Source organism: Perca fluviatilis, chromosome 12 (genome assembly GCF_010015445.1).
Source record: "Perca fluviatilis chromosome 12, GENO_Pfluv_1.0, whole genome shotgun sequence".
NCBI lineage: Eukaryota > Metazoa > Chordata > Actinopteri > Perciformes > Percidae > Perca > Perca fluviatilis.
Window position 1 is genome coordinate 18,856,277 of NC_053123.1, and position 60,891 is coordinate 18,917,167.

Below are 60,891 nucleotides of genomic sequence, written 5' to 3' on the forward strand. Positions count from 1 at the left end.
TACATGCATCCAGCGGAATTTCCTGCAGCACCGGAGCAATCCCGGAAGTGGAACGTCAAGGATGTAGACTACACCCTGAGCCACCAGAGGGGGGATAGTCTCTCTTCGGATAAGTGGTCCTGTGGTCTGTTATATTATTTTTCCCAATGTCCCAGATTTCTTTGTTAGGGTGTTTCCTTGTCCTCTCAGAGAGCTGAGTCAGAAAGTGTTGCTGTTGTGAGCCTATAAAGCCCATTGAGATATTGATGTAGTATTAGCAGATACAAATAAACTTTATGACAATGTACAAGTGCAACTTAGATCAATTTCTTGTTCACCTTAATATTACAGCACAGTTGTGTTATAGTTCTAATTGATATACCACATTGTTATTGTATATTATTTTAAGTATATATTCTTTTTATGAACTATAATATTTCTCAGTTTTTTTTACTAGACTGCCCTGCTGCTGTGACACTTTAATATCCCCTTGTGGCATCTATAAAGTTGTTCTAATTTCATAGTAGCCATAATTTCTCTGACTGAAGATCATAACATTTTTATATCAAGGGCCCATGAATAGATACTCATCTAATTGCAGATGCCCGTTTACGTCTTAGAAAATGTTTTGTGTTATACTACCTGTTTATGGTGTGAGTGGAAGTGCTGTTTTTGGAGCCTTTCATCCTTTAGCTCTCTCAATAAGGGCTCTTTGTTTTTATGCTTGTTGCTATGGCACCACCTGTTGGTCAAATTTAAGAAATACAAAGGAAAAGGGGAGATAAAAGACAAAGTGAGGATTGTACCTGGTGGACAACAGCATTCAGATGTATCCTTAAAAAAACAGTTAGACACAGTTCTCCTCATTACGCCCTCTGATTAGAAAACATCATGACATCATACTCATACATTTCTGAGAAATAACAAAATTCAAATGACTGAGTTGTCTATATTGATCCATACAGGAATCAAAAACATGGTACTTTGAAACACTTGCATTGAAATTATTTTTTTTCATTACAGGTCAGGTCAAATGAAATTGCACTTGCGAGATTAGAAAAACTGGCTTACTTTTATTTGAGGAGTGTAATAAAAAAAATAACTGCCTGTTAAAGAGGTGAGTTAGTGGGGTCAAGAAAAACTAGAAAACAAGTATTACCAGCAGTCATGTTCAAAATGGAAAAGCTATTTGGTATTCTTGAGTATGACTGTTTAATTCCTATAATATTCAAGAAGTAAGTGGAGTAAAATTGCTTGCAGTTACTTCCATTTGCCTCAGTGTGATCTCTGGCATGAAAACAAGAAAAGAGTGCTTCACTCTAACAGCTGCAGGTTTATAATGACTCAGAAGAACGTTAAGCACAGAATGTATTTTAACAGAAATCACATCTCTCAAATGACTGACTATTGTTGTTGTTTCTTTTTCACTTGTTCTTCATTTTCTTATTTTTGTATTTTGTACACTTTTACCTTATCTTACTCTCACTCTTATGCTTGTTGTTAGAATTATATGATTGGGCGATTGCCATGGGCGGTTTGAGACCCTTTTTAGGGGGGCTCAAGTCATTACAGGTTCAAAGGGCTTAAAACAGGTTTAATATCCTGTGTTGCTGTCGCCGATGCTATGCACCTGGAACCCAGTCAAGGAAAGGGTTAACAGAAATGTAGTTTTAGCCAATCGGAGGTGGTTGTGCCAGATTCCCGCCTTTGGCTGAGTATCTGATCTTTCAGAGGGAGAACAGGAGTATGGTTGTAAAGTTTAATGTTGGTAGTCCCCAGAGAAGTTGGTAATTTCAGTGGCGCAGATTAGAACCCAAATTGAAATGTAAGCAACTAAAATTGCTGAATGTTAGAACACTGTGTCAAATTGGTGGTTATTACTTTGACTTGAAAGTGTCAGGTTTAGTTCCATCATAGTGTTAATCGTGTCATAAAGCATTAGCTGACGTCGTTGATCAGTAGCTAACTCAGAGATTATTGACAAACAAAATTACTGATTTAGCCTATATCCGTGTCACATTCTCATCAGGGGCTGAGCCCCCCTAAAGGTTGGATCGTAGAATCACCCCTGGCGATTACCTTTTAACCTGAACCAAACCAAGCAATCTAAAACAATACATGTAATTTTACCTCAAACCTCAAGGTGTCACTGCTGACTTAGGTTAGGATTTTCTGTAGTTTATCTCCTTCCTTTGTTATTCCTTTCTATCACTAGGATTTGGGGACATTTAATGATTCAGAGCTACAATAAATATAAAACTAATTTGTACTGAATATGTCAAACAAAAACTAACAAATTCACTAATTCAGCATGGATGGACCAACTCCAAAAGCTGTCATGTGATTAAATGCTTAATGCAAATATTTGATGCACTGATTTGCATCTCATGGTGACAGTTTTTGTTTGAAGTCAATGGGCTGCTCGGGGGAAATATACTCTCTTAATTTGATAATAAATGATGTGCATTTCATTGCATTCTGTCACACATATTTTGAAGTAGAACAGCAAAAAGTTAACTTGGTTGGGCAGAAAAAAACGTGACACACATTAATTAGAGTTTAAGTATTTTAAAAAACACTGACAGGAAACATAATGTCGCATCACTTAGCTGAAAAATAATATCCAAACTTGACAATGCTTCATGTTTTGGTTGTGGAAATCAGAAGGGTTGTCTGAAAGCAAAGCTATTTACTGTCTTCACAGCTCCTGCTTAGGGCTGATTGGAGCAAGATAAAGTCTTGACATGTTCACTAAGGTCAATTGTTGTGTGGTGTCTGTATGTACCCTGATACCAGGAAGGCTTCCTACCCTCTTAATTAAATACTACATCCACCTTATCTCAGTTCCTCAAGCTGACAAGACTCTCCTGCAAACTAAAGACATCTTTTCTTTGGCTGACAGATCAAATGCTAATGAATAAACAAACAAGCAGAAATCACCATGCAAGTCTAGAATCAACAACTGTGCCGAAACTCTCTGAGGATTGCAAAAACCACACTGCTAATCTGATGCATAAAGGTCTCTGCTGGCTTTATCTTTTGACTCCGATAAATCAAGAGCCGAGGTAATTACCTTGGTCAGAGAGGTCGTTGTGGAACTTAATGGAAAAGTAACTGTGTGGGGAGTTGAACTTAGTTACATTTAACCGAGTCGCAGCAAGGCCACTGAATGAAATTGCTGGACTAGAAAAGAAAGAATACGTCAGTTGTGTGAGAGAGACACAGCTGTGTTGTGTTGTTGTTCAAACACTGTGACATACATATGTGACAATCAAAATTGGACAGTTTTGTCTTTGGTGTAATTGTTTTAAAATTGAATTCTGGCTAACACGGAGCTACTTTCCCCAAAACAGAAACAGGTTGTTACAGAATTCCCTACAGAGAAGAGACAAACAGTGGATTGTAAAAGTGTGGCAGCAGGGTACTTGAGCTTTATTTAGCTATGTGCCTTTAATTCACAGGGGGATTGGGTGCAACGTTGATTGTTCACAACCACAGAAAATGGAGGCCTCTATGATGTTGCCACGGTAACACACATTGTGCCTTTGACAGCCTCTGCTCACATCTTTTGGGGTGAACATTTGCAGCCATGATAGTATCCAACTCATACTGAACTGATTCTCTGTACTGAATAAATTATGGGGTTGCATATGTTTACTCATTTAGTATGCATTTCATAATGACAAACATATTGTGTCATTCACTTGTTTACACATGCTAATTAGCTCACAGTGTGCACTTCTGCATGCATGTTGTGTCATGTTGTCTGACAGTGTGTTGCTGTATGTTTAAGAGGTAGTGCGTGTTTGCATGCATGTATCAACATGTTGCTTGGTGCTTGGCGCTGTGTCCCTGTTCCGCACCAATGATGATAATTCTGCTGACCATCACCTCTCTCCATGCTCATGTGGATTTAGTTATAAAGCAGGGAAGAGTGCCGGCTGAGACGACATAAACAGCATGAGTATTTCTATCACGTTTATCAGACCATCCACCATCCAAACAGTTATGGAGTTGCTTTCATTTTCAGCTCATTTTCTTTGTATAGCCTTAGGCAGTAACCCAGAGTAATACCTAGTGGCAGGCAGGACTTGGATAGTTGTATATCACTGACACATTTATGTCTTCACTCAATTAAGGTGAGAGTGCATGTTTGTGAAATGTTATTCCACCTAATAGCCCAGGTTTCTTGATGCCATTCATAATCAATATTTTGTCTGGATGTGCATAGAAATAAGAGCATACGCCGGTATATTCATTTAGCCTGAATTCTCTGTAAGATGACAGTCTGTATTGCATACTTAATTGCAAGGATGAGGGGATAATTACTTGTGTGTGCTTGCACATGTGTGAATGTCTGAGAATCTGCAGCAGGCAATACATCTCAAGGTCTTCCTAAAATAGAGACAAATTTTCATTTTAACACATTATCACCCCATTAAGTCATTTGGAAATTGGTACCGAGCAGTCTCTTGAAAGCTCAGTCTGTTCCTCTCAGTTCTGAGCTCTATGGACTTTATTTATGCTTACCTTGAGGCATCTGTGTGTTTGTGCAGTCTCTTTAAAACCTCCTTCAGTAAGCAATGGTGGTGATATGAGGATTCAAGAGGCATACATCGCTAAGAGTTCAGAGATAATCTTTGGAAGTAGAATTTTGGCCTCAGTATACCTTTGCTCAAAGAAAATATTTGTGTTTTGTTTAAGCTCCTGTAAATGACAAGCTCCTAGCTTTTTCTTCCTTAAAACAATGTTCTTTTGGGGTTTGTTTTGACCTGTTGGAATTTCAAAGAGAGAATATTCCAGCTGTGGGCTACCTCTAGGACCTCAAATACTTAAAAGGGCCATGTATTTGCATGTTTGGGGATTGTTTTGGGGCCTTGGAAGACTTCAAAGAATAATGGGATAATTATTGCACTTAACACCAGAGGGGAGAGAGAAAGGGAGAGATGGAGACACACTGAGACAGACAGAGAGAGAGAAGGAGGGAGGGTGAAAGGGAGTAATGAGTGTTCAAAATGGACAATAAATCTAATAGCGTGCAAATTGAATGGAAATATGCTTTCACAGGAACATCAAATCTGTGATTAAAATGATCAACTTTGATGTGATGTGATCTTGTCTTTTTTTTGGAGTTCATTTAATGAGAATTTCATATTGTTAGATTTTGAAATTGCTCTTAGACATTTTTTATTTTTTTTCCAGCATGGAGTGCTCAGCCCAGGTAACACAAAAACAGCTGGTGCAAGCGTGGCTGATAGCAGCATGCTCACACTGATTAAATTGCAATCGATTTCTGCAAAATGTCAGGAAACGCCAGGGTCTTGTGCCATTTAATGTGCGTCAGATGAGGGCTGAAGGTAAGGGTCCGTGTTATCACTCATATGTCACAGAATGTGGAGAATGACAGGGTGGTGCCAGGGGTTTAATTGGCGTTAACACTTGTGGTGTAGAGCGCTGGCTGAGTCTCCAGGGCAATGCCCAGTCAATGTGAGTCAAGAGAAGCAATCAACAGGCATTGAAGGGAAGCAGTTATATTTACTTACTGAGAAGGGGGATTTTGGGGGATTTTTTTATAAAGCTTTACAACCGTCTGGAGAGTGACGGGATGCATGAAGTTCAAAAGAAATAAAAACAGAAAACAGTAACTTGAGTACACAGACAGGATCAGTCCACACTGGGGCTCTCTTGTGCAAAAGAAATCCTTAGCTGATAAAAAAAACAACTTTAATGACTAATAAAACAGAGCCCAGAACTAGAACTGTATAATACAATATAATATATATAATACAATCCTGCAAAGTAGCCTTTCTAGATCTATTGGTTATTTGTACCTATTCATACATGTGGCTATTATTGCAGCAGCAGAGACAGACTAAAGCTAATACCTTATGTACCAAAACAAATGAAGACCAAAATGACAGAGCAATTGACTTAAAACATCTTGGCTGACAAATGCCATAAATACTAATTAGCCGAGTAATTGACCAGGAGGGGGCGGCCAGCCCTGGTCAACCTGCTCAGTTAAAGGTATCAAAGACATGAGAATATTGTTCTTTTGGATCACCTAAATGGCTTTGCAGGGAAAAATCCATTAATCAAAGGCACCCTCTGGTCAGGAAATAGCTCCATAGAAAATATCTACAACCTTCTTATATCAGCACAGAGATTTCTGGCAAAGCTATAAAGCACAGAGTCATGAATGACTGGCCCCACTCCAAACACATTAATGATGAGATGATTGAACTCTCATTCACAGAATAACCCGAGCCACTCAAAATGTCATATCAGGTTTGTCAGCAAAGGTTGTTCTGACAGGCCAAGGTCACATACTGGAGATGTCGATGTCTTGATGTTGCTTGTTAACTTTTTGAGAAACAATAGGGCTGTAATCATAATTTTGGCAAATGATAGACAGCAGTTGCACACACACCTCACAGACCTGGACCTTTAATCATTTCGACCATACATAATAATTTCCAGAGCACATCAAGTTGCCCAGAAAACAAAACCTGACTCATACTGTATGTGGGTCTATTAACTGCTGTCAAACTGAATAAATGTGACATATATAAAAGCTGCACTGAGACACTCAATTCAAAACATTACACACCTCCTCCAGAGATTCAGCATGGAGACAATGAATCTATTTGCCTTGAGAATTTGTTGTCATGAATTTCATGGTTATATGAATTTCCTGATGATAAGTTACTTTCTGCCTTTGCCAGTAATGCTGTGTTTCATTCATGTAAAACACTTTCTTCTGGATGTTGTCCTCCTTTGAATCGCTTTGGGGATCTTCAAAATCTTGCTGCAAGAGTAATGAGTGAGGTGGAGTGGGGTGGATGAGAGGGTGAATTGCATTATGGAGGAAGGTGTTTTGTTTAGCATTTATACCTGTCACTTGTGTTTGGAGCATTCTGTGAGAATGGAATGAAAAGCTAACACAATGCTGGTCACGAAAAAAAGACATTATCAATATCCCATGAGTTAATTTGAAGCTATATGCTATAATGTTTTATCAAGTTCCAGTTTTGATGACAGTTTCTGAGCTGCAAATTCTCTATAATTCGGCACTACTAAGTTTGTCAGAAGATACAATGTTATTATATTACTTTTCTTCCACTGAAATGGCCAATTACCCTCTGCACTGTGATTCTACTTCTATCAGTCTTTGGCCTGTGGGGGATGAGGACAACTACAAGTTTCAGGAATCAGTTATATCAAAGCCACATGGGAGTAGTAGTTGTTGAAGGCTGAGAAAATGATTGCAGTTTTATTTTAGCGCTGGAAATATGACGTGATCAAGTCTTGGTAGCAAGACTAAATTCAGCTTAGCATATTGGGCAGAAAACCACCAGTTATATTACACAGAAAGGCTAAAAAAGAAACTCTACGTGAGAAAATGTATGATGGAGCTGAGGCCAGTAGAACAAAGGCTAGCTTGGAAAAGAGTTGTGACTTCTGCGCTCCATGCAAAACTGCCTAAAGATAAAGTTATTTAAGTGGCTGTCAGATTCTGCACTGAAGTCAATAGTAAAACTGCCATATACGGCTCTTCAGTGCCTTCTTTTATTTCCTTTACCCTGAGAAAAGCAGCACTGTCCTGAAAGGAAGGAAATATTGCAGTCCCCACATGTCCTTTCTCCAACAATATTTTAAAGATGACACTCAATCTCAATTCAGGTGTCAGTTCCAACCATTGTCACTTCATTATATGCCAAGTTTTCTTTTAGCTGGATTATTTCAGCACTGTGGTTATCTCAACTCTTCCCAACTTTGATTTTCCTGCCACACTTGACATGTTTCCATCAAGGTCAGAGAGAAGTGGTTGTGAAAAAAATACACAACATTGAATTCAGATCCAGCTCTAATCTTCTTTCTTAAGATGACAGAGGAAAAGGATCACATATGACGGAAAAGTCTTTATAATGGATTCAGAAAAAAAGATGACGAGAGCCCACGCAATCACTCCACCCTCTGGTGCAAGAACTAAATCCCCAAAGGAAACTCCTCATAAACATTCAATTTGTCCGAGGCTGCTCAAAATGTGTTCAGTTTCTCATTTATTGTACCTGTACCTTTGGTGCATATCCAGGGTGGTGCTGTGGTAGCATGTCGACCAATCAAATAACCTGGAAACAGGTTTCCTTCTTGCTTCTGCATGACCGCCATAATTTCCAAACCGTCTGACAGGCCTTCCAATTTAATTCAATTTAATTTAGCAAAATTATACATTGAATTGATTGTATATTCATTTAATTTGATTTTGGTTTAATCAGTGACACGATTTGTTTGTTTCAATGAGCAGGAAGGTTCATAGGGAGGCTGGATGGATTGTAGGATTTAAACGTCATGCTGGATGGTTAAGTTTTATATCCCTCACTAAAGTGAGAAAAAATAAGGGATCAAGGGAATGTAAATGCTCCCTCACCTCATCTAAGCCAGAATGAAACTCCACTTTGGCTGCCATTTTCATCCACACGTGGAGTTTTCAGGGAAGGGAATAGTGAAAAGAACACATTTGCCTTCACAAATTGCATGAAATCCTACCCAGGATTTAGTGATAACGGCTTGAAGAGACAGACACATTCTTTCAGTGAAGCTTTTAGTAGATGCCAGCACTTTTTTATCAGCAGGAAAATAATGACCTTGATTGGGTAGTGGTCTAATTACCAAGGTTATAATTTTCAGAACAATTAGAGTTAGAGGGGGTTATTTTTTGGTAGTTGTTTTTGTTCTGGGTTAGATGCTGCGTCCTTGCTGCAGACAGGCTGTAATGAGGATTTAAATGAGAGTGAACTGGACAGGAGGTATTGCATCACTGTCTGATGCAGGGTCCTCAGTCGGTGCCAGTTAAAGCATGCAGGTTTGAAATAGGGATGCAGCTCGTTTTAGTTGAGCCGCCTCTGCTGCTTTGTTCGGGCTTTATGTAAACAGTAAACAGCCCTCACATGATCTGACTTTAGATGTTTGACAGCATCGTTATTTCACAAAAGGACTATTTGTTAAACTTAACTGGAGAATGTTACATTTTACTGTGACCAATTCTGCAAAGGGAGCAGCCAGATGGACATGAAGCAGAACTGTGGATCTCAATGTAGCCGTGGCTCCGGGGTCAATATTGCAAACAGTGTTTCGGCTCCAACACAAACAATTTTGATCCTAGTGCTCCCACTGATCCAAACATTTACTTATCCAAATTTACTCCAAGTTATTGCCTGAAAAGACAAAACAGGCCTTTGCCCAGCAGAGTGCAGATGCTGTTGAAAGATGTGATATGTGATTGATGACTTAGCATTTTACATGGTTGTCTGTCAACTAGTTCTTTGATCGTGTCTTATGCTTTCATGCAGTGCGCCTACTGACACAAGTTTAAGATTCAGGTCAACGTTGAGACCTTTTTAACCTCTAATCAGCATAGATGTAGCACCGCGCAAGCACTGAGGTTTCTGACTTTAATTATGGACTATTATTATCATTGTGGGATGAACACAGAGGTCACTGAATCTGTGCAAATTGACCCTTACAATTCTGTTTTTGTCCCTGGCTTAGATATTCTTTGTGAGGTTTCAGTGGTATAAAGGACGGAAGAGAAGCATAAAGAGCAATGCATCTTTCACTTTTACATCTTACAATTATCTGCATAAAAATGAGCAGAAACCCTTGTTGAAAGGGCACTTATTGTCAAATTATAGATATGTCCAAGTGCATGCAGGCTGTTGCAGGAAAAGTCATATGTCTTCATAATTTTTGTGTTGGTTTTCAGATGATGGAGTGTCGATGAACAGGATTGAAAACACAGATATAACACCATTGCATGCAATTAGATTCAGACCCATGCAAGAGCTGAAAATGGATGATTTCCCAGAGGGTTGCACTAATCCACTCAAGTGCCATGGCACCTTGTCATGCACTTCTTTAAACAAATCATATTTTTATCTTAGCATAAGGTCACACTGTTTACATGCATTTCTGCAGCTGGCAAAATTATTAGTTGGCATTACTGTCGGCTACTCTGGGTAGCAATTTAACTTAACTGGGCATTCATAATAAATCCATAACATATCTATAAATGCACTGTGCTTGGAACAACAGCACCACAGGACATCCATGTCAAGTCTGTTGGTCTCAAAATTGCATTGTAGATGAATGATGATGAATGCATTTAGCGAGACTCCATCATCAAGCAGCTGCTGGTGAAAATGAAAAGACTGCCAACATTCATCCACACTGGCAAATAAATGTTAGTGTGTATAGTGTGTTCCATGACTAGCTTACACATAATCATGGACACTGCAATAATAATGTGGTCCACTATAATAACACTGATGCTTACAATGTGTCAACCTCTGCTGATAAACCAATGTATTGAGATGTGTCTACATGTACAAAAGTGATATGATTCTCATATCACTTTTGGGCGATGTATGGAGCTGCTATAACTTGCCATTAATAGTTCATATAGACAAATTCTCTCATTGTAAGGTTAAGAGGCTTGGCTTACTGTGATATTTACCCGACTTGCACAGCGTTATAGTTAACCTACTTTTGCTCATTCAAAGAGGGAGCGGGTAGCTGGCAGCTGCTTTTCATACTTTTATGCCAACCGACTGATCTATCTGTGGGTGAAACACCATGATAGGTGGATAAGTATATTGTCTTAAAAAATGTTTTTATGATGACTGTGCTCTCTTTTGAGGGGTGTGTCAAAGTTGCATGAAAACAGCTTAACCTATGTGCCCTAACCAGAGTATGGCCATTAGCAAGTTTATCTGTGGACAAAACGCTGCTAGGCTACACAATTTCCCAGTCTACCAGTTGCTGCAACCAGTGAACCTTAAACTACTATTGCTGTTAGATTACATTGCTGATTTGTAACCTACAGATGACCCAGAAGACTTCATTTCAGTCACAGTTTGACATGTTTATTGTTTTATTGACTGAGCTGTGTAGTGCAATGATAAAACTGTGACTTACTCATCTCGGGCTACCAATACAAACATTCCTCCTCGAGCATTATAATGCACCAAAAACTGTAGCACATCAGTAGAATGGAAAAATCCATATCTAGCATGTTTAAACAGACAAACGATAAAGAAATCAAGATAGCCAATTACTGCAAACACTGTGCTACAGCAGAAAGCTGTTTGTTAGATGGGAAGAGTGTTAAGGGACTCAAGAATAATTTGAGTTCCGGTGCTAATTTAGTAGCTCAAAAACATAATGGAAAAATAATTATTAAATTCGATAAATTATTAGTGTTTGTTTATTTTCCCGTAAAAGCACTGATAATATGCCTTTATTTTCTATAACATATCAAACTTGTATGTGACAAGTTATCCATTCAAGTGAACTTTCAAAATTTGTTATATATATTTATATACAGTAAATCTACTGTATCCATTGCATTCAGTGATGCTGATCATCCCATACTTTAAGGCGTTGCACAGACATTTTCAGTTATGCTGGCAGATCAGACCTCTGGATGTGAGGTCCCAAAACTCTCATGTACTAATAATCATAAAGGTGTAAATCGACTGACCCTAACAGGTGCAATAAAACAGGAGAGTGAGGGAGTCAGTTGAGCGCTCGTCTGTTTACACCTACACAGTCCTCAGCTAAGGCGAGTTTTAATCGGCAAAACTGAGTGAAAACACCTGGGTGTAACATGGGGGTACAATAAGGGCTTTGATTTCAGTCTAACTGCTGCAAAACAGCAAACTTTTAAATGCAAGAACAAAAAACTACTTTACGTTATCATCTTCACAACATCCATCCAGCCTTATTTTTTGTCTTGTGGATTTGGTTGTCTGACAATATGTGTCACAAATGCAATCTTTTTTGAGAGCTGACTCTCAAATCAAGGATTTTAGAGTGTTTTTGAATGCACCAAGAGAGGTTTTGTAAATTCGCAACTACAGTACAACACAATGATGAATAAAAGTAAATAAATGTGCAGTGTGACACTGTAGATCACCTTTCAGCTCTCTGGAAGTTGATTTACATAATGAACTGAAATGGATGGAAACCAATGGCTGCCTGCTGGAAGTAGAAATCCAAATACTTATCTAGTTAATGTGCTAATGCACGCAAACTCAGGCAAACCATAAAACAGCCCAACTAACTCACATTGAAACTGCCTCCAACCAATTTAGCTGCATTATTGACTGCAGAGTTAACTCACAGTAAATGCTAATGAGATCTCTCCTGTTTAACAGGTATAGAAGCTATACAAAAAGCAAAGCTTAATATTTAATGAGCTCTATACAGAACTTTAAAAACATCCTTACCTTTAACATTACCTTCACAGAGTCCAACAGCTGAACAGTCTGGAGGCCTGCTGTCCCTGAAAACCCCAAGCATTGTGCACTTATGCCTGCATGACACTTAATCGGGGCACCCTATTCAACATCTACCATTTTCGTCAGACAACAACAGTTTCGCACTACACCAAACTCTGTATTGATTCAATAAACTGTCTATTGATTCTAAAAAGCTGGGCATGTTCTATACTCCTGCTCTCTCTGTCTAGTGGTCCCTTTCTCTCTTTCTCCGCCTCACCTTTAAATTTTCCATCTTATTTGTGATGGCAGACAAAGCACTTAAAGGGTGAAGCTTTTTAGACTCAGGACTTTTGAGTAGATGACAGAGCGCATCAGCTTTTCCACTTTATGCAGATATTGGCCCACTTTGCCACTAAAAAGGCGTGCAGAGGACTATTTTTGCCCAATTCAAAGTGAGGAAAATGTGTCATGACCCAGTAACACATAGTGAAACCTGTGTGAAGTCCTGCCGGATCGCTTCCCTTATGCTATATCCTTTCTTGGCGTTAAACATTAATCATGATTGACAGATTGGCTGGCATTTGAACTCCTCCCAGAGGACAATGCCATAAGTAACACCTTTTTTTAACAAGCTCTCCAAGCGAAATGGCTGTGCAGTCTGGAATTTTCTGTCAGACGGGGTCAATAAAAGGGGTGTTAATTCCTGTGGGTCTAAATGAAAGCTAAATGCAGTCAACAGTGTCACACTCCTCTAAAAACGGGAGCAGAACAATGTTTAATGGACAGTGTTTTGCAAAAGCCTCCCAGACAGCCCTGTCAAGTCTGTCTACAGTTACAAAGGGAAAATAAATTGTGAAAGTTCAGTTGCCTCAACACATGCATATCTTACAGTGCTTCTTTAAATCCAGATTAAGGAAATCATTACTGAATAGTGAAAGTTGTCATTTAGCTACATTTATTTCCATGTCACTGTGCTCCGTAGAAATTTAACAACACATTAATCAATTTGGTTAACCGTTTTTTTTCTCTGTGTGTTTTCAGGGGAGTGTCCCAATAATTTCCTTGAACAGTTTACTCTTAGGTTAGACATTTTAACAGCTCTATTTTCTCTCTGAAGAAAACCGGCACTTTTCTAAGCTTCCACCAATGCACAAGGATACAAAGTTACAACGAAGAAACTAGGTTGTATTTCAATATCACCAAGTAACATAAGACTCAATATTTCTCTGGAATTCTGATGGTATAACCATTGACTGTAAGTCTATGGGTATAACCTAAATACATTTGGGTGAGATCTTGCATGGTTAAAATGAGGATCATTTTCTATCATGAGCTTACAATTTGCTTTAGAAAATCTGCTGATAAACCAATGTTAGAGCTGTCAGTGGATAATTTCATCCCTATTCCAGTAACTCAAGTAACCTAAAAATATTCTGACTTTGTGCACTGTGGTATAAAACTGTGAAACAGCTTTCAAGGTTTTAAAAATAGTTCCCTTAAAGAGATTAGTTTGACATTTTGGGAAATATTTGCTTTCCTGTTGAGAGGTAGCTGAAAAGAATGATATCATGCTCTCATGTATGCTTAATATGAAGGCACTGTATAGCCAGAAGCCTTTTAGCTTAGCTTAGCAGAAAGACTGGAAACAGGGAAGACAGCTGGCTTCTGTCTACACAAAACCACATCATGTCCTTTTTACACTTTTCATAAACAAATGAGATATAATGTGTTAATAAGTGAGCTTTAGAGGCATTTGAAGACAGATTTTTGTTACCTTTGGACAGAGACAGGCAAGTTGTTTTCCCCTGTTTCCAGTCTTTTTGCTAGGCAAGATAAGTGATCACAGTGGCTACAGCGTCATATTTGCAATAAAAAAGCATATTTCCCAAAATGTAAAGCTATTATTTTAATCCAGATTTAAACTAATGAAGCAACCTGCTATTCATAAAACCTATTTGTGTCATGTTTTGTATCATATGAAGGCATTTTGTCACTTGGTGTGGCAATGTTAGTGAAAAAGGAATATGACAAATGTTCACACCAATGAGTATTTCTAGCACACTTTAAATTCAGTCATTAAAAATAAATGCATGCGTCAATGAATTACTCAATGAATTAACAGTGTGTATTATACAAAGTGATTCTCAAAGTAACCCCTCTTTAACATTCAATTCAGAGGCGTCACATTTACATTACCTAATTGGGTACAGTTTTTGCTATTTATGTGCAAGTTTGTTTTCTACGCTTAAAACAAACATGCAAATAAACCTAGAAGCAGCATTTTAACATTTTGCCCTGAAGGCATGCACGCTGTGCTCAATGACATCTCTCGGTTAAAATGAAAACTACACTCTCAATAATGCTTATGTGTTGTGTTTGCTGTTGTTTCCCCACCAACAGTTCTCAGCCAAGTGGAACCATCTCCCATAGCATTTGGTGGAGGTGGAAGACAAGCTCTTAATCGGCTGTGTTATTGAATTATTGAATTAAAAGCTTAAGTACTCAGGGTGAGCGTGTCAATTTTTCACAACTGAATGCTACACTGCTCATTTCATTTTCATCTGAATAGATCATTTGTGTATGTAAAATGTAGAAGAATGGAGGTATTACACAGATCTGTTTCATTGTCTGTAATTCCTTTTCACTGTGACTGTAATCATTCTGAGAGACAAGTCGTATTCATTCTACACCGCATGCTAGTCCTTAATCTGCATTCAGCTCCCCTTAACAACATACCACTTGTCAAGCATCTGTACTTGTAGCACAGTGTTAATTAACAAATGGGTTGGTTCAAAGCAAATTTTGAATAATTACGGCAGAAGTGGAAGTTTAACCTGTTTTACTTCCTTCTGATGTAAAACAGTGATATAGTGTTAAACAATTGGAGGAGTAAATGTTGCAGCAAATGGTTCAACCCTTTTACTTGACATTCTGCTCACCTGTCTTCATCCGCTGTGTTCTGATACCCTGGGACTGATACAGATAAAATGATGTGATGTTTCTGTCTGTATTTCAATGGGATATGTTGCTGTGACCCACGCAATCTCTTTCTCAAAGAGTATTTCAACTTATGCAGATGAGCTCATCAGAGCTGCCTGCTGAGATGAGACATCTAGGTCTGGAATTGTGTCAATACCAGCACCAAAACAAATGCAAATCAAAATCCAAATTAACGTGTTTTCCCTGAGGAGAAACTGAGTCGTACTTATAGTCAGCTCTCAGTAGATGACAGGATTCTGTTATCCAGAGCTCATGAAAAACAAGGCAATCTGAAAACCGCTCACTGAGCCGGGGTACAAAAGTCAGTGTCTCCAGATGGAGAAACTAAACTAAACTAAGTTAAAAAAAATAAATAAAAAGAAACAGGAGGCTTTGGTGTGATTGTTTTGCAGATGAAAAACAGAAAACATTTTTACATTTCCAGGATTCCTAAGTTTAGTGATTTATCTTGGTAAACATACATTTATGTTTATACTTAATTGTTGTACATAGACTATGTCCAGGAGATGTAGTGGATGGATAGCATTACTCTGGTCACAGCAACATTCATGTCCTTGTCCTCTGCATGAAAGAATAAAACTATGTTTGCAAAGAAATGTGGATGGATTGCAGCGGATCAGGCTGTTCTAATATGTCTGCTGACCGTGGCCTTCTGTCACTACACCCACCCTTTCTGCATTTTATTGAATACTAAATAGTGCACAATGCATATAGCATAAACTTTTGCACAAGCACCTTTGCAAATCTAATGTTTACTGTATGTGTATGTATGTATATTTGTGAGGCCCTGTACAGACTGTGAAAACCAGTGGACAATAAAGACTATCTATCTATTTGATAAAAAAAAGAGAGCAAATGATGGACCTCTGGATAATTCTCTTTTTCTTTATTTACTTGAGATAACCTTTAATGCACTATTTGTTCAAGCCTTTGCTGCTGCGATGACCCACTTTCCCCACAGTGATCATTAAAATTTCACTAAATTCATCAAAGAATACATTGCAAAAAGTTCTTCGCTGGTAACTGCTAGTTTAAGCTGATGTTAACTTTTTTGTTAGATCCATGTCTAGTTATTTGTCAGACACATTCATAAATAAACATATTATTACAAGTAGACATTAACTGACAGCGGCTCTGATGACTTTGAATTTTAGAGTACAAAAGCGTGAGCAGGATTTCCACCTTATGATGCATACCTATCATAAAAGCATTGAGCAGAGGAAGTCAACTCATATTATCTTGGGTGCACACACAGTGCCTGTTTTATTTGCATTTTTTGAATATAAATAACTGTGTAAAATGTTGATTGTGATTTTTCTTTTAAGTTCCCCTTACTATAATCTAGACTACTGCTAGATAACATGTGCTGGTATACAGAGTATAGCTAAAGATGGCACATTTGCAGAGTGCTTTTTGTCATGAACACGTATTAAGCACCTTGTACACATAAATTCACTTCCCTCACATAAAAACTTGACAGCTTCAGAAGTTGTTACCAGTCAAAAATAATTGCCTTCCATGCACACAGTGTATACAAATTTAATAAAATACAGAACAAGTACAGTAGCCCACATTCACGTGTAAGCTCCGCTTATTTTCACATAAACTGCAGAGGACAACAATAAAATTACAAATACATTCTTAAAAAACTGTTTTTTATAGGAACCTCAAATGGTGTTATGAAAAGGGACATTCCCTGTTGCACCACCATTGACAGTTCATAAGACACTTCACTTTTGTATTTAACATCACTGATATGTATTTCAGTTGTCTGTGATATTCAAAGAGATTTTGCTTATACACTAAATGGAGACAGGAAGCTTCACTGTACAAAAGCAGACAGGACTCAATAGCTCAACAGTAGCAATTTGTTCCACAGCCTCACAAAATTGGAGCTTGAAATGTGTAAATTACAGACACCTAAATTGACAGGTACAGTACACTATGAAAACACTTGAAGTCAGGTAAGCACTGGTTCCCCTCCCCAAAAAAACCCTTCACATCAGTCAAGGACACATATTTCACCTAAACACAACAAGTCACAAACTAAAAAAAACAAACAGACAAAGCAGATGGTTTTTGGTTATACAATGTGTGCCTGGACACCTCTGTGGGTCAAAATAAATCACCTCTTGGTCATTAATCTGTGATATCATCATCATCACACCCCTGGCAGGTGAGAGCGAGCGGGATCACCTGGCCCGTCAGTTACCAGAGTCTCGCGGGTCGAGAGCACAATCTGACCCCCCACACTCCTGGCTGATGACAGAGCTGTGAATGAAGCTGCTTGACAGAGACTTAGGCCTGAGTTCACAAGTCAGGTAGGAGGGCTCCTCCAATTCGGTGTGCAGTGGGGAGCACTGGCCATCTGGAGGGCCATAGGCACTGCTGTCTGAACCCCCCTCCCTCTCTTCTTTGGACTCTTGGTTGGCCAAGTCCAGGGGCATACTACTCTTGGTGGGACTACTGGACTCAGATGGACTCTCCTGTAGCGGTCGGCTTAGTGCACGCTGCGATTTTAAGTAAGGTTTGACATTGGCCACAAGGATTGTACTGTCCCGCTGTTCCTTTCCAAACGTGCTGAGGGTTTTTCTGCTGCTGCAGCTGATGGTGCCATAAATCTCTGTCTCTACCATGGCATCCATTCCCACAGGGATGAAAAGGTTGGTGCGATTATCGGCGCTGTCTGCTTGGCTTCCTACCCGTAACTTTGGCATCCAGCATCTGTCAGAATGTCCCAGTGCACGACATTCATCGGTGCAGTGGACTGATTTGTCTTGCTCTGCAAAAACAGTTAAACATTTGTTATTGGACCCTGCTGGGGTAAGAACAAACAACCAAGAAGAAAATGTAGATGGCATTTTGAAGAATGAGCAACAATAATAAAACACTTCAACAAACACACATTTCCAGTACTATTTTTAAAATCCTACATATACAAATCCAACAATAGTATCTTTCCTGTTATACTGTAAGTTATTTAATATGCATCACAAGAATTTTCCAGAATAAAATAAGCAGCCTTTTGCAGCAGTTATTGGAGATTTAAAATGTAGCAATGATTGATTTGATTTAGTAATGTACAGGCTTTTCTATTTGAGACATCACTCATAATGTAACCTTAAAATGATAACATCATTCAAATGTCATGCCGGACAAGGTAGCAACTGAGTAAGTCAGGCTATCCATGAAACCTTTTCCCCTCTGGTTTTCTCAACAACTTGTGTAGGTGTTTCCAGGAAAATATCATCTGGTGCAGAGGAAGTGATGTGTTGTTCATTTACATTTCCAGCAGCAGCATGTTTGTGTTGAATACACAGAAAAACAACTGTGAAATTTGCATGCACAGCGATATTTACAATTTTTCTGATCAGAAAGTGGTGGGAAACTCTGTAGTCAGAATGTTGTTATTTAGAATATTGTTAGGGCTCATTATTTTTCAGTTTTGTATTTTTCACAATTTATAGATGGGAATTTATGGGTGGTTATTTTGGATATTCAGAAAATGGGTGACAATCAGATCAATATCTAAGATTACAATTCAAGTTGGATCTTGGGAATTTGTAACACAAACACTCATTAGTTTGAATTTTAGTAATATTTCTAATTACTTTGAGGGATTAATTTCACTCCGTATTAATGTACCTATTTGACCTGTCCTTGCCACTAGAGGACCTTGTTTACTATACACTGTGGTCAACAGTTTCTACAAACTACGTTTGGATGTGTGGAAACTGATATGAACTGATATGCTTTGGTGAAAATTGGCAAAAATGAAAAACAATTAGCTTTAAATATAGTCCACATTGTAAGTATTAACTCAGTGCCAGTAGACTAACACTACTAGTAGTAGCATTTCAAATTGAGGGCTGGTCATTTATGTCAGTTGATGAGGCATAGAAAACTTGTCTTCTTGACCACTTTTTGTTGATTGAAGTGGTTCCCTGATTATCCCATGCCTGTAGTAGACATCAGCTGCATTAGTTGATGGATGCTGAACACCAAGCCAAATGCCACAGAACTGTACATGTGCGAGTGACTGTGTATTAGTGTCAGCGGTAAAAAGTGGAGCAATGGGTAAGGCTCTATCTTTATGCCATAAATCAGTCTTTTACATTTCACACCACATCTAACCCTGGTAGACATGAAATAAGCATAAAGAGAGCAGTGCATAGAATGAGCCAATTTCCACAGCGTTATGATGAAGAAGGTGTCATTTTTATTTCTGTAGCCATTACACTACGCTATCAAAATTAATTTGACAATCATGCGTCAAGGTATTTTGCATGTAGAGGCATGAAGCAATATCTCAAAGGTGTCTTTATACATTGGTAGTAAATGACAGTTTACCTGTTAATTAGAAAAATAATAAGTCCTGTTGTTCTGATGACTGATCTTACTTCTCACTTCTTTGCTGTGATTGCCATGAGGTTGTAATGACATTCTTTAAGCTAGATATGCAAACAAAATGAAATTAATGCTCACTGAATCAATCAGAAATTGGTTATTTATTTAAGTTTTGTACATTGCGTTTCCTGTTAAAACTACAACTGTATGAAATAAATGAATGAGCAGGTAAAAGTAAAAATACAACAAACACCACATCTGCAACATCTCCCAGATTTTGGTGTCTCTCCCCACAGGAACCAAATGTTCTAATATTATGACAGAAAATATAAAACACACTCACACAGTCACACATTAACACTTCACATCCGTTTTCTCTCATAAATCTGTCTCCAAAGATTCCAACCAAAACATTAAACCATTTTTTTTTCTATGAGAATAACCAATCACAACATGGCTTGATACTCCACTGATCAGCTCTCGTAACTTTGGTCTATAAATAAGGCCCCTCTATCTTGCTCACATGTCATTCTGTGATATCAAAGACAATGAGTGAAGTGACGAATGAGGCACTTGATCTTATTTCTAAACCTAACCCTGATGAGAACGAGAATATCAGCCTGGAACGGGGGAATGCTCCGCATGACGAGGCTCTTCCCAGAAGAGGTGGGAAGCTGCTCTTGTTCAAAGGCAGCATTACCTTCCTCACACTGCCAGCCTCGGCCAGTTTGCTGGAGGAACTTCTAACAAAAAAAAGATACCGTCTCTGCTCTACAATCCCAAGAGATGTGAAAGCCAGAACCATGTGCCACACATGCTAGCAAGCTCATTTGCAAAGTGCCACCACTATCTGCTCAGGTCCATGAACACCCACACACAAAAACACGCACACTTCCAGCCATATGACAAAAGGAACAGTTAATTATTCGATGACCGGACGGAGATTTAAAAAGCAAAATGGGGCTGTTACTTTTACACTATAACTGTTTTAGTGATTTAATAATGAAATGTTAATGTTAAAGGAAAATGCATTTCTACATTTTCTTCCTAGAAAAATCTATCACATATGTCCTTTATGGGCTACAATAATGTTTTCATGACATTATATGTTTTTTTATGTGGGTAGTAAACTGGTATAAGATAATGGGTGCCCTTTTGTATCATGCAATCTAATCATAGGAAGAGCTTTTTGTTCACATGGATGTTGGCCTGAGAAAGACTTTGCAGGTCGGAACGTTTTCAATGCATTTTTGGGGACATTGTAAATTTCATGTATGCTGGTTTTTTTTCTGCACCTGTACCCCTGGATGTGCACACTATCCACCTTCTTTGGCTTTCACAAAGAATGTTCACATGAAAACTGATGATTTATCTGCTAATGTGACATACCAGCATAATCCATGCAACAGCCTTTTTATGATATTGTTTAAATAAGTTCCTCCTGTTGACATTTTACCTGGATACTGACTCTACTCTTTTATTGCATATTATTGTGTATTCTTTGTGTTTACTCTTTTGCAATGTGTGACAGTCTGTTAATACTGTTTGTATTTATTGTTATAACAGTGTTTTACCTCTTGGCCATTAACTGGTTAAAAAAAGGAGATTGAAATAAAAAAGGGAGAATGTCTCATATATAGCATAAATGAAGTTGGTTAAAGGGTTTAAAATAAAATTAGATAACAGTAATGAGCCTAATAAGATGTATTGCGTTTTTAAAAGGTATATAGAGCAGCTAACCAACAGAGAAGCATGGTGATTACAGTTTAAGTTGTAAAATTTGTAGTAGCGTAATGGCAGTCTGTTTTTTAATAATTTATGCTGATTAACCTCAGTACTGAGTTTGTAGTGCAACAAACCGTACATAGAACTATAAGTTAAAACAAGCCATTTTTACTGTTAGTACTACTTGTTAACTGTTAGTTAACAAGTTTAATTTCTAGGCTGCATACTGTGATTTCCCCCCACTATCGTGTTACATAATCATGTGAGCTTACATTGTTACATCCTTAGCATAGACCATTTTGGCGCTATCTCTGTCAGGACCAAGATCAAGAGAAAATACACATTTGAGTTCAAAATGCATTTTACATCAAAAGGGACAACTAAATGATGGCTTTGATTTGGCAAAACCGCAACACAGAGCCTACATATTAAAACTGATACGCTTTGAAGCAACTACACCTCAGATTACAGCTCTGTGCCCTGTGTATTTGTGTTTCTCCCAGCTTTTTTTTCTAGCGCCACAGAGAAAAGTATTTTTTAGGCACGGATACACAAGGCCAAAACAATAAGCATAAGCGAGGAGAAGCGGGGAGATGCTGAATTCATTTCCATGGTACCTATCACCACTGCAGAGGAGCTAGCAGATGACGCTGATGCAAAGGGATGTATGTGCTTAGAAGGTTAAGCAAAACCCCAGTAAGGTATTTTTGTCATTGTGCTATTTTTCTCGCTATATAACCAGGAGCAATTTAAGGATAATTTCTGAATGTTTACATGTAATTCTTAATGCTTACAAGAAATTAAGATTAGAATTATTTTTCCTGTCATAATCACACCTTTACGATAACACACTATAATTTTTCTATACCATAATAAATTATTTACATTTAACAATATGGGTAAGTACATGTATAACACTACCGTTAGTATACTTTCTATTATTTAAAAACAAAAAGGCAGACGGAAGACGAGGAGGAAGTTAGGGTGCTTTCATCTGTTGTGCCTGGCATTGGCTTTCCATTTCCATTTCATCACTGAATACAAATGTGTTAAGTAATAGCTCTGAAATGACAGAGTTATACAATGGCTTTATATAGTTCAATGCATTTACATAGCCACATAATAGAATGATGACAAAGTGACAAAATAGCTGTGATCTTATGAGCAACTGTGAGCAGAACAATGACATGTTCTCAAAAAACAAAGAAACTGCATGCCCATTATAAATAGAATCCGAGAAAGCCTAGCAACATATCCACTGTGCATCTGGTGTCTGTGAGAGTGAATAAATATTCAGAGTGCATGATAGTGGAAGCTGCACAGGTGCATATATTACCTGTATCAAAGCAGCCAGGAGACTAAAGGGATGGTAAAGGTAAAGACATAAAAGCAATACTACTTAACCCACAGGCTTTTGTGTTGGTGCATTTGGAACTATAATTCTGTGGTGTCTCCATTTTGGATAATAGCGCTATCTTGTCAGAATCTGCAAACCAGTGGCTTTGTTGTTCAATAAATGTACCTGTATGTGTGTGTGTGAGTGACAGGAGTGTGTGGGTTGGAGGGTGATGTGTTGTATGATCAGGTCTAAGGCATTATGCGTAATATAGATCTTCCATCCTGTACTAAGCAGACAGTGACACCATTTAATGTTCAACTGACCAACCCTGAAAGAAAACAGCATTTAATCTGACGATTAGTTTGTTTTTTAACTACATTTCTCACACGCAAATAGGAAAGGCATTAGAAAAACCTATTAATATTAAACGCAATGCCCCACTTCTTTGAATTTCTCTTATCTAACAAATGCAGGTCTATAAATTAACTGACATTACTGTCAAGCGAGTGTCAGCGCTGCACATGTAAATATTCAGTCTTGCATGTACAAAAACTGAAACTTTGATTGGCCCTAGAACTTGGGCTGAATCAGATTCAGAAATGTGCTGCAAAAAAAATTGTGATTGAATTTACACCTCCCACAGAGTCAAGTTTGGTCTGCCATAATTCCTCATAGCACACACACACACACACACACACACAAACACACACACACACACACACACACACAAAAGTGAGATAGATAGAGTGAGAGATTCACACATTCTTCCGGCAGTCGCAAGAGTGATTCCATCTCTGCCCTCCTGAGCATCCCACAAACAAACAGTTCATAGCAATGTAAATGGTGTGGAAAGTACTGCATGGGGACCTGATGACCAGAGCCAGAGTACCTTGCAAGGCTCACACAAGGAAATGAGAAAAACCACCACTTCACTCAAGTCCCCTATTATCTTTTATCTCACCAGTGAGAGTTGCTTTCATATTTTCAGTTTATATCCACAATAGCTAAATATATCAGTCCCTATCAGGTCAACCAGGTTGCAACAGATTGACAATCATCTATGATTATACTCCTGGCAGTGTCAGATTTGTGAAATAAAATTTAACATTTCTATTTTCAGTCGCAAAGCAAAGCTCCTCTCAAAACAGTGTAACCACAGCAAAACTGATAATAACTGAGAAAATCTTTCCAAGCAAAAGGTGGAAACACTCTGTCATGTTGCACCAGAAATACCTGTCATTTTGCACTCTCACGCTTTCTTGTCTCTGTCGTGTCATTCAAGACATCCATGCGACGAATCTGTGTTCAAATAATGACGTGATCAAAAGAGACACAGACGGAGGTACGCTTTGCCATGCATATGAGCTTGTTTGATGGCAAAATCAGACACAAGATGTTTGAGCATTCTACCTTCAGCCAACGGACTCTTTCATCCTTTTAAACTACCATCTACCTTCCACTCTGGTGCCTTCATGTCATCTTTGCAACACACCTCAGGCTGTCTGCAATGTAAAGCAGTACAAAGTAACACGACCTGCATCTGATTACAGTGTGGATTTCCATCTTCTGTGTTAACGATTTGTCTGCGTTGGCTGTATCCAGGGGCTGGTGGACCTCCACTTAAACACCACTGAGCTGCATGTTCTCAGTGCATAAAGTATGAAAAAAAAACATGTGGGGTACAAGAGTCAGTTGAGCATCTTCAAGATGTCAGGAAGAGAGTGCATCCACTCACCCTGCTCAAAAGGCTGGCCATTAACTGCTGTTGCTTTCATCTTGAGGGCCTCCCTAGCAGACGTGTCGCAGTGTGAGCCTTTATTAGTATCCTGGTCACTGTCAGCCTGGTCACTATCACCATGGCCACTGTCTCGGAGGCTTGCTCGTTCTGCATCCTTAAATGTTGAGCTGCAGCAGAATGGAGGGGAAAAAAAGAAACATAAGTTGCCATTACCTCTGTGTGAATGCTCTTATTTGATTGCCATAGTCAGCTGGCTTGATACAAAGATGAAACAGCTAAATGCACTGGTCAGGAAGCTTTTGGATAGAGCTCTTACCTTTGAACAAATGGCTGCCTGCTGCCAGCATAATTGGGCTCTGAGGGGAAATTTTCCGTCTGGAAATAAAAAAGGGAAATAATATTTTACATTGGCCATTTTAAAATGTTCATGCAATTTTCAACAATAGCCTGAGTGACATGACATTGAGACAGAAGAAGAGATTTTCTTGTATGGTTTTCAGATTTTTATATATTTATTATAACAATAATTAACTAGTTTCAATAAAATCCATAGAACACCTTCCAGTGATGACGGCATGATAAGAACAAATCTCTATCGTGACCATATGTGCCGCCTTGGCAAAGCAAAAGAGAAAAGCATTAGCCATCAGCATCCTCTTTCCCCTATCTTGACAATAATGTGTTTGTGTTGATCACACCCATATACCCTAGTGACTGGTGACAGTGCCAGGCCTTGTCATCTGTGTTATCATCTCCAAATGAGACTGTCTGTGAGACTGTCCTAGATATTTACATCGTTTACGACAGATAATTCTGCTGTGCTAAACAGCACTACAAGCCCATGCTGTCAAATTAGCATGTTAGCTGGCTCATGTATACAACCCTGCCATCTCTACAAGGCAAGGATGTACCCTATTAATGACCTTCTCGTGCCAACTTTGGATGCGGATGGGTGGATTTGGCCCATATTTGTGGGGAGCGAAAAATGCGATTGTAAGGTTATGCTGTGTGCATCTAACTGTCTGGTGCACATTGGTTCAGTAATGTGATCGGACAAGCTGCTCAAACACCTGTCCAATCCCACATTTCAAGCAGGGTTTTGTTTTCACTCTATAGCAGTGGATCTGGCAGTGCCATAGCAGCCTTGTTCAAGACTCACACTGTTTGCATGTCTAACTGAGAGGACTTACTGATTATGCAGGCCACCTGTACACTTTGCAAGTTTATAACGGAGCACTATCTAAAATGATTCAGATTTCTCAAATGTAGAAAGAAAAGGTCTCTTTAGTGAAATGCAATTAACAACACGTGCATACATTCCATCACTAAGTTCCCATGTCATGCAGAAATATATTTCATAGTTTCAAAAAAAGTGATAATGATGTCTGCTCATAGTGACGGAGTTTCTCTTTTTCACTCGATTACTTTTCTTTTGTCAGATTTGTATGGCAAAGCAGCAGGTGCAGATAAGCAAGAATAAAGGGCAGATAAAGAACACAGTGCGGCATCCTCCTTACCTGTATCACTGACATCCTATTCGCTGGAGTGTCTGTGCTAAGCCCGGCAAAGCTGGACTGGCAACCTGCCCTGGGGACCGTCAGGCTGTTTGGGGTGGTTTTCAGGTACATGACCTCTGACCTGGGCAGTGTGAGCGGCAGAGGGCTCTGGTAGTCAAAACATATTGGTGAAGTGATGAGAGAAGGACTGCTCACCACATTCATCCTGCTCGCAGAATCTCTCTCCTCCATCTCACTCTGCACCAGCATGATGTCACTCTTGTTGATCCTTTTCTTTTTGCCTTTCCCCACTGGAGGATTGGAGTATTCAACCATGCGGCAGTTATAATTCCCAGACTCCTTATCTTGATGTTTGGACTTGACAGCGATGGCGGTCATGACTGCTAAGAGCATGACAGAGATAATGCAGAGGGTAACTATGAGGGGCAGGGATACATCCCAGTGCTGCTGTTCCCCGCTCGCGCTGGTACCCCCTCCTGCTGCCGGTTCTGTGTTCGCCTTAATGATCAGCTTAGCCACGGCAGATAAGGGGGGCTTGCCATGGTCAGTTACTTTCACCACCAGCTCAACCACTGGGGCGACCTCTTCCCAAAGAGCATGAGCAGTTCTGACCTCCCCTCCCACCGGATCCATCTCAAACAGGTGGTCGTCGTTTCCCTCTGTGATCTCATAGGTCAAATGGCCACTTTCTCCATGGTCATGGTCCACTGCTTTCACTGTAGCCACAATGTATCCAATACCCACGTTTCTGGGCACTGGGATTTCGGCTGTGTCATTCTGCAGAAGGGGTAAAATAATAACTGGGAGATTATCGTTTACGTCAAGGACATTGACCCTGACTGTTGAAGTGCTCTCCATGTGAGGGGATCCTCCATCTTTAGCCTGAACTTTGAACTCAAAGGATTTTGTTTGCTCATAATTGAAAGAGCGTGAGGCATATATGGCTCCATTGGTGGGATTAACAGACACATAGGTGTACACTGAAACATCTCCTATATGTGATGGCAGAATGGAGTACAACACTGTTCCATTTCGTCCTACATCTGGGTCGTGGGCTAGAACGGAGCCCAAATACTCCCCCGGGATGTTGTTTTCAGGCACCTGTAGCACGTACACTGTCTTTGTAAAGCGTGGTGCATTGTCATTCTCATCCAAGATTTTCACAGTAAACGACTTAGTGTAGTTCAAAGAGGGGATCCCATTGTCTCTCGCCACAATTGTTACATTGTATTCATCTTTCATTTCCCTGTCCAGGGGTCTGTCTGTGAGCAGCGTGTAAAAATTATCATTGTTCTCCTGCAGTCTGAAGGGTACATTACCCAGCACCCTGCACTGAAGTTGACCATTACGCCCAGAGTCTTTATCTGTTACTCTCACTAGCGCTATGACAGATTCTGGAGGTGCTGCCTCACTGATGGCTCCCTGCCGAACAGAGACAAAACTTATTATTGGCGAGTTGTCATTTTTGTCAAGCACTTTGACAGTAATTTTACAATGGCCTGGTATCGGATTGGGCCCGAGATCCTTAGCCTGTACGTCAAACTCTATGATTGGATTCTCTTCATAGTCAATCTCTCCCTGGACCTTGATGACGCCAGTATTGGGGTCAATGGAGAACAAATCTTGGATTCTCTCAGATGCATATCCAGTGAAGGAATAGACCACCTGCCCATTGCTTCCCTCATCTTGGTCAGTGGCGTTTAAATCTATGAGTACTTTTCCGGGAGGTGAATTCTCCAGAATCTCAATCACATAAGAGGATTTTTCAAAAACTGGGCTATTGTCATTCGAATCAGTCACTCTGACGTTGATTTGCATGGAGCCTGATCTTGGATACTCCCCACCATCAATTGCTGTGAGGAGGAGGGTGTGATGACTCTGGTCCTCCCTATCCAGAGGTCTCTGAACCACCAGCTCTGGATATATAGTCCCATCACCCCTCACTTTTAAATCCAAAGAAAATGTATTGTAATCATCTCTTGTGACCTGGTAGGTCTTTATCCCATTTTCCCCAGAATCTGAGTCATGTGCAATAGTCAGAGGGAAGCGTGTCCCAGCAGCTGCGTTTTCTGAAATATCAATATTAACATGATCTGAAGGAAAACTGGGCGAGTTGTCATTTATGTCCTGTATATCAATCTTGATCATGCATATTTCCTTGTCGTTGGCAAACACCTCCATCGAGAGCTGGCACTTTGGGTTGCGCCTGCATAACGTTTCTCTGTCAATCCTTTGTTTGGTGAAGATTAGTCCACTCTCCGGGTCAACATCCACCAGATGTGGAGCAGAATTCTCCAGTACTCTGAAGTTGGATTTTTTCCCCCTCTCCATGGTCCCATATCCGGCATCTTTTGCTATATTACCTATAACAGTGCCGGGTCCTTGCTCCTCCGGGACAGAATAATTGAGATTTTTCAATGTCAGGGCTTTAACCCACAGCAGAAAGAAAATGGGTACAGAGAGACGCATCCCTTCAACTGGATATGCGGTAGTGGCAGACAGAAAGAAAAAAATCGTTGACTTTCAACCTGTTGATTACGGCAAACCTAGAGGACTAAACCCCAACCAGGCAAGTGGTTGACGCCGATCCCACATTAATTGGGTATTAAATCGATGTGTAAATCCTTTTTGCCTTTTAATCTGTATTTTAACCTCTTTCACATGCCGTTCGGCTATGATGAACTCTTTCTGTAAACAAAGATGACCGCCCGACGACACCTAATGCATGAATAAAAGATCAAATTCAACATAGTGAACGAGAAATGCTTCGTTTTTCCTCACGAGGGGGGACTTGATGAATAATCGATGACTATAAAGTATTAATATTCCCTACTGCATCCAAGGTTAAAGCGTTTGAATCTCTGTGGTGAAGGTTAGACCGTCGCTTACAAAAGCGCATTGCCCTCATGCGACATCTACACCTAGGCTACAGCAAATACTGACATGCCCGTTCAAAATGCAGCATTGTCCGATGTTACCATTCACAATGCATTTACTTTTTCTCCTGTGCGGCACACTGTTGCATATGGGTTCTGCTCGTGTTGCACAGTCTGCTCATGCCACAAAGTAGAATAAAAGCAGGATATAGAGCTGTAAATCCTGTCCAACCTTTTGTGTTCCCGTCATTCAAGAGCATCTATAGCACGGCTGCGACTTTTGCCCGATGATTGTCCTATAATCAGTCCAGTAATCCCATAATCCAGTCCAATTGGACCCAGTGCTCTTGCATTCCTCATTCGGACAATGTTCTTCTGCACTGCCCCTGTGAACGTTTGCCCGAAAAAAAAACGCGAAAAGAGGTACTGGAAGATTTCAGATAATCAAAATTAATCGCTTTTCCTACGCTCAGTTCTCTCCGCGTCAACTGTTGAAACCTGCTCCCTTCGCAATGAGATCTGACCAGAATCCTTTCGACGCATTTATAAGAGACACCATTGTATTTCTTGGTGCATTTACCATAGTTTCTGATCGTATTCCAGCAAATGAGTGAACAGTGACAGATCTTGCCTTGGGGGGTTTCTCCAATAGGTCTGGCAAGATCGCATGAAGAAGGGCTGTTCTAGTGCTACGTGATTCATTTACTGATGTGCGCGCACAGAGGAGCAGCAGCATCAGAGGGAAAACGTGCTGGAGGATGTTGCTCCTAATGCATGTGGATGTGAACTAGGGATTGTGAATAGATCGACGAAATTGTACCTGGACTGGATGTAGTAAAAGCAGTGAGGACTTGACAAGTGGTCACTCTTAAGGAGAAGTGGATCAGACGGGCAAAATGGTGTGGAAATGTAAATGAAAAGATTAACTGGATTTCTTACCCTCAGAGTGCTGTGTTCTCAATAAATCTATTTGGAAATTCAGAACTACATATTATTTTCAATAATTAAAAACAATACCACCTGTCTCGTGTTGCACCTTGTCAATAGTTTTGAGAAAATCCAGCCGCAAGATAAAATAAAGGACAGACTGTGGGTGTTTTCAGGATAATCTCTGTAAAGGACAATATAATTACTTATGCTTCTGAAAAAAGCAAGGCTTATTTCACAGCTCAAATATCACAGCTGTTGGTATAACCTGCCTTCTGCAGCTATCACACTTGCCTTCAATAGCCTATCCACATCAATCTCATATCTCATATTGAAAAGATGGACTGACATTTAGTTCAGTCAGCATTTCAACAATATGACATTTGCATTTTTATTCTCACTTGACCAGATCTCAGTGACGCATTGGGGCTCCTTGGGGATGCAGGTACACTATGAGAGTAATTCTGAGAGGAAGCTGTGTCAACATTAGGGCAAGCTCTGTGTGGCCTGTTCCTCATTTAATTCCATGTTGCTCAGGATCTAAATCAACCTTGAGTTGTCCCTGAGTTCATTTCCATTGTTTGGAATGTTGCTGCTTTCCTCCTCTGGGGAGCATCAACTTTGCCTGACCAGGGTGCAGCCTGCATAAATTGGCCATTTCTGCAGGTAAGAGATAAGGACAACAAAGGGAAACTAATTATCATTCCGTCTATGTTAAAACCTCAGGAAAGAACTGCTATTGACAACTATATCTACATTGTCACAGTCATACCATTTATTATGATCTGAGCTCTGAAACAGAGGGGGTTTCATATCCTTAATAAATAGGCCACATCCTAAAGTGTTGCTTTGGCTGCCTTATATTTGCAGGAACTGACTTTGTCATGGATAACTTTCTCTAATAAGACCACAGCACCGCCCTGGAATGAACCGCCATCTCTGCTTCTTTGTTGGGTGTAAAAAGCCGCAGAAGCATCAGTTGTTTCATGACAAATTGATTTTTATTTGAAAGCACATTATTATGTTGGTGTAAAATCCTGCCTGTTATAATTCCACTGAGGTTGAAATGACAAACAGTAGCTGTGCTCATTAAAGCATACGTGCAATATCTTTGCATCACTTTCATGCGATTCACTTACCACTCTGCACAAGCATGATTAGAGGTGAGATTAAGTTGCTTATCATTCTGTTTTTGCGCCCTTTGCTGGTTGCACCACACCTCAAGCAGCACTCTGGAATACTGATGGTGGCGAGTGAGAATGATGATCAACACTGAAGTCATTGAATTTTGCCGCAGAGTAAATACAAGAGCGAACAAGTCTGTTAGGAACAAATTTCTCCATGAGACATTGTGTAAACATGTTGATTTTACACATAAAAGAGGAAGGTTTTCTTTTAGCAGTTAAACAGCATTTTAAGAAAATTATCTTAGTCAAAGGAAAAAAATACAATGTTAAACAACAACAACGTAACTTCCCAAAGTTTGTCTAAGTAAACACAAATAAAAGTAAATTTTATTGAATACTAATCCTACCACTACCACAATACTATTCTGATGAATAAATATTATATCCAGTTTCTAGCCCACTATCATGTGTCTTCTATACTGTAATAATGATCCATAGCCCTGCATAATCCATGTGTCACGACACCTCAGTAGAGTACCCAATTTAAATGGTCAGTTGACTCTAGCCATGCATAATGGTTTAGTTCTATGTGTCAAGATGTTGAGAAATTCCCCTCTGAAACTTCTGAAGTCAGTCCAGTACAGTAGGGGTAAATACAATTTAAATTTTTGCTACAAAGAGAATTGAAGACAAATTTGAAATCCCTGCAATGGTGCTTAAGTCCCAGGGGGCCCCGGGCCTCCGACCAAGTAACAGGGGCCTCACAAGACATAAACTTACAATTTTTGTTTAAATATATATATTATAAATTATAATATTATATATTTGCCTCACTGCTGTCATGAACAATATTGGGTCAGGGAAGTCACAGATGTTTCTTGCTTCCAGTCAGTCCTAGCCAGAGGAATGTGATTGGCCAGGCATTTGGTTTTTATGGGCGGGCACTGACAATTAAAGTCCTTTTTAATGAAACAATGGATTCATATTGAATTGTTTAATATCAGGCTATGTAGGTATATATGTTAGAAGACCATGAATGATATACTTATTTACTGTATATTTTAATGATGACACTTAAAATTCGGTTCAGTCTATATGAATTAATTGAAACCGGACAGTGCAGCCTATAATTTATAAGAATGGCAAGGTATGCTAAAGTCATGTTGTCTCACCCCACTATTAAACCTTACAATTCATACCCACATAGTCTGAGGCCTAAGACCGGTATTAGTGCAAAACAAACTCAACATTGTGACATTTGCATGATCAGCACCATGGACAGCACTACACATCAAATAAGAAGACTAAAACAGCGTGCAGCACAGGGGACATTTTATTCTACTCTCTCACATATCTATAACTCAGTATTGGCTGAAAAGGACAAACATGTCAGAAAGGAAATCTTGTTTGATTGTAAGACTAAATATAGGTATAGAATAGAGATATGTTTTCTTTACACAGTATGACCAGACCTTGGCCTTCCACTAGTGTCCATTATGCCTGCATTTCTGGAGGTTGACACATCATGAGTGACTTCCACAGAGAGGCAGAGAAGCTGGCCCGCCTGTGGGTGCAACAAAACAAGCCTCACACATCTCACAAATCTTGTTATCATGATACATGTCGAATAAATAATTGTTGTTACAGACCAGCTGTGGATTTGCATGTAAATCAATGTGCCAATTCTCCAACATTTAAATTCAGAATCAAAACTCAGGACTGGAGCCTTGCTCTCCAGAGTGTATGGGGCCAGGAGTTGATGTTTTTGCCTAACTTCTCTCTGGGGCTTCAATAGCTAAGTCAACCTTCTGCCAAATTCTCAAAACTGAAAGTCCAACTTGAAAGCATCTGGGATTTTTATAGCCTCCAGTGGAGTTTCGGTTGGTGGTCAGTAAAATGGGTTTAATACATTTTTAACCTAATCTGTATTGGGGGGGAAGAGGTAAGACTGTGACTATCTGTAGAGAATTTTAAAGGGTTTATACAAATATCCGCCTAAAAATTCTAAAATCATCTGCGTGTCAGTCCGGAAAAGAAACGTGTAATACACTGCTCTGAACACAAAACACATTGGGATTGAAACTTGTACTCTCTGGAACAGAATTCACGATCAATTCACATCAATCATTTGTGACTGGAATAATGAATATAATTATGAGAAACAAGAAAACAAACCATAACCTTCTATGAATCAAAACACAACCCTTTGAGTTTCTGCTCTGATAATAAATGACAGGGAGACTCTGAACAACATACTGTAATGTTAAGGGGTCAGGGTTATAACAAGGCAAGTTCCTATTTGCTTTTAAACAAACCCAAATGTCATTAGGTCAAACATGTTAAATAATTCCTTCACTTCTCTTCACTTTGTCATGGCTGCTGGTTTTGTCTATTGTTCAGAACACAAATTAGTACAATAAAATACAATCAATTACAGTGAAATATTAGCACCTGTCTTATGATAATTTGTAATGAAAGATGGTCACACTATTGTAACAGCGACAAAACACACATGCATTGTACATATTTCAGCCAATCCATACTATTTACCATTTAATCAGGTGGGTTTTATTAAAGAATCTGAATTTGTATTACAAATTAGTCCCGTAATTGTAAATAGCCTGAGTTGCAAAGACTACAGTTTTGCAGGCGTCAGGAAGACTCACCCTTCCAGAAATATATTGATTATTCATCTCAGTAAGCACCTCATGTCCTGACTTGTTAGACTTCAGTACTCTACAACCTGACACACAGCTTTAGAGGCTCCACTAACAGTTTCATACTTAATTTTTTTTTTTAGCTGATAACACATGGTCACAATTACTGAAAGAGTATTTGTCTTTGCTGCTCATAGGAATATCCTATAATATTTGTAAGCTTGAGGCAACAACAGTTGAAAGTTCAGTTGAGGGCTTTTTTTTCTGTCTGACACGTCCACTGTGATTTCAGAACATCTAGCCAAAGTCTGTAAGTCACAAGGCATCAGCACTTACCACAAACCATTCAACACCTTAAAATCTGTGCTGGCACGCCCTAAATATAGGAACCTCCTTGGAGTGAAGAATTGAAGTGGTAAATGACATACACCCCATGTGACATCTGTGTTGATAAAAAAAGACCTGGACAAGAGACTGAAAGAACATTGAAAACAGACAGCATCAGCTGTCTGTTAGACCAAAATCGGTTAAAGCGTTGACTAGGAAGGGGTCAAAGGTCCTTATACATTACGATTATTTTGTCAAACTTTTGAAACACCACCTGAAAGACATTATACTTCCGCTTTGGACAGATCTAAGCTAGCTGTTTCTTCCTGCTTCAAGTCTTTATGCCAAGTTGAACTAATTTCTTCCTGGCTTCAGCTTCACACAACACGAGAGTGGTATCAATATTCTCATTTAATTTTGAGAAAGCAAAGGGCTTTCCCCCAAATGTTGACCTATTCCTTTAATAATCATATAAAGTAGAGAATAAAGCTTATCTGTTTACCTAATGGGACTTTGTGAGTAAACAATTTCAGAGTAAACTTATCAAAAACGTATTGTGAATGTAAATGTTTAAATCTATCTATTTTCGGTTTTCTCAAACCCTGCTCTGTATCGAGGAGTGAGTTTGATTTGTGCCACAAAAGATCCATATATTATCAAGAAAAATATAAGGTGTGCCAGTTTATTTTTGGGGGCCTCTGTCTAAATTTCACTCAGCTGAATCTAGTGCACAGTCTCAGGAAGGTTGTGCCAGATGCCTTGTCTCACTCTTAGCTCAAGTGTCCCACATACAGTGTGTGAGAATTGCTGGTTACAGTGCTCTTAGGAGAAGCAGAGAAGCAGCAGGTTAGAAAAAAAACACCTCCCAGGAGAAATGATTCAAGGTATTGGATAGCCAGAGAGGTGAGTAAAGTGAATACATTTTCAAAGGGGAAATAATGGAGGTCATGGTGTTTGATGTTCCTATGCTGGCTGAAAATGACTTGGTTGATGATGGAATCAATCACACCTCCATGACACTGAATGTTAATGAAGATATGTTTAGTTGTTTTTTTGCATTTTTAATAACAGTGTTAACATCAAACCTAGCCATCCATTGCTCCAGACAGAGTGAAGTGCAGTTATCTGCAGGCGTCCCAGGTGATATCAGCTGACTGAAGCAATAATATTTGAAATGTGACAGGTGTGTTTTTCTTTTTTTCTTCTTCTTTTTTTGGTGCAGTTCTTCTGTTGTGTTTTTGTTGTGATGAGGGAACACAAGGTCAAAACAGAGTTTATCCTCTATATCACCTGCCAGTCCAGACAAGAGAAATGCTCACTCAAGGTGACATTACTTTGGTGTCTGTACTCAGGGCGCCACTACATCTTTCATTTCCTGTGAGCTAAAATTTACAACTTATCCTTTGACAGGAGGAGTAAACATCTCTAATATGACCCAGGCTGTGATCTTCCTGGATAAACAAAAGAAAACCTGCCTCTTTCTCGACGATCCTTGACGATCCCAAAGAAAACGAAAAACAAAGCGCTTTTTTGTTTTTATGTATTTTAAATATTAGACATGAGCCAGAAGTCCTTGAAAAACGGCTTTAAAATTTCAGAGTATAAAAGAAGTATACAACAGTATGACAAATTCATTATAAGATGTGGGATGTTGACAATGACTAGATTTCAGTATTCTGTTTGGGATTTTTGGAAGGTGAAAGCCATGGAACGAGAAGCGCTCACAAAATTAGATGGAAACAGTGGTAATAGATAGATAGATACAATAGCAATGTGATTTAGGAGAGCTCATGACATTTCCTTATTCTTTCTGCAGTGGCACTTTATCTGAGGCTGGGAAAGTTATTTAGTATGCAATGGATCAATCACCATCCTCAAAAAGTCATTTAAATTAACTTCTCGGGCAGATATCTATCCAGCAAAGTGGCCAGCAGAGGCAAGGGACTATCAGAAAATTAAAAAGATGAAAAAAAATGTTCCTGTGCGAAATAGAAATGGAACAAAGCAACGGCTACGCAAACATTCCAAGATGTTCCCTAAGTAACAGATTGCTTTTCCTTTTTTTTTGTTTTTGGATGTTTTTCTTATGATAAATTAAAACAATGAGGAACAGACATTTTCTCACATACACGGCTCATCATCCTCGTTCTGACAACACATTCCATCTTTCCAATGGCAACCGGATTGTGTTCCATAGCATGCCACTGATATGACAGTCATCAAAAGCATGACAGCTGAAGTCATTCAAAACACTGTCCAACTTATTAATACTTGTTTTACTAGTCTCTCGTTTCAAATTAACAGGATTCCAAAGTGAATGTTTCATTCTCACTAAATAAAAATTAGCCAATGGCCATGCAGTGCATGTCTAATTGCAGATGAAACATCAAATGAAAATGTCAGGGACTAGTTGGAGAAGCATTGGCTGCAGAGTTAGTGTATACATTTATGTTTAAAATGATGCCATTTTCAAGGAAGGTGTGATTTGTGCGGCAGGACAACCAGAGCAACATCATGTTATTAGTTTCGACAATTCTCAGTCATGTTAATGTCGGGAAGGAAGGAAGACAGCATGCCACCTAGTGGGATATGAATAACCCATATATCTCACCACCAATTAGTATTAGGCTGTACTGTAAAGTGACAGGAAACTAATTCATAAATACTAACATAAAAGAGGAGGGAAGCCATCCAGAGAAGAAAAATAAACTATCAGTCCCATTACAGATAGGGAAACATCAACAAAGCCTTTCCAATTACTTCAAGGTTAGCTGTGAACCACTAATAACTTCAGGGAAACGGAGAAACAAAACATTGTTAGCTAATTACATACGCAAGTCATTTAGACTGATTGATGCAACATATTATTCTGTGCTCCCTCTCTACCCCTCTCTCTCTCTCCCCTCTCTCCCTAATTTCTTTCTTCCATATAGCGGGAGAACAGCATAAAGGCTGTTTCCTTTGGCAGCTGTCTCCATGACAGCCCACACTGACACAATGAGACACTCACCCAGCTCAGCAGTAAACCACAATCAACTGGTGAACAACTGGCACAGATTTATCATCATCAGATCAGGACCAAAGCTCTATGTGTGAGCTGACACACTCTGCAAATAGAGAACTACAGGCACTGCCATTACTGTTTAAGACAGAGGTCAAGCAGTCTGTTACTGAGGTGAAAGAGCAGCAGCCACTCCATGTGTACATCTATGCAGTGATAAACTGAATTAGTATTCCTTATGGTTATCTGCCTGATGAGATGAAGCATTCTGTTTTTCAATTGGTTTATATGGATGCTATATAACAAAGAGGCTTAAAGGGAGTTCATTTATGTTTATTGTTATTTTTATTGCCTCTTCTTCTGTCACTGAAGTAACATTCTGAAGCTCATCCTGGATACAAGCTCAATCGGGATTTGAGCTTTTGTTGTACAGTATTGTACTGTAAATATGCTCAATATGAATGTGAATTAGTTATCCCCAATGTTTCTATGGAATCGTGAATATAATTTACAGTGAAAGCAAAAATCTAGAATATTAATTTGCATCTGTACTGTGTGTGGGTACAGAATATGGGATTCATAGCATTTTATTGCTTGTGGATGTGCCTCAGCTGAAAATGAGCACTCAATGGTCTGATTGCCGAAGTCCCAGAAAATGAACTTATCATTTGTTTGTTCACCGGACTTGAATGCAACATATATTAACCCTCCAGATGATGCAATCCTTGGGTGACCATTTTAAATCACTGGTACCTCTTAATGAAATTATGTAAACAGCAATGACACTGCTGTCTGGTGAACTTGTCACTGAAAGCACTCATACAATGAAAGAACACATTTTAGCAGCGTGACTATAAAAGTACTGACACAATATTGCTACATTACATGATGTTACTGTTAAACACAGGCTTTGTGTGTCATTAAGTAGAACTCCATTAAAAAAACTGGCATTTTGTAAACAGCTCATAAATTACACCTCCCAACTTTAGCAGTACAGATCTTTGAGTTCCAATGAAGCAATCCCAATAGCAGTACATTCAATATGCTGCTTAGTTTGTTCAGTTATATTGTTCTTATCGAGTTTTAGCCAAGTTGCTGTATATTGTGACGCCATACGTGTAAATTATGTTTGGGTAGCCTGTTTTGAGGTTGCATAGCGTGATGTTTCCCCCTAGTGGTATGAGAACTCAAATAAAACAGACAGACATTGGTAATGTTGCTCAGTGCTGCTATAGGCTACATACAGTATCCACTGATTAATCAGATATTATGTTATGTCTATGTAACTTTACTTCACCTGTATGAATGTTTGCCTCAGTGTTCTGCACAGAAAGAAAACATAATCAATGTTTAGGATATATACTGATACTAGATAATTGTACTTGTATACGCTTTACTTTATATCCCCTGGAGAGTTAAGTCCAAATAACGGATAAGGGTCTGCCTTTTCACTTGTCTAGGATTGTTTTAAACATTTATAAATGTAGAAAATGCCTAACATAATAATGTAAGAACAGCAATGATTGATGGAACTGCTATAATGGCTAGAGGACTTCTATATTATATCATCTGACAACATTTCCTTTAAAATGGGTTCTTTTTACTATGATGAATTGATGTTAGTGTCCTACTACTTATCTCTCTTTGTCTTATCTGACTTTCGAGAGACAAAAGAAGTCTAGCACATCATATTAATGCAGCAAATATATCACATCAATCACATCAATTGAGTATATTCAAACCCACAGAAGCACAGATGTCTAGAGAGAATGTGACATAGCACCTCATTTTTCATGCTTTAAACAATCTTCATTTGAATCATATTTGCATCCTTGTATGTTCAGATGCCTATTATTGCTGGATTTAAGAAAAGAAGATGCAGAAACATAATTGCTTGTGTTTTATTCATAGCTAGAATTGCTTCTGGATTTATCATTGAGTGACATAACTACAACATGTTCAATCTTGCAATCATCACTTCCAAGTTTAGTTGCACTTTGCACTTCTAAGAATAGGTAATATCACACTATAATGTAATATTACGTAACACATTATAGTGTTTTCAAAACAAAACAATTCTCCACATTTCCATAAAAAGCACTACAGCTGAATGAAAATGCTTAAATAAAGATAAAATGAGCAATTTATTTGACCACCCATACTATGAGTAGCCTTTACTTCTTATTTTCTTTCACTGAATTTAGAAAGCCTTCCTTACTTTAAGTATAGGTCTACTCCAAATCTTGTTTTTGCAAATATTACAAATGTAACCAGACATTGAAAGACTACAGAAAATCCAAGATAGCTACTGTACAGATAAAATAATACAATTGAGAACCAAAATGATACCTTGAATCATGCAGCAGTGCAACTGAGGACAGAATCCTGTGACCGCAGTCTGATGCTCTGACATGTGTAATACAATGATCTGCCTGGTGCTTGTGATCCAAAATCTGGGCCCAGACTTCCACTTGAACATCTTTGTACTATGGCAGGCGCAAACATATGGCAAAATTTGACTTAGAGAGAAAACAATGTGCTCAACTGAGATTAGAATATGTAGATCAAAACATTTATCGAATGATTAAGTGAGCAAGATAACAGAGGAAGGTATGTGCTTAATCCATTTTAGGAATAATTCCTCATTTGGGGAATTAGCCCTATTTGCTGTCTTTCCAAGAGTTAGATGAGAAGATCAATACCACTTCCAAATAAACATTTTTTCCAAAATATTGAACTTGAAATTACTTCTAACATCTGCACTAGACTGGACTGTCAGTGATCAAACCAAACCCAATGTGTTGAGGTGACAAAAGACCAAAGTATAGCTCAGTCCAGGCCTTCACAATTTGATACGTTCTTCTGTCTATGACATGCTGTATGTTTAGACAGTAATTACATAAGGATGACAAAGTCCAGTGATAACATCCCATCCCATCCCTTTAGTAGAAACTGTTGGTTTTGCCTTCCTCGTGTTTTAACTATCTTAAAGTATCAGGTTTTGATGGGCTTTTATTACAAATGAAGCAGACATCATCTTAATGGCAAATGAAATAGACAAAGCTTCTCCTTCCAGATAAACTGTCAAGTGGAAAACAAATGGTGTTATTTTTTCACACACCAGCCCCTCAATTCAAAGCATCTAAAAGTCAATATCCACACTTGAAGATGCGAATAGTACAAAACATTACATTGTGGGACGGGCCTTAAGCACCAAATGACATTGATTCAGAAAGGCTCCATCGTTACACACTTACACTGGGGACTTAAAGTTGAGATGCTAAGAAGTTATAACAATGTAATCACAGTCATACAGTTGGCCATTTGTCAAAAAAGACCCCAAACACAGGTGCGGAGGCTAGAAATGACGTGTGCAGATCTGACTCATTTGTCAGTGGACCGCTGATGAGCTGAAAACCGTCTCTAAAACACTCATTTTCTATTACCTCGGGAGATTTCAAATGTGTTGCGAGAGCTGCTGGAGGACATTAATGTGAAGTCCATTTGGAAATGAATGAACACAGTGCCTGCCAGCAGTGACTTTTCAAACAGACACACATGTTATACCAAACTGTGCAGATGAATATACCTTGTGGCACAAATTGTCAGGTCAATGCACAACTATTTGACCTACAAGGAGCATACAAAGCAATGATGAAGGGAATCATATTGTATTGATTGATAAATGCATTTTCCCCCTATGTGCAATTGGCTACCTGTCAGACCAGTTCACATCATTTGGGGCACAAATATGACCTTTCTTCTTGCTTGCCTTTTGTATCACATGGCCTTGAATCCCCAGCGACCTGTATGCCAAAAATAAAGTTCATAACTTTGTAATTTCCAAACTGTCGTGACTTTGCAGTCTAGGAGTATTCCATTTAAAAATTTGATCAGAATTTAAATAGGAAAAAAACTAATTTGAACACTGTACTTCTTTCATGAGTGATATTGTGGTAACGTGTAAGAACTCTGTTTAGTGCTTCACAGTTATGTAAAAAGGTATCTAATCCGCTCCATACCAGCTTTCATCACAGCGATCAAAAAGCAAGTATTTATGCATATGCAAATGAACACTGCTTTTAGCCCCCTTCTCCTGCAGATGAACGGAAAACCGACACATTAATTAATTAATTAATTAATTAATTAACAAAATGAATGGCTCAGTCTGCTGTCAGCTTTCACTAACAGCTCTTCCTTGGCAGCAGTTTTGGAAACTATTTATTTTCTCTTCAGGACTGGCCCTTAGATAGCTATTATGTAGTTTGTAAAAACGCTTTACTCTTGTCTCATTTGCTTTCATACATCAAAAGCTCATTTAAAGTGACCTTAAAAATAATGAGGACAAAATACTGTGGCAAACTAGTGCATGAGATACAAATCAGCAGGTATTAATATGATTTAACATGCATATTGTGAGTTAGCCTTTCAGTTACTTAACTTGAGAGTCTAAAATGATGAAAAGCAATATTAAAGCGGACTTGCACATTTGAAGTTGTTGATGAAAACCCATGCACATCCCCATGGACATGGTCCCTTGATTGAGAGCTGTATTTAATTGATTTTATCTTGCATAATTTAGTTAGACTTTCTGGTTTCTTGCATCTTTGTGTCCTGGATTTACTAAAATTCTGTTGCTGCTCTATTTTGGGAAATCTAAGGAAAATAATTCCAATGTATAATTGTATTTTTTCAGCTGTGCTACATATAAAAGCTCAACATTTACTAACCAGTATTCAGGGTCAGGGTGATGTTTGTCAGTGTTGGTTATAGTTTTTACACTCATCAATGCCTCATCAATAAATCATTCGTGACCAGAGACAGTTTGCACTTGCCCTACATACCCATGGTTGTATTGAACTTAATAAAAGTAACATTTTCTGCAAATAGGACAGTAAAGCTAGACAAGCATGTGCCTTATCAATGTCAGAGTATTCAGAGAAAGAGTTACATGATGAAACTGTATTTCATCTTGTGTATATTTTGTCCCGTTTCACAGTTAAGTCAATAATTTGCCCCTCATAGCAACAAATGACAGTCAGTAATTTGTCAAGCAACCTAATATGTGCTGTACTGTGTTGTGTAAATGTGTGTAAATTATTTAGAAGAGTCGAAACAGCTGTGACAGCATCCAGCGTGATTTTTGTAGGAATAATGGTTTATACTTTATTTTCCACTTGAGTACCAGCTCTACTCTCTCATTTGCATGCAAGAAACTCAACCGCGAAACTAGTCTTCAAAGCCAGTCTCCCAGGTAATGCAGCAGCTTGAGATTTTACATCTGATCATCACTGACTGGAGTCTAGATCATGTAGATTCAAACTGGAGGGATAATTCTACATGTTTACAAATTCAGACTGGAGTTGTAATTAGCAAGGGAATGGTATTTAATCTTTAAAATGGAATATTTCTCAGTTGATTAAACTGATGTATTGTCTGATCTAGCTATATTAGTCAAATCATTATATTTGACAACATTGTTGAATACATGACCATGACATGTTTTATGATTTCAATTACATTTTTAATGGAAAAATGAACACTAGTGTGCATCATAGAATACAGTGAAATAATGTAACATGAATAAACATAATACATTTGATAATAATTCCTTCCAACAAACAATATGTACACCTGTTGAAAGTATAGTAATAACCAGTTTTACAAATATTTACATCTTCCAGGAACATCTTAATTAGTTTATCACACAGTTTTTAAAAGATAGTTGCAACCTCTAATGCCGTTGCCACAGTTACAATTTTTGGACTGTGGCTGTGGATTTCAGTTCCTCCAACACTCGCCTCACGCTGCTGCTGCTGCTGCTGCTGCTGCTGCTGCTGCTGCTGCTGCTGCTGCTGCTGCGTGAAGTAAGGAGGGAGGGTCCCGGCCCTGGAGAAGGTCTGTATGCTGCTCCTCGATTTTGGGAGATTCGTGCCATAACCAGAGTCCTTCCAAAAGTGGAGATACCCATGAGGATTGTTGAAGACTGGTACTGGGGAGAAGCCTATTGTGTATGCATTGTCTCTGGGGCCTCTGAAGCTCTGCGGTGGTACGGCACAGTATGTGCCTTGGCAATCCCCAGACAAGCTGTTAGCAGCACTGGATGAACCTGAAATAAAAGTGAAATAGATTTTTAAAAATAAGGATTACAAAATGTCGATGCAGGTACGACATTACCGCCATTTGTCATTTATGTAATTCTGGTGAATATTAATGTTTAATTCAGTAGTGTGTGCTGTCAAAACTTAAGAGAGGAAAACTCACTTTTCATCCTTGGCTGGAAGGTGCTGAAGTTCTTTTTGCCTCCGTCTCCACTGATATCAGAGTCACTGTCGTTAAAGTCACTGTCCCCTTTGCCACTGTCCTTCACGCTCAGCTGGTCGCTGTTGCCAATGCCACTGCACATACAATCAACAAAAAATGTATGAGCCCCCACTGAACCACATTAACTTGATTATTGATGTCTTTTTTTCACATACAAGGCATGTCTCTATCCTACCCATCTAACCTCATTCCACAGAAAAGCCACAAGCAGAAAAAAGCATGCATGGTGCATGTTAAGTACCCTCTGTGTTCAGCTAGATTTGACTGTGAATAAAGTACATTCTATCTGAGAAAAGAAATTACATGTAGTTGTCTTACCTCACTTGCAAGCAGTATTTGTCACCTTGCCACACAGATTTTGCTTGGAAATGCTTGGAGGGCAGGAACATCTAAGGAAACAAACAAAATGACAGCAGATAGCTTAGTTCCCATTTCTGGCATAAAGATCAAGGCAGCACTTAATGAAAATAAAATGTGAAAAAAAGTGATCTTGTAGTTTACTCACTTTTGTCTCGGAGTCCCCACTCCTCTCCTCATACAGGCAGGGGTCATCCAGAGATGAAGAGGTTCTCTCATGGAAGAAGCCTTGTTGGCCTGTGTAAATGTTTGGTTCTGTTGAGCTGAGCATGGGCATGGGCCTGCCATCAAACAGGCTGTGACACACTTCTCTCTTGGAGCCACCGTTTGGGCTGAGTTTACATGTCACAACAACAACCACTATTGCAATCAGCAACAATGCACAGCCCCCGCTGAGCATAATAATGACAATTAGCGAGCCATCCAAACCAAAGCCTTCTTCATCACTTGACCGCAACACAATAACGACTTGGTCTTCGGAGGGCTGTGTGTCTGAGACGATAAACCTAATGGTAGCACTGCTGGAGAGCGGGGACCTGCCACTGTCACTCACGGCGATTTTCATTTCCAGCACGTCTCCAATTTCAGATGTCAGCCATTGCTTTAAAGCAATCTCTCCAGTGTCTTTGTTCATTGTGAAAAGCTGTGGGTCACCTTGTACAATTTGGTAATAGAGCTCGCTATTCACTGCCTCATCGTCGTCTTCAGCTGAGACGCGAATGGCAAGATAGCCAGCAGGTGCATTGAAAGGCAGAGGGATGTCAGCAGAGTCGTTCACAAGGACGGGGAAGGTGAAGTATGGATAATTGTCATTCAGATCCACAACTTTAATCCTTATTGTTGATGTGCTTGAAAGAGAGGGGGAACCTCTGTCTTCAGCTTGGATGACCAGTTCAATCTGCTGAAGATTCTCATAATCAAAGGACCTCAAAGTGTACAAAGACCCTGAGAGTGGATCCACAGATACATAAGTGGACATTAGAGATCCTCCCGGCATCTCTGAATCTATGAGTTTGTAAGAGACTTTGGCGTTCTTTCCCACATCAGGATCTCGGGCCACAACTGTGGTAACATATGAACCTGGGATGTTATTTTCCAGGACTGAAACTTCAAATAGTGACTTACTGAAGAGGGGGGGGTTGTCATTCTCATCTGTTACACGGATGGTGTACTGTCTGACAGTTTTGAAGGGTGGGCTTCCAAGGTCCTCTGCAATCACAGTCAGGTTATACTCTGGGATCTTCTCTCTGTCTAAAGTTGTGCTGGTGATAATCATGAAAGAGTCCCCATATGCCTGCTGAAGGGTGAAATGCTCGTGCCCGAGCAGGCTGATGCGAACGTACCCGTTGGAGCCAGAGTCTCTGTCCGAGGTGCTGATCAGAGCCACGAAGCTCTCCGCAGCTGCAGCTTCCGTGATGTAGGCGACTCCATCACTGCTGGAAGTCATCGGCTTGATGCTGATTTCAGGCGCATTGTCATTCACGTCCACGATATCTATCACAACTTTACAGCTGGATGGGACAGAGTTCGCGCCTGAATCAGAGGCTTTGATGTTCAGCTCGTATGACCTCCTTTTCTCAAAATCAACCAGCGCCTTCAAGTTCACGTCCCCGGAAAAAGGGTCGATGTGGAAAAGGCGTCCAGCTTCCGGTGATAGCCCGTCAGCAAACGCGTACGTCACCTCGCCGTTAACCCCGTCGTCGGGGTCAAAAGCATGAACTTTGAGAACTCTGTGACCCACCGGGGAGTCTTCATTCAGCTCAACTTTCAGCGAGCTGTGTTCAAACGTCGGGCTGTTGTCATTGAAGTCCAGCACGCTGATAGTTACAATCATTGACCCGGACTTTGCAGGCACTCCTCCGTCAGTTGCAGTGACTTCGAATGTGTAGGAGTCCTCCACCTCCCTATCGAGCTCCCTCACCAGCACCAGCTCAGCAAACTTCGCTCCATCTTCCCGATCGCGCACTTCAATGGCAAAATGACTAGAGGGGGAAATGTTGTAGCTCTGAATGTAGTTTTCACCCACGTCCTGGTCGAGAGCAATCTGCAGTGGGAATCTTGAGTCCAGCGGAACATTCTCCACTATCTCCAGGTGTGTCTGGTTGCGCGGAAAACGAGGAGAGTGGTCGTTGATGTCTTTTACCTCGATCTCCACGTGAATGAGTTGAAACTTTTCTTTGGAGAAGGCCACAACGTCGAAGGTGATGAAGCAGCGCGGAGACCTGGGGCAGAGATGCTCTCTGTCAACCATTTCTGCAACACTCAGAAGTCCGTCAATCTCCCTCATTTCAATCACAGAAGAGTTGTTTTCTTGCATGAAGCGGAACGATGTGTTGGGGTCATCAGCTGGATCAATCTTCAAATCTTGGGACAGATTTCCTATCTCCGTCCCCGGGGCATCCTCTTCATAGGTGAAATACCTTGTAGTTGTACACTGAACAGAGTATACAAATAAAGAAAGCACCATGCACAGCCCAACTCCTGCAATCTTGCAAAATCCCATGTTGAGTGGTTACAAAGTGCCGCTAAAAAGTCATAAATGATGCAAACAATCCACTACTTGTGCTATGTCAGGTCAAAGCACAGCTGTGTTAGACTCTGACTTTGCTGTGGGACTATAAGACCCGGTATATGCAAATAGCCTGCCCCATCGACCAATAGCCTTCCAGTGGTCCGCCAACAGGGGGACGTTTGGCTCTGCAGCAAACTGCTGTCCACTTTTGTGGGAGCAAATGGTTTATTAGATAAACTGATTGTGGAGCTTTAATCGAGCTGATAACAGTGTGACTTAAATAAATCTGCACAGGCAATTAATTAACTGTCTAAATCACTTAGAGGACTGTATTAAATAGGACCACGTGCCATCAGAGAAAGAAGAAGACTACCTGTTGAAAGCCTAAAGTATTGATTAGGTGCTAGTCAGTCAGGAAATCATGCAGAAGCTGGGGTGAAAAAATCCACATGCCAATTAAATTAAATAAGCTGATAATTGCTGCATAAGTAAATAAGCGCTATCGTGAGCACCGTTGGTACCCTAAATGTAGCTTTGCTTTGCTGTACTTTTAAAAATGAATGTAGGCTTCTTAAAACGGTATAAGTAGTTAAAGCACTGGTGGAGGTTATTTTCTGTTTATTTTTCTTCCATCTTTTTGTTATTTCTTTGTTTGTTGTAGAAATTCTCAGTTACAAGGAAAAATCCTGCATTCAAAATTGTACTTCAAGTACATGGATTATCAGCAAAATGTACTAAAGTATCTAAACAAAAGCACTATAAATGCAGAGTGACTGCTTTCAGAGTGCTGTATGTTACATAAATGTACTTAGTGTACAATAAAAACAAAAACCTTCTATTGCTGGGTAGGAAATGCAAAATTGGAAACTGGAGAAAACGTCTAATAATGGAGGATCTCAGAGCCTGATGACTTTCATTGTTATTCATAAACAATTATGTATTATAATCAGACATGTACATCAAAATTCTTACCCTGAGATTTAGGCATAATAAAACCCAAACTATGAATACATAAATATGTATTTCTTTAGTTGTTGTTTTTTCCCTGCACAATCATATCTATCAATATAAACATTGCCCATAAATAATTTACATAATAAAGGACAAGCAGAAATCTCTCTTTCTGTGCAGCTGTAGAAACTGTCTCATCTGCTCTAATGGTGGAGGAGAAATGTAAGTAGCTGTATTCCGGTAAAGAAAACCCACAAAGCCAGACAAGTGTCATTTGATTAGTGTTGTGTTTTGGACACCCACACTGTTAATTACACATAGAATATCAGTGTGGCTCCATGTTAGAGGAAAATCCTGCCTGTGTAATCAAGACCATCTGTATTATAATAAACACTCAAATGCACTTAATTTAACCTTTTCAACAACAGTTCTTAAACAAGAGCCTTGGAAGTCAGAAGAACAAAGAAGTCAGGAGAATACACTACATTGGATGATTCTCCCTGACACCTCAAACACACACAATAACACTCTCACACACACACACATGCAAGCAACAGCTCCCATAGTGATAACAAAAGCGCATGAGTCAACCAGACCTTTGTCAACCATATGGGTGATTAGCTTGTGCTGATTAAAAGGCGTCTATGGCCCTTCAAAGGGCTCTTCACACCTCACAAAAGTTTGGGTTAAATCTGTCTGAGCCCCCAAGAGGGCACATACAGGGAGGTGTGAAAAAGCACACAGAGCCACGGAGACCAGAGATACTTGTGACTCTGTCAGTGTGAGAGGTGATAAGGAGCTCTGTGCTTCCAAATGTAAAGTCTTATATAAGCCCAATTTTGCTTATATACTATGTCCACCCATCCACACATGGATGGATTCACAGCCGGCGAGGGAAGGTATTCCAGATGTCTCTCTCCCCAGCAACACTTTCCAGCTCCTGCTGGGGGATCCCAAGGTGTTCCCAAACCAGATGAGATAAATAATCTCTCCATGCCCGAAAAAACCTCCAAAGAAAGGCATCTTGATTAGATGCCCAAACCACTTCAACTGCCTCTACTTCAAGCTCCCTCAGGATGTCTGAGCTCCATACCATCTCTAAGGGTGAGCCCAGCCAACCTACAGAGGAAACTCACTTAGGCTGCTCTCATTCTTTCTGTCTCTACCCAAAGCTCATAACCATAGATGATGGTTGGAATGTAGACCGACATTACTGCTGACACGGCACAGATTCTCCTGTCGATCTCACACTCCATTTTACCTAAAGCCGCAGCCCTTCTAGCCTCCTGATACCGGTTTGCTGCTTTAAGAGACTCCCTAGGTCATCCAATCCTCTGTCATCAGCATGACCGTCTCCTTAGCTAGTCCTCAGGTTGCTGCCACCACAGGCACAAACCTTCTGACCACAACTCTGACCAGCCACCTCCACAATGGAAGCTTTGAACTCAGATTTAATGTCCTCAACTGCAGATCTAATGATACGACCACAAAGTCGATCATTGATCTTTGGCCTGAGGTGTTCTGGTACAAAGTACACTTATGAATCACTCTATGCTCGAACATGGTGTTTTCTATGGCCAATCCATGACTGGCATAGAGGTCCAATAAAAAAAAGCAACACTCAGGTTAAACTTGGACAGGCCATATTTAGCATATATATATATATATATATATATATATATATATATATACACATGTAAAAATTGATTATGTTGCCTGCTTTATCCTTGGTAAGACTACTAGGCAGTACAAAAACCAACAACAAATTGTTGTTTGCAGCAGAATAGTCCAATTCATAATGTATGCCATTGAAAGCTGCAGTGTTTACATATTGAACATGGAACGTGCTTCAGTCGCATCAGCAGAAGTTTCAAGTGTTTGTTCTCAAATCCACAAGGCATCAAACCAACAAGTGTTTTTTTCCCCAAATGCTGAAGCTTGCATTATGTCACAAATCATTTAATCAAGTGTTATACTGGCTATACACTAAACCGGCCAATAGAACTTAAACCATTAATCTTGGAAGTGCAACAGCATTGCATCATCACTAGTGGTTTTCAACATCAAGTGAGAAACAGAAATGTAGCCTCTATCACTCATTAGTTCTTGGTTATTTTTTTTCGTTCTCTATCTCTATTTTATTAAAAACGAGATCACACTGAACATATGAACACTGAGCCAGAGGGGGATCAAACATAAGATACTTTTCTGTCATTACCAGACATACAAAGCCTTCAGCACAACAGTCCCATGCTGGCTGGGTGTTGAAATCCAGGATTTGGTGGCTACAAGGAGTCAGAAGGCAATGCAGAATTATTGGCCAAATTAGTTGTTTGCCACTAAGAGGATTACGCTTTAATCTTATCACGCATTTACCACTTTGTGTTGCAATGGTTTCAAGGTAACAGCTGAGCAGCTGTAGATGAAAATATTTCAGTCTGAAATGAATGGGCAGACATAATGATTAAAACAGCTGCACAGGTAGTGATGACTTGTTCACTTGTGAGTTTCTTGTGTGTCTTACTTTGTGTTTGAGCTAACTGCCTCAATATAAAACTCCATCTTATCATGTCCAAATTATTTCTCTGATCAATACATCACTACAAGGTCACCAGAGGCCTTAACCACAAACAAAGCCTGACTAACACAGGAGTGATACTTGTTTGTCACTTAAATCAGGTGATTAATGCAGATCACGGCTTGATTAAGACGTGTGTGGTGACAGTAAGATCATTACAACAGATTAATGGGTTTGGCCATCTGTTCTCTCACAGAGGTGATTTTAATTAATGGTAAGAATATAGTTAATTTTTCCTTGGCAGTCAACATTACAGTAATCACAATGATGGTCAGAAATCAGTCCGATATCCGTCAGGCTTTGACATCATTTGAAGGCTGTTTGAAGATTCTCCACCTCATGCCACCAGGTAGGAGGCAGGAAAAGCATTTGGTGACACTGGGAGAAGTAATCCTGGCATATGCCACTGGGAACAAATGTCTCAAAGGCCCACCTTTTGGATAACAGCCACCATGTTACCCACTGCTATAAAATCCATTTAAAGAAGCCATTTAAAATGCTAAAAAGGCTTTTTGACATGTTTATTATTTTATATTTTGCACATTTTACAGTCTAATTTTACAGTCTCCCTGAGGAAACTGTTGGAAATTTCTAACAATGTAAACATATACAGTTATAGTGATCAACAGGTGAACTAGGAACATTAGAGTTGTATCTATGAGTTTTGGTTTGTCTGGAGTTATTTTGTCATTAAACTATAGGGTATAAATCATTTACCTGTTAATATATACACAACACACCAAAAGGCAGAGTGACACAGATACAGGGAGCCATATACATACATACAGGTATGAACAAAATAGAAAATGAGCATGCAGCACAATCAAGCTATTATGCAGAAAACATGACAGAACAAAAACACTAATAAGCTTTGTTTCCTAAGTTCTGGCTCGAGTTCGAGACAACAACAGATGCTGCTGTGTTACATGTAACACCATCTACTTTAATGACAGTTGTGACATGCAGATTTAGTAAACACAGGAGTTGCATGCTGCATGGCACTTCACAGATACTGCCTATTTGTTGAAATGTATAGAGAGTTAACACCTACCGAAGTCAAATTTCTTGTGTATGTAAGTATACTTGGCCAATAAAACTGATTCTGATGTAAGATATACAGTAGTTTGAACATTAAAATAATTCATACATCTTGGGTCATTCCATTTGCATGGTTTAAAGGTTTTTTTACACTGACGGAATCTGAAAATCATTGTTACATCATTCTCTTACTCCTATAATTTCAATGTTTCTAATTTCTGCTGCTTAATTCTTAAATGGGCTCTTTTGCTAAAAAAATATAACATTGAGAGATATTTAAATTCATAACACTGTGTTTATTCAATTTATAGATAGGCACATACTTTTTTGCTAAGGCTGGATAGCCATTTTCAGGCCAGCACCCTATCAGTTTCCTCATCTCACTTTAACCTTAGGTGCTCTAATAAACTGGGGGTATACATGTCACTGCTCTGGCTGTGAGGGTCATGTGGAGGGTTTAATCTCAGCCATTTGGACTGTCTGAAAGGCAGATAAAACAAGATTATCCTGTGCTTGGTATTGGCCTTTGGTGAAACGAGAGGGTGGAAGCATGTGAGCAGCAGCAGCTGTGGAGGTGCCAAATGCTCAGACTGGCTATGGGTCTCTGTTGCTTTTGGCACCTCCTGCAGCGCTACAGGCACAGATAACCCCCCCAACCACAGCTCATCCTCACAGCTCTCCAACTGATTACAATTGGCCAAATGTTTAACATACTGTCCCTAATCACACTTCACATTCTGTCACAATATGCTCCTAAATAGCTTTAAGGGCCATATAAATCGCATAGGTACTTGTAGCCTTGATGTTATTAGGTCTAATTGTGTTTTCTTTCTGTTAGTTTCCTGTTTTACCTCAGCTCTGTAATTAATGCATTCAGAACAGTACAGGAGGGATGAAATCTCTTTTGCACACCAGCTACTGAATTTAGGACATGTGAGGAGCAACTTAAAAAGATATATTTGTAAAACAAAGATCAGTTATGGAAATAAATGCATAACATAAGAAAATCATACAACTGCCTTACTATTTTATGATAAATTAATTAGACTATTAGGGCCAAACATGAATAATACAGTGTTTCCCTGTAATAAGATCTCAGTGGACTCAACATGTTTTAAACAAATGCAGAACATTAATATGGATATCGTGTAAACATGTTTCTAGGTTTTTTTCATGTTGGCCACAAAAGGCTGAGACTATTAAGAAATTTTGGAAGACCGATTTTGTTGTTTAAATCTCCTAAAAGCCGAGGCAGATCAAAAGAGGCATTAGTATTCAGAGACAAATCATGTTTGGCTGAGGTTCCTCTCCCCCACTCAACTCCAACCATTCCCCACTGTGTAACTAATGCTCGCTGCCTGAGACGATTGGAACAACAGTTGCTAGCTGCACTTCATTATGCAAAAGCATTTTTGAATGCGCTTTGGCCATATGTACCATCATGTATGCTACAGCTGCACACAATAATTTTTGTCATTAGAATGTAAGCACTGAGAGAAAAAATAAATCCTGCTGTTAACAAAATACCTGCTAAAGGATCATAACGACAAACAAAGCAAAACTGGTTTCTGGAATTGAGGCCAGTCATTTCAAAATGGGGAGTCGACCCTAAAGGTTTGGATTAAAACCAGGGATGAGAGTGCCATCTACAGGTGGAAACTTTGCCACGTTAACGTCAGATGACTTGCAAGCAAGCATGTACATGTTTTCACAAAATACTTTTAACACACACACAGATCATTAACTCTCTCCCTTATGAATGGTAAATGAATGTTTGAAGCACCTGTTTACGCTGACATAGGATCTAACAGGCCAATTAGAGCAGAGACTAGCAACCTCAAAATAGTTCATCCAAACAATTATATTCTACTAGAAATCCACTCTCCTCCTCTGAGTGTGAAGTTGCCTTGGTGTGCTGTATACTTTCTGTTGGTAAAGGACTGTGGGTTTCAATCCAATTATGATGACTACTTCACATTTCATGCTTCATATTAAATTTTACCGCCTTAAGCTACATGTATGAGGGCCCCAAAAGATCAGCAGGCCTGCACATTAACCTCCAGTGATATTCTGTGTGTGATGATTGCAGGCACATATTTGACTTGACATATCCCTATCCAACTTTCACTTTGATTTATATTTTCCACGTCACCGTTGAAATGGTCATTGTAGATACTGCTAAAAAATCACCTTGTTTCAGTGTGTCCGCAGCGAGGATGTCCACGCTTGTAATCCATATTTCCGTGGCACGTTGGCTGTTACTATATCAGGTGAGGTAAATAAGAATTTGCTTCTTAGTCCAGGCTGTGAATAAATTTAATTCTCTCTTGGACGGTTATATTATTCAAAGCAGGAAAGATTAAGTATAGCCTTCTCGCTTGTGTGTGTATGTGTGCATGAGTATATTTATATGTGCCTCCGTGTGTGTGTGTGTGTGTGTGTGTGTGTGTGTGTGTGTGTGTGTGTGTGTGTGTGTGTGTGTGTGTGTGTGTGTGCAGGTGTATGTCAATGCTAATTTGTGCTTTTCAAGGACCAGGTCCCTCTTCTCGTCTTCCTTGAATATGTTTCACATCTCCATATTGCCATCCTAGGATGTCACCTCCTTGAAGCAATTTCCTCTCAGCCATTATCTGATGGGTGAGAACTGTTTCCCATTGGCAGGTGCAGCAGACACTTCGGCTGGGCAGGAGCTGGCTGTTAAACATGGGACTGGCTCCTTACCAAGCTCCAGTCTGCCTGGTCCTGACAGCCCCCACAGGGCTGGCCACTGGGGGCGGACTGTTGGGCCAACTGGCCACTGAGGGGTGTAATCACTCCCTCTGACATATTTGGCACAACCTATCCATTTGCTCCACAACAGAAAGGCCTATGTGAGCATATTGCTTAATCCTGTTAGGCCAGGAGATGGCAACATTGAGGTGAGAGATAAACCTTTAAAACACATCAACCCTGTAATGGATCATATCATATGAGAGGCTAAAGAAAGCAAGTAAGGATTAAAGAGCCATGACAATATATGAAATACCTTATGCAATAACCAAATCCAATAGCAGAGTATTTCCAAGTAATGGTCCTCTATTATATTGCTTTACTGTAGAGGATACATGTTCACCTTGTGGAGAAAATTGTGTATAAGCTGTTTACAAAAAAATATATATTATTAAATTATTATATTAAAACAGGACGTACAATATAGTATACAATGTGATATAATAATAAAACAAAATATGACTCACAAATTACAGCTGTAAGTAAAATTGACACTTTATAAGCTTCACAAATATTGTATAAAGCCTGTTGCAGGGCTATTACATTTAATTGCATTATATTTAACAGTGAGTGGACACATACACTGTGTATACTGTAAGGGTACACATTCACAGACAAAAGCTTTTTTAAATGGAAATGGTTGAAGATGCAGAATAGAGACACTCCTTTACTTTCAGCCTTTATTCGTAATAATTTACAATTAGGAATGCACAATTGCAACAAAGGCACTGAAAAGGATGCCTATGGTGTATAATGTGTGTGTGCATGTGCACAAGTGCATGAGTGGAGCAGAGAGATAGATTAACGTTGAGGGGCATCAGCTTAGAGGATGTTTTGTTTCCCTACTGTGTGCCGAGTGCAGAGGGGAGTTAAGGGATTCCAATCTGGTCGTCTAGTCCTGCGGTGCAAAGAATGTTTGGAGTGTGCTTGGTGATAGCGGACTCCATTACGGGGCTGAGTCTCAGGGTAGCCTGCCATTGTGCTGGCAAGTGAGGAGGTTAATCAGATCCCCGCTCCATTATGAATGCTTGCTATTTCTAAGGGCTCTATGAATAGAATAGTGTAAGCTCTCGTAAAAATGAATCTGGGCTCTGTGCTTTTACAGAACAAGGCCTGATAAAGAATAGCGTTGGTTTACATTTGAAGAGATTCCACATTCTCTAGAGCAAAACCAAATGAGTGTTTTATGGGGGCCTAGTTATTAATTATCTGAGATTAAGAAATAGTCTTTCCAGCTCTGCAGCGATGTTTCCCATGTCTGCTTTTGTTTGTTGTAAAGGGCAGATTATCGTAATTGATTTTTTAAGTATTGAATTGATTTCATATTGTTAGTCAATGACATCTGCTCGCACAAATTGGCCAGTATGTTATCAGTCTCTCCTCCTTACAGGAGACACATTGCTAAATATACTTTTGTTTTAGCTAATGATTTTATTATTTATTATTCGCAAGTTATCCTGTCCTTTCTATGTCTTGTAGTAGCTCAATTAATAGCTTTGCTAACAACCTACATTATTAGTAGCAGGACCTTAGGATGAACCTTATTCATTTTGATTCCTACTTTTAACCCTTGGCACATGAACGGAAACACGTGGTCAGCAAAGTGCCATTGGATACGGTCGTGTTTTGTTCTAGGATACTGGAATGCACTTGATTAGCACTTACATTTGGTTTTCTTGAGCCGCTTAGAGCCAAACTCAACAAAACATCAGTAAAGGAAAGCACCTACTTGATAACACCACTGCCATGCCTCTAATCAAACACTCAGCTCTAAATCTTTTAGATTAGGAGGTTGGTGAATGGTGCTGTCCTGCAGATTTATGACAGTGTACCTGATGTTCTGTATGCACCTGAGCTTTCAATCCACTGACCATCACCAAGGACTATGGTTAGACTTTCAATTGTTTTATTGCTTTTACTACTTTGTTTATGTGTTTTTGGCCATTTTTCCATGTCTAAAATATGATTTGAAGAGTGCATTATAAATAAAAGGGCATTATGAAGCCTACAATTACATAATGTGCTTTTGGGATGGAAAATATTTACCATGAATCACAATTCAACTCACAATGTAGCATGTCTAAGTAGAAAATTTAATGAAGACGACAATAAGACATGACTCGAGGGAATAATACAAACAGGAGATTCAGCAGTCTGCCATCAAGACAACATGCGCAAACTGTGATTTAGAGAGCAATAAACGTACGCCTAATAGGACAGTTCACATTTCACACGATTTGTAGAAAATCTAATTTCTCTGTGAAGGCACAGAAGCTAAAATCCAAGCTTTGCAAAACAACAGAGCTCTTATATGGGAGGAAATGTGTTAACAGGCTAGACAGTCCTATTCTCAGCAAAAAGGTATTTAAGTAGTGAAGATGAAGTGAGATGGAAAATCTCATTTCCATAACAGAACAGGGAAAACAGTCTGGCAGAAGGTGTTTTCTTCTTTTTTTTTTACTGTTGAATTGTCAGAGCAATCATGGTAGAGCCAGGGCAGCAGACTAAAAGGAGTGGGGGTTGGGGGAGAGGAGGGGAGGGGGGGGTCGAGCCCTCTTTCCCAAAACACATACAAATGAACTTGAACAATCTCATGCTTGCATATGCACGCAAGCATGCACACGCGTGCGCACACACACACACACACACACACACACACACACACACACACACACACACACACACATGCACAGCAGTAGATGCACGTAGATTCAGGGATGCACAAACAGTTCTTAGTCCCAGAGGAGCAGACAGTGAGCACATTATGCAAACAGAGTCTTTGTGTGTATGGCGCTGAACGTGCCTGTATGTTGGAGAAAGAAATTAGACTGATTAAAAATCAGGGGAAAATCACAAACTGTTAGATGGATCTCCTAGGGGCTAATTAGTATGTTGAATTTTGAGCCCAAAACACAATGTTTAACAAATCTGGAAATGTAGGTGCATTCATGATTTGTTTACTGAACTCTATTTTAAACGTCAGACATGTTTACATTTGAAATGCAAATCTTCGCTGCATAAGAATAATAGAAATGCGCAATGCATTTCAGCGCCATCACTTTTTGTTTTCCACACACAATCAATTTGTGTTACAGTATGAGCAGGCAAGGAACAATTGTTAGCGTTTCCATTGTGAGTTATGTAATAGAACGACTAGAGGAGCCTGCAGAAGCAAAATAGAAATGACCCTCCTCACAAAACAATAAATATTTAATTCAAGCCGAAGAATGGACTGTCCCGCAATGTTTTGTCCTTGACCATAAGCTAAGCCCTGAAGATATTAGTTCAAAGCAGAGAACAATAGTCGCACGAGCGCACGTGTCGATTCTGTTCACCTTATAAAAGGGAAATCTGAACAGCTCCCTGCTTTTCAATCTATCATTTATAAACTTTTGCTTTTTAGTGCACTTAGTATCAACACAGTCAGCCAGCCCATATGAATATATTCAACAACACACAGATATAGTCACCAGGGGGAGATCTGTTTTATGTTTGGAATACAGGCGGAATTCTGGTTTAATATTTAAACCTTTTCCACAGTCTGGAGCTTTCAGTGCTCCTTGGTGGGACTTGTCAATCCCTCCTTGTACTCCTCATGTTAACAGAGCAATGGTGACCAGTAGCTTGAATAGCCATGACATGACAATCCATTGCACAGACATACAAACCTCAGATGAGAAGACTTCCATACATAATGCATTCAAATTTTGTTTCAATTATCCAGTGTTTTAGGCTAGAAATGGAATGCATTCACGGTAGCATTAATAATAATATGCATTCATTCTAGTTTTGCTGCAACAGATACAGTGCAGATTTCACTCCTAGTTTCACTCATGTAGTTTACAAGTCTACAGCAGTATGCATTGCAGAATTAAAGTATACTGTGTGTTTCTGGTGATGTGGTAGAATACTTGTTGGTTGGTATTTTCAGAGAAAATCTGATGTTTGCAGTGAGTGATTTTTTTGCTGGGAGCTGTTGTCTCTAGTTAAAGCTCTATGGCCAGCAGGGCTCACATTGTGTGGGTCGCCAAATTTAAAAATGTAGATACAATTTTATAGCTGATATATTTTTATTATTTAGCTTAATTTCCTCACATTTAGATAATTTTTCTTACATTTAAGACATAGATTTGTGTAAAAAAACGTTATATGCAATTTTCAACAATATGTTTATAAAAATACAAAGTTAAATGTAAAATCTAAATGTTAGATCTAAATGTTTGATCAAAAACTAAATGTTAAATTAGATTTAGATTTAACAATTAGATTTAGATTTAATATTTAGAATTGACATTTAGATTTAGATTTACCATTTTGATTTAGAGTTAACATATAGGTTTAGGGATTGTATCAGAATTTTTACATTTGGCGCCCCACACACATTGAGCTTCAGAAAGTGCCACGAGCAATCCAGCAGCTCAGCGAAGCACACCTGTTACTAATCAACCTTTGTGTGTGTGTGTGTGTGTGTGTGTGTGTGTGTGTGCGCGCGCGCGTGCGTGTGTGAGTCGGAGTAGAGAGAGGGCTAAGGACCAAACCAGGGACAAATGCTAGTACATAAGGCTGCTACGACAAAATGTTAGACTAGTTTAAAAATAATTGAGGTAGAGGAGCAGTGATTGAAACATCAGTAGCATTGGCCTAATACCCCTTGATCTAATACATGTAAAAAATATCATTTATAAATGAATGCAGCAATCAGACAGTCGACTGAAGTGCTGTTACATGCAATTTTATTGATTAGATGAAGATAATCTGCAGGTTCTGCAAGAAAAGAGGCAAGAAAAGGGAAGACAAGCAGGAAGTGTACCACAATGAATCATAACCTCACACCTCTCCTCCGTAAATGCCATGTGCCACACATGAATGAAAACTGTCCCCAGTGCACCCGCAGTCTGCCACCAGGAAACACAACAGAAGAACCAGTCCTAAAATATTAAAAACCCACAGTGCTAAAAAACAATCTAGCAGATTATAATCTGCGTTTGACTGGGAATAAAAGACAATGACAGTTAGACAGGCATACAGCATAAAAGTAAATTATTTCACAAGCCCTCTGGCTTGTACATGCTGTCTGTTTCACAGATATTCACCCAGCCCAGGCAGCCACAGGTCTGTATGTCCTTGAGACACAACAAATCACAAATCACACACAAGAAACAAAACAATCACCCAACCCATGCTTTAAATTTGCAACATATTAGGAAATATTTCATGTTTTACCTCCACAAAACACCACATGATTTAGATACCGACCTGTACAGCTTTTTTTATGGATTTTAAATTGTTGCTACATATCCCTCAAAGCCTCCCAACCAATAGTTATTATCAGTGTAAAATAAATGTTTACCAAGCTCACATGAGGCTCCATTAAACAACGACTTACCTGCTGAGCTATGTGCATTGTGTAAACCTAGCTTTCTTAAGGGAAGCACAAAGGTTTTTGGTTCACTATTCAAACTTTGCATTTTGGATTTATGAAACATCCTGCAATGCATTTCCCTTCCCACAGTGAGTGTCCTTCACAAATTGCATTAAAAGAGGTCTGCTTTGTGTTGGTTTTATCTTAGTCTATATCCACAATGTTCCACTTCTGGGATTACTCAGGAGCTGGCGGAAATTCTGCCAAATCCCGCTCTTTTTGCCCGGATGTCCGTTACCTTACGCGTTCTTTGTGTTGGAATTTTAAACTCCAGTCGATTTATGAGGACTATGGTTGACTGCTCCTTAGATCTCTGCAGGGTAAATCCAGACAGCCAGCTATAGTATCTGTTGAATCTGAGTTTTCTGTTGCACGACTTAACAAACTTTTGAACGTACGTTTCACCAAAACAAGTTCCTTCCCAAGGCTATTTTGCAGCTGCCGTCGGGCACTTACTACCATGACGATTGTGATTGGTTTTAAGAAATGCCAATAAACCAGAGCACATTTTTCTCCTATCCCGGAATGCTGTGTGGACTAGGCAGATCCTCCTCCGGCAGCGCTGTGGAGGAAGGTCTGGCAACCTGGCCTTTACACTAGATCTTGCGTGAGTATACCCAACATATATAATTAACATATTTTCTCATGTCCCAACAGTGGTATTCAGTCAGTGCAGATAGTTTTAAGGTTTTTTTTACATATTATCAAGAGTAACATAGGCACTGTCTCTGGAAAGACACATTTCTTATTATATCATTCTATATAGATATATTGTTTTTATTTGTATTGTCAACAAGTATTGTCTGTGTTGTCAAAAGCTTATTAATGCTAATTCCTCTGTGCCATTTTCTTCCATTTTTGTGTTTTTATGTTCCCTTATTACAATACATGGACACTGTTTTCGAGTCAATCCTACATACAGGTACATAGCCCTGGTGCCCCAAATACTTTCTAGCGCACCAAAGACGGATGAAAATCCCCCCCAAAAAATCCCCCATTGACTGTGGTTTGAATAAAGTTTGCTAAAAACTACCATGCCCAGCTGTTTTTGTTTCATAATTTGGGTGATCAAGCCTTTAAAGTGCCACACAATCCTTTAATTTCATGTTTGGCAACACGTTTACTTTGTACAAATACTCATGGCAAATTTCTCCACTGTTGTTTCCTACCTGAGCACTGTCACAGCCTGTCGCCACAAAAATCAAGCACAGAACTCTGTTGTCAGCCTAAATCACTTTATCTGATGCTGCCTCATGTTCAGCGTCTCTCTCTCTCTCTCTCTCTCTCTCTCTCTCTCTCTCTCGCTCTTAGTCGCATGTTTCCATAAAAACTGCTGTGCACAGCCAGATACCATGGGATCTGTGTGGTTTGCTTAGGCTATATGAACACACTGTCAAAAGTGCTGTGTTGAATAAAACTGACAATTCAGACATACAAAAAATACCCCAAAGATTTTGTTGATAAAGGACTGATCATCTTCAAATCCTAACTGGTGTAAGTGTTGATAAAGCACTCTAACCAGGCTGAAGGAATGTTTGTATAAACTTATATCTGTGTGCCCTCCAATGTTTTCCCTCTTAGCTTTTTGAAGAGCAAGCAAATCTTCTCAACACCACAAGACATTTCAAATAAATTCTTCATTGGCCTGTCAACATGCTTTTCCTCTCCCTTCAACACCAGCAAGAGACTAACATGATCTACTATGAAATGGCCTCATTGTGCAGGGCATCAAGGATTTCTACGGCTCCATCTCCGGGTGTGCTCTGAACTGTGAATTTCAGATTCAGACAGCCCAAGGCCCAAGGCCATGAGCCGCTAGCGCTGCTGAAGCACTCTGTTGCTTCACACATCTGAAATTGGCTGACATGTTTAAGTGTGCCGCACCTTTGCTCAATCTCTGTGTGATTGCTCTCTGGAAACCATGCAAAGCCAAGTGACTCAAGACCTACATGTGTCAGGGCAATGAAGTTCTCCCTTCTCTAATTTTAGTCTGCATTTCCAGAACTGCCATATACGCACATTTTGATGAGATTTATGGTTCATACAGAAGGGCTGTTAGACACATCAGCATGTAACATGGTAATCTAAGAGAGGAT

At 39.4% G+C, this 60,891-nt stretch overlaps 2 protein-coding genes across 2 annotated transcripts; both read right to left on the minus strand.

The window, feature by feature from the left end:
- Positions 1 to 16,786: 16,786 nt before the first annotated feature.
- LOC120569248 (protocadherin-17-like) lies at positions 16,787 to 29,511 on the minus strand. Its single transcript, XM_039817057.1, has 4 exons — positions 25,930 to 29,511; positions 24,729 to 24,787; positions 24,410 to 24,579; positions 16,787 to 18,045 (listed from the first exon to the last, which is right to left on the minus strand). The coding sequence occupies exons 1-4, from the start codon at positions 28,396 to 28,398 to the stop codon at positions 17,468 to 17,470; spliced, it is 3,276 nt and encodes a 1,091-aa protein (XP_039672991.1). The 5' UTR covers positions 28,399 to 29,511; the 3' UTR covers positions 16,787 to 17,467.
- Positions 29,512 to 42,399: 12,888 nt separating this feature from the next.
- Positions 42,400 to 46,821, minus strand: pcdh8 (protocadherin 8). The gene is made up of 4 exons (XM_039817218.1): positions 43,674 to 46,821; positions 43,487 to 43,557; positions 43,109 to 43,242; positions 42,400 to 42,953 (listed from the first exon to the last, which is right to left on the minus strand). Exons 1-4 carry the CDS (start codon positions 46,026 to 46,028, stop codon positions 42,559 to 42,561), a joined length of 2,955 nt encoding a protein of 984 aa, XP_039673152.1. The 5' UTR covers positions 46,029 to 46,821; the 3' UTR covers positions 42,400 to 42,558.
- Positions 46,822 to 60,891: the final 14,070 nt, after the last annotated feature.

Excerpts from the sequence above, each read along its gene's own strand:
- LOC120569248 (XM_039817057.1), bottom strand. The coding sequence starts at position 28,398 with ATGCGTCTCTCTGTACCCATTTTCTTTCTGCTGTGGGTTAAAGCCCTG. Across the intron at positions 24,580-24,728 it reads AGGCAGCCATTTGTTCAAAG|CTCAACATTTAAGGATGCAG; the intron begins GTAAGAGCTCTA and ends ATTCTGCTGCAG. Across the intron at positions 18,046-24,409 it reads TGGCCAGCCTTTTGAGCAGG|AGCAAGACAAATCAGTCCAC; the intron begins GTGAGTGGATGC and ends CTGTTTTTGCAG.
- pcdh8 (XM_039817218.1), bottom strand. The coding sequence starts at position 46,028 with ATGGGATTTTGCAAGATTGCAGGAGTTGGGCTGTGCATGGTGCTTTCT. Across the intron at positions 43,243-43,486 it reads AAATACTGCTTGCAAGTGAG|TGGCATTGGCAACAGCGACC; the intron begins GTAAGACAACTA and ends TTGTATGTGCAG. Across the intron at positions 42,954-43,108 it reads CTTCCAGCCAAGGATGAAAA|GTTCATCCAGTGCTGCTAAC; the intron begins GTGAGTTTTCCT and ends CTTTTATTTCAG.